The sequence below is a fragment of the Mytilus edulis genome, chromosome 14, assembly GCF_963676685.1.
Source record: "Mytilus edulis chromosome 14, xbMytEdul2.2, whole genome shotgun sequence".
NCBI classification, from domain to species: domain Eukaryota; kingdom Metazoa; phylum Mollusca; class Bivalvia; order Mytilida; family Mytilidae; genus Mytilus; species Mytilus edulis.
Genome location: NC_092357.1, coordinates 11074485 through 11146573, shown reverse-complemented (window position 1 = coordinate 11146573; position 72089 = coordinate 11074485). Strand labels below are relative to the sequence as shown.

The 72089-nt window shown below is 32.6% G+C and overlaps 5 protein-coding genes across 7 annotated transcripts; 1 reads left to right on the top strand and 4 right to left on the bottom strand.

Annotated features, from left to right (window-relative positions):
* Positions 1-4862: 4862 nt before the first annotated feature.
* LOC139503977 (cell growth-regulating nucleolar protein-like) lies at positions 4863-6262 on the top strand. Its single transcript, XM_071294024.1, has 5 exons — positions 4863-4904; positions 5206-5247; positions 5445-5504; positions 5670-5726; positions 6158-6262. The coding sequence occupies exons 1-5, from the start codon at positions 4863-4865 to the stop codon at positions 6260-6262; spliced, it is 306 nt and encodes a 101-aa protein (XP_071150125.1).
* A 43-nt stretch (positions 6263-6305) lies between these two features.
* LOC139503917 (putative ankyrin repeat protein RF_0381) lies at positions 6306-20305 on the bottom strand. 2 transcript variants are annotated; one of them, XR_011659223.1, is made up of 5 exons: positions 19226-20305; positions 16230-16583; positions 7522-7590; positions 7301-7348; positions 6306-6780 (listed from the first exon to the last, which is right to left on the bottom strand). XR_011659223.1 is itself a non-coding variant. In XM_071293929.1 (4 exons), exons 1-3 carry the CDS (start codon positions 20229-20231, stop codon positions 7526-7528), a joined length of 1425 nt encoding a protein of 474 aa, XP_071150030.1. In that variant the 5' UTR covers positions 20232-20305; the 3' UTR covers positions 7242-7348; positions 7522-7525. The 2 variants fall into 2 exon arrangements, 1 of the variants encoding a protein (XP_071150030.1); XM_071293929.1 differs by lacking the exon at positions 6306-6780 and having other exon boundaries at positions 7242-7348.
* A 3121-nt stretch (positions 20306-23426) lies between these two features.
* Positions 23427-26260, bottom strand: LOC139503976 (zonadhesin-like). Its single transcript, XM_071294023.1, has 2 exons — positions 26250-26260; positions 23427-24567 (listed from the first exon to the last, which is right to left on the bottom strand). The coding sequence occupies exons 1-2, from the start codon at positions 26258-26260 to the stop codon at positions 23427-23429; spliced, it is 1152 nt and encodes a 383-aa protein (XP_071150124.1).
* A 7658-nt stretch (positions 26261-33918) lies between these two features.
* Positions 33919-61442, bottom strand: LOC139503915 (putative ankyrin repeat protein RF_0381). Of its 2 annotated transcripts, none has more exons than XM_071293927.1 (10): positions 61315-61442; positions 55051-55278; positions 54443-54775; positions 52040-52414; positions 43713-44057; positions 42564-42911; positions 41430-41666; positions 37717-38022; positions 35142-35433; positions 33919-34867 (listed from the first exon to the last, which is right to left on the bottom strand). In XM_071293927.1, exons 1-10 carry the CDS (start codon positions 61361-61363, stop codon positions 34450-34452), a joined length of 2931 nt encoding a protein of 976 aa, XP_071150028.1. In that variant the 5' UTR covers positions 61364-61442; the 3' UTR covers positions 33919-34449. The 2 variants fall into 2 exon arrangements, 1 of the variants encoding a protein (XP_071150028.1); XR_011659222.1 differs by having other exon boundaries at positions 34728-34867; positions 35142-35285.
* LOC139503916 (putative ankyrin repeat protein RF_0381) lies at positions 61415-68576 on the bottom strand. The gene is made up of 6 exons (XM_071293928.1): positions 67583-68576; positions 66444-66770; positions 65219-65524; positions 64320-64367; positions 63196-63492; positions 61415-61677 (listed from the first exon to the last, which is right to left on the bottom strand). Exons 1-6 carry the CDS (start codon positions 68574-68576, stop codon positions 61415-61417), a joined length of 2235 nt encoding a protein of 744 aa, XP_071150029.1.
* Between the last annotated feature and the right edge of the window lie 3513 nt (positions 68577-72089).

Sequence of the window (72089 nt, the reverse complement as noted above, 5' to 3'; positions counted from 1 at the left end):
CATTGTCCGAAAGCAATTACATCTCATTGCATATTACCCTTTCTAATAAGTGGATTTAATATCGCATCTATATATAGGTATGACTTTTCGAAACCTGAATGATCTTCAAGTGAAATTTTAAATGAAAAACAAGAGTCTTTATTAACCATGCAGTAGAAACACGGTGATGTAATGTACGTTTAGGACGCCAACGTCAGAGATACTTACGTCAGTACAGTCTCAGAGCAACAATCAAAAGTAAATAAAATGTTTATTTGATACATATAATTGTAAAGAAGAAAATAGCATGTATGTTCTTACTTCTAAAACTTGTATCTGCAATATGTTGGTGAAACAAAAGCACAATTTAACATCATTAATGCGGAATTCAAACTCTGACCCTATGTAATTTGTAGAGGATGCAAACATGATTAAAGGAGTACATTGGTTTGTTTCTGCAGACAATCCAAATAAATGTTTACATTCTAGACAAAATGAACCAGTAAGCATATTAATATATTCTTTGTTGCTCTAATTTTTACTCAGATACCGTATCATTGTTGTAAATCCTTTGTGATATCATTTAATGAAGGTATTCAAATGTTTTGAAATGCGTACAGTTCAGTGAGAGGTGAAATTAGAAATGAATTTATTCAAACACCTATCACACAAAAATAGCATAAACAAGAATGTGTCCAAAGTACACGAATGCCCCACTTGCATAATCATTTTCCATGTTCAATAGACCGTGAAATTGGGTAAAAAATCTTATTTGGCTCTAAAATTAGAAAGATCATATCATTATGCCCGCGTCACATTGTCCCGATTTTTACGCCGATGGCAACACGATTATGGAAATTTTCAAAATCGGGACTGATCGTATCCAGATCGGGCTATTCGTAGTGCCATCTTTAACCATCTTTAACCATCGGCCACTTTTTCTAGCCTTCGGGGACAACTTCGGGAAGGGTTCTAATTTTTTTAACATGTTAAAAAATCCCCGAAGGTGCGTCCGATATTGAGGGTTCGTATTGAGTTCGTATCACCATCCTCACCATCGTAATGTCACCGGGAATGCATCTTTGGACATCGTATTGCATTCGTGTTTCCATCGTGTTCATCGGGCAGTTTTGACATTACGATATCTACACGAATGAATCACGAAGCTTCCCGAAGGTCTTACGATGGCAACACGACTTCATGAAGACCTCGTAATCCCGTCGTCTTGCCATCGAATAAAAGTACGAAGGCGACAAGATGGAACTACGTCGGCAATAAATCCAGCTAAATGTAAGTTAATTTTCGCGCTAAAATACATTTAAAGTGCCATGCGCGATATGCACTGGTCAGTCTAATACGACAGTTAAGAATGACGTTCACAAATCATGGAGTTCATATCATATGATTCTATGAGAACAAGAAAGGCGACAGTGTTGTTTCTATTAATTCAAATGGAACAAGAAGAGCAGCTATTACAGGAGTAGTATAAATAGGCTAATACTGGGACACATTCCAAAGGGTAATAAAGAAATCGTAAAATCAATGCAAAGTGAACGGGACTACATCCCTAAGAGTAATTAAAACCCACGCATTATAGTCTATACCAAGCGATGGAAATACAGTGTTTTGAGGTGTTAGTTTTATGGGTGTAGGTACACGAAGTGCATGGATTTTATGTAGATTTTATTAAACAAATCTTTATAATTAATATGTCACAAATGAAGAGATATTTATGTTTATTATGTAATCATAACACTGATATAAAAGAAGTTTATGTCTTCTTTCACGCTTAATGTTACATTCGAATAAAAAAAAAAAACCAATTTTTTTATGGATGAAGTTGAAGTTGAATTGATAACTAGGAAATTAGACAATGTTTTAGAATTTATTCACGCTGACTACGTTGTAAAAAATGTGAAAAAAGATAAAACTTTTTATGATTTAATTCTAAATATTACATTAGAAGAGTTATATCATGATTTTTTGAAAGAAGTATGTATCCAGCAGAAACATTCCAGAACATTTATTCCTGCTATATTCTTTACGTCTTCGTACACCAGACTGGTATTCTATTAGTTGGAAGAGTGAAGAACGTATTTCGAAAATTAATCGTCTTGCAAAACAAATGTTCAAATATGACATCTGCAAAAGAGGACAAATTGATCGAAGACGTCTACTATAATTTACAGAATGGAGCAGCATATGCAGGTCCGCAAAAGATTCACGAGGTTTTGAAGAAAAAGAAAAAGAATCCTCCGGGACTTTATAAAATAAGAAAATGGTTACAAAGCAAGGATGACTATACGCTTCAAAAACCCATTCGAAGACGATTTAAGACTCCCAGAATAATTGTGACAGAGCCATTGGAAATGTTTGACGCCAACCTTGCAACTTTAAGTTCAATTTCTTCCTTAAACGACAATTTTCAACACTTGTTAATCGTTATTGATTGTTTTAGTCGATATCTATGGCTTGAAGCATTGAAAACTAAAACAGGGAATGAAGTGTTAAAAGCGTTTCAAAAGATATTTGAAGTTAAGGACAGATTCAGGCGGTGAATTTTCCTTTACAGGTCGAAAGTGGTTGTTGAAGAGCAAGAATGTCTACCACCATTTTGCTTTAAACACTACAATTAAGGCCAGTCTCGCTGAACGTGTGATTTTGACGCTGAAACGAAATATTTTTCGATTTCTAACGAAAGAAAGAACTAATCGTTATATAGACAAATTACAGAATTTTGTTGACAGTTATAATAACACTCCTCATTCTTCCCTGGGAAATATTGCTCCCTCAAATATAGATGATGAAAAAGATCAAAGCGATTTGTGGGCTTACATGTACTTAAAGAAGAACAAGAAATCCACTAATTCACACGAAGGAAAGACGGAAAAGCCAAACTCTGTCGTTATTTCATCCAGTTCTTCCATTTTAATAAATTGATTTTGAAGACCTTGCTTTACTTCTTATATCAATAGAATGATAAATGTGTGTAATCCTTTTTTTTTTCTTAGTTCATGTTTAACGTGATCAATAATCTATTGTTATGACAATTTTTTTTATTACCTACATGTATAATTGTTTCTTTACCTTTGATTAATGATAACATGCATTTTATTATATATCGGAGATAGTCTGTTGTGTTTCAATACAAAATATGATTGATTTAAAGGACAATAATGTATTGTTTACATATCAAGATGCATGATCTTAGTGCAAATACTGTTTGTCTTATAGTGGTTTTTTTCCCTCGGGTTGATGGACTTTGAAGGGTTTATTGTAAAAACAAATACACATAAAATAGTTAATATCAAAAAGGAAACTTGGGAAATAAGAAAGTTACCGTGTACGCAATTAATATCTTTTTGAATAATATTAGTATGTTTTGAATTTAAATATAAAAAGAAACACTCAAAGATTTTTCATTATATCGTTAAGTCAAGGTAGCTTATATACGGGTAAAGTTTTCTGTGATGATTTTTTTTTCTTCTGTTAAATATTCATTTTTGATGCAAAACAAAACCATGATCTCATTGACAAGTAATCCGAATGTTTTTTTTTTCTTCAAATATTCAAGAAGGTGCTTTATGTATATATTTATATATGTTTTTATAGAAATGTTTATATTGAAATACATTAACAAGAAATCCAAATGTGACTTTTTTTTTTACATTCCAAGTATTCAAGAAGGTGCTTTATGATGTATATACGTTTTATATATATATATACGGTTTGTATATACAAAAAAATGGTTCATATTAGAAAAGAAATTTGGAGAATTTGAAGCTTACATATTTTTTTTTTTATATTGTTACGAATATGTTTTGGATTTTAAGTATAAAAGCAATAAAAAAAAAATTCAAATTTTACAGTTAAAGTTTTCTGTGATGATTTTTTTTTCTCTGTTAAATATATTCATTTTCGTTCAACAAAGTCAGATCTCATTTACTAGAAATCCAAATGTTTTACATTTTACATTGTAAGTATTTAAGAAGGTGCTTTAATTCATGATGCATGTATATATATATATATATATATATTTATAAATGTTTATGTTAGAATAAAAATTTATGGTAAAAACAATTGCAAACAAAATATTTCATAAGTTAACAGAAAAGAAATTTTGGAAATTTGAAGCTTTCTAGTAAGTGGTTAATATATTTTGTTTTCAATAATGTTTTACTTTAAGTATGAAAAAAAAGATTATAGCATTAAATGGAGTTAACTTATTTATGGTAAAAGTTTTTTTTGTGATGAATTTTTATTAGATCTATTATATATTCATTTTCATGTAAGAATATTTGAGGCTTTTTTTTTCTTTCTTTCTTAACTTACTGATTTTAAGAAGATGTCTGATGATGTATATATTATATATTAAATTTCATAATTGTTTTTTTGTTGAAATAAAAAAAGAAATTAGATAGCAGTTCCTCGTTGTTTTTTTTTTCCTTCATGCATGTGAACAATGAGCGAAGTCCATATACTCGTGGGAAGCCAGTCCGTTGGAAAACATCATATCCAGCGAAGGAGTTATACGATAAAATAATTATACTGCGTGTACTAGAGAATGTTGAATACTTTACAGACCTTTGTCTTTGACATTAATTGTGATAATTAGTAATTAAAGATAATAATTATTTTTACAACCGCCCGCACTTTCTTGTATATAAGCACTGGAATAAGTCTTGTATGTCATATCGACTTCAACAATGGTATACCTAAATAATAAGAAGGGCGACAACTACTTTTACCAGACCTTTGGACGGGGTAAGGTTGTTAAGGTTAAAAAACATGAGGATTTTTTTTATATTTATCTTGAAAAAAAAGACGAATTTGGTTCGGGGATATGCCTTGGAACTGATGAGTGGGGTAAACTTGCACTCATAATGAAAAGAATGGAGTCGATGAAGAAAGAGCTGGAGAAAAGGGTAAGTTCATTTTATGATAATAATCTGTAATATGAAGGAATATAAATACGAGGATGTGGCATGAGCGCCCATGAGACAACTCCCCATTTAAATCAAAAAGTAATTAAAGTAAGCAATTAAACCTATATGCAGTATATAACGGTTAAAGTATTTTATAGTCACAAATGATTTTAATTACACGAATTAGTTTGTCATCAGTTTTCTGTGCAGATTTTGAAATTTTAAGGTGAATTGATTAAAATGCATGATAGAATTCTTTTTACTTGAATGAAGACGTTAATACATTCTATTTTGTTTCCAGGACAAAGCAAGCGGTAATAAAAACCAAGAGAAAGCAGCAAAAGTGAGTGTTTGTGTGTGTGTGTGTGTGTGTTTTATTTCCACAAATCTATATATTTTCTGTTAAATAGTTAAAAATATATAAGTATTTTAGAAATTAAAGTTTCCAAACTGTTTTTCTAAAGCAAATAAACATTCTATCATCATTTAACATCGAATGTTATTGTTTTCTATATAAATATATCTGTCTATACATTTCAGAAAAAAGGTGATAAACGCAAGGTTGAAGAAGGAGATGAGGAAGAAGTCCAGACAAATAAGGTAGGAAAAAAAATAAAAGATTTAACGAAAATAATTCTTATCTTTCAACGATCATTTTTTTTTTTGTAATGGAATATAAAACAAAACGAAAACTAAATCATATTATTTTCTTTTATCATATGAAACGTAAACGATACATAGTAAAGTAACTTGTTTCTTTTACAGAAATCAAAGAAACAGAAGCCGAATCCCTTTATCTCAGACCAAGCAGGAGAAGGCACAGTAAGTATTCATTTAGTCATACGTTTTAATCTCAACAAACGGTCTATGAATGGCACAGTCCTCTTTAAATATTTCCATTGACGTCGTGAAAGTTGAATGGTATGATCAATCAATTCTGCATACAGATTTACTTCCATATTATCGTCACATACACCAATGTAAACTTTATCCGTTAAAGGAAATCTGTGTTGTATAGCACATGCACTATTATTTTTTGCACTTTCATGTTGTTTAACATATGTAATGCATGGTATTGTTGACATGTGTATAATTCCCACGAGACATATAACTGTAGTGTATGTAAGCATTAATATGCATTTACGCTTAATAAGTTTCATATGTGAATTGAGGAAAACAAAATTGTTACTGTCATTTAATACGTCTGTCTTTAAATGAAAGTTGTGTCTTATTTGTATCTTATATTCTTTTAGAGTGGTGGTTGGAGACAAAAGAAGAAAATTCTCTTCTCGGAGAGCTCCGACGAAGGAGGAGAAGAAGAAGAAGAAGAAGAAGAAGAAGATAGTGATTCCATCTGAACATCACGTCGTGTCTATTTTTTGAAGAAAAAAAAATAGTATATTAATATGAAAACATTATAAATTATAACCATAGAAAGAATAGTAGACATATGTCTTAGTTTACATAGTGTTGACATTAGAGATGTTTTAGTTCAGCTGACAACACCAATACTAGAAAAAAATGTCATCTTATCTTTTGATTTTTCTTTACACGATATTTACCTTGTTAATGAAGAAATTTTAGAGCAAAGAAATTTATCAACTGATTTAAATGGTTATTTAGATATCATAAAAAATGCCGGACGAGACGTGACGTGACGTGACATCTCTAATGTCAACACTATGTACATGATGTAAACTACGGCATATGACAACTATTTTTTCTATCGTTATAAGTTCTAAAGTATTTATTGACATCATTTATTTTAATTTTTTTTATTATTTTTTCAAAAGTCACTGTCTTCTTCTTCTTCTTCTGATTCATCTGATTCTTCTTCTTCGGAGCTCTCTGTCTTTTTTGTTCTCCAACCACCCCTCTAAAAGAATATAAGATACAAATAAGACATAACTTTCATTTAAAGACAAACGTATTATGATATTTTCTTTCATTTATTCAACATATTTCAACATGGAAAGAAGTGAAGAAAATAATCACATGGATATTTCAGTAACGACAGAAAATGACAGTAACAATGATTTTGTTTTCCTCAATTCACATATGAAACTTATTAAGCGTATAGGCATATTAATGCTTGCATACACTACAGTTATATGTCTCGTGGGAATTATACACATGTCAACAATACCATGCATTACATATGTTAAACAACATGAAAGTGCAAAAAATGATAGTGCATGTGCTATACAACACAGATTTACTTTAACGGATAAAGTTTACATTGGTGTATGTGACGATAATATGGAAGTAAATCTGTATGCAGAATTGATTGATCATACCATTCAACTTTCACGACGTCAATGGAAATATTTAAAGAGGACTGTACCATTCATAGACCGTTTGTTGAGATTAAAACGTATGACTAAATGAATACTTACTGTGCCTTCTCCTGCTTCGTCGGAAATGAAGGGGTTCTTCTTTGTTTTCTGTAAAAGAAACAACTATGTATCATTAACGTTTCATATGATAAAAAAATATATGTAATATTTAGTTTTCGTTTTGTTTTATTTTCCATTACAAAAAAAAATATGATCGGTTAAATGAAAAGATGTAGATGTGGTTAATTATTTTCGTTAAATCTTTTATTTTTTTCCCCTACCTTTTTAGTCTGTACTTCTTCTTCTCCTTCTCCTGCTTCGTCGGAAATAAATCGGTTCTTCTTTGTTTTCTGTAAAAAAAAAACTATTCGTCTGAATCTTTGCTCGGTGTGTATTAATTTGAATATCATATTTTTCCTTACATTCTCAATGAATTTTCCATAGCAACTATTATTCATCAGCTTAAAAAAGTTACGTAAAAACTCGGATGTGCACTCTTTACGCTTCTGTGTATTAAAGTCGATGTACGGTTGTAACCATGCTTTTTGATGAAAGGATAGAATTTTGTGAATTTTTGTCAGTTTGAGACCGAGTCGCATGTAAAGTTTAAGGGCTCGATAGTCCAATATGTATCTGCTTTTGTTTTCCTTGTATGTCATACCGAAATCATGGTGTACTTCAGAAATAAGAAGGGGGCCAACTACTTCTACCAGACCTTTGGACGGGGTAAGGTAGTTAAAGTTAAGAAGTTTGAGGATTTTTTTTATATATGTCTGGAAAAGAAAGGAGAGTTTGGCAGAGGGATTTGTCTGGGAGTGGATGAATTTAGCAAACTTTCACTCATAGTGAAAAAATGGACACAATAAAGAAAGGGCGTTAAACAATATCTGCTTCACCAAGGTTGTTTTACCCGAAGAAGTGGGGCCGCAGATCATCCATGTTGCAGGACATTTAAACTTTACTAACGCATCATCAACGTTGCTCATGGTTGTGATGGTAAAGGAGTTATGAAGGAAATGTTATGTTCGAGCCTGCTATCTTCTGCCACCAGAATATGTGATGTTGGTGATCTGAAATAGGGTGTTGCCTCTTCGTTTTTGCGATTAACCCTTTGTCGTATCATTTGTACATGAACAATCATATAAAACTTAAGCTGTCCCGATTTTCGACATTTTTTTCTTAAGTACTCTATCACCTCATCCTTGATATTTGCAAAAAAAGAAATCATATCATATCGTTCATATTTTCGTGGAATCATAAAATGTTTACATGCGTTTTTATTGAGAGCGCTTTCATTCCACCTTTGTTTTTGCTTACTTCCAACGTGTTGAAACACATTTCTTTTGGTTCTGTGTTTACGCTTTCTACCACCACCTGTCTGATTCAGAGGATGTTCATGATCAATGTGTTGAAACAAATCGTCATAGGTATTGTATGTTTTTGAACAATGGATACAAGGGAAAACGGTGTTCCTAGTTTTGCAATGTAACGAAGTGTGTGTTCGGAAATAAGTCTTTGCTATCATCTTACCACACGAGCGACATTGTAATTTTGTCTTTTTGAATGCTGTTGCAACACAATCATCCTCCTCATCATCATCACAGTCAATAGTTCGTTTTAATGTTTTCACACATTGCTTTAACTGCGGATCGTCTGTCTTATATTTTACACACAAAGATGTAACAAGTTGATCTAAATCCGTCATTTTTTATTCACAAAAGCAAACATTACATATAATAAATCATAAGCGAAATGTTAACCACGTTCTCCTCCTTTTATTTATCCTTTTGGTGGTTGTTAGTTTTAAAAAATCGTTCGGAGTCATGCGAATGCTTGGTGCAACGCTTCGTGATATGGCATTTGTGTTATCCACTACCTTTTCATCACTGAATGACTCTGTTTGTGTATTAGAATGTTCTGATTCGTTGTGGTTTGAGTCTTGATTAACATCATCCATCATTTTAGCCCCGCCAGAAGGTTGTTCCTCTACCTTTTCGTCGTGCGATGAAGTTCCACCCCCTGTCTGAATGGCAACGTCAGTCATTTTACCAGAATTTGTCATTTCTCCAGCGTTGTTCTGTTCCTGAATTAACCGATCATACTTCTCTTTAGTCAACAAGATCATTTCCCGACTCATACTTGATGAAAGCTGTCATAAGCAAAGGAATTATAGATACAATTTTCTGTAAACGATTTCTTCTCTGTCTCTCTGTAAGTTGTCCAACTACTAGCCTTCTAATGTCTTTCTGGTGACGTGATAATTTTTTTCTTGTTACGTTTGTTAATGAAATCATTCCCTTCAAAATGTTATATACAATCTCGATAAGACTTTTCTGTTGTTGCAATGTCAACGTTAATAAAATGGATGTTATCTGTTGTGAACGAGCAGTTGAAAAGAAAGTGATTAAATGTCGATCTGCATTCGATAATTTCATTTTGTTGATACATAAATTATGACATCCTCACCAGGCAAGACATTGGATCGCAACTGATATTTCTTATTGGAACCCGGTGTTACATCGACCACGAGATAACCATGAGGTCTACTTACAGCCTGTCGATAAGCACCCATGAAAAAGGCAGTGTTTTGCGGAAACATTTGTCTTGCAATTGTACTTATTTGTAATTCATCTCTAGAATTCTTAAAAAACACAAACACTAAGGAATTCAAACTTATCGTTCGCATGACTTTACCCCTGTAATAAATATTTTGAACAACTACCATCGTCGTCCAATTCAAGTGGTGACTTTTTATGCAGAATAGATCCTCAACCATCTTACTTTCAGAAGCATGGGACATGTTATCATCTATTACACAAATGGAGTGTAACCCATTGTTCGCCTTGAAGTCCTCCTCACACGGTAGACCCTGTATGAAAGTTATATTCCTGATACGATCCTGTAATTCCTGATATAAGGGTTGCCAGATTGAATATGAATATATAATTTGATGTGGTGGAACCTCAAAAAGACCTGCGGCGTTTAACAATATCTGCTTCACCAAGGTTGTTTTACCCGAAGAAGTGGGGCCGCAGATCATCCATGTTGCAGGACATTTAAACTTTACTAACGCATCATCAACGTTGCTCATGGTTGTGATGGTAAAGGAGTTATGACGGAAAGCAGGTTATGGTTAAACTTTTATTTGTTGAAAGTATGTAATGGTTAAAAAGACATTTAGGTCACCTCATCGTTGTTTTGAATGCAGTGATCGAAAGCATGAACAACAAATTCAAATACAAATTCATCATTACATAAATTATCATTACAATGGAACAATTGATTCACATCGTTAAATTTAATATTTCTACATAAGTGAGAGAGTATGAAAATACAGTAAAAACCACAAACGTTAGAATTAAAACTTTGCAACTGTTTATCATTAAACTGCACGACTAAATTATTGCGTTCGAAAAAGTTCACAAAATGTTGGTTGTAGAATGCAGGTCTGTATCCAAAACTGTCAAAAAAATAACCAGTATTACTTGCATCGACATAGATTGCTATCCAATGTTCTCCCTTTTCGTCCTTGCTTTGCGTATTATCAATAAAACCACCAAAAATGACAGGAAGTTTAAGCGGTAGTTCATCTTTAGCAAAAACACCGCAGATGAAAGGTCTCATGTTCCGATCACATTTGATGATACACTCTAGTTCTAGTGTATTCATTGTAAAACAACATCTCTGCTTTGTGTTAGTTCAAAATAACCAGAGTTCTCGCTGTATACTACACACAGGCAGGGTTCAGGTAGTGGTGAGTTGAAATGGGCTTCGATTCTAACGTTTCCCTGTTTTAAAAGGGTGAGGTAGTCTAAGCCATCGAATTCCGGTTCGATTTGAAATCCATATAATGCACATCCACCTGTAAAATCATCCCTGTCAATGGCGTACCCGCTGTCTTGCAAGCTTTTTCCACTCACTTCGAACAAACTGTTATATCCTGATAGGTATGTAGAACCATTGGATCCGTTGAAACTAAGCTTCATTGGGTTCCCATCAACTGGTAAACCATCTATCAGTAAGGCAATTTGACTTAGGTTATAATTTTTATATCTAAAAGGGTTTGATTTGTAATCTCCAGATGCAGCTTTGCTGGACACAAAACCAATAATCACTTTGTTTGGTCTCAGTGAATTAAACAATTGATCGAAACTGAAGCTTGAATTCCCAGCTGGAATGCTGAGAAGCTTCACATCTGTATTGACAAATGGATACTTTGCATTCGTTGTCTTCAATATTTCGTTATGACCGTAAATGACGCCTGGATTGACTGAAACACGACAAAGGTTCAGATGCATTGAGACAATCTCGATTCGATAATCTGCCATCTCATCGGATGACATCAAATAAAATTCTGGTTTCGATTTGAAGAATTTTATAGTCATCCCGGTTGAGTTCAGAATATATCGATCTAGTGCTAACAAAGGGTGATATATGTTTCCTTGCAAATCGACCAGTTTGCTATCCTTAAAAAACTGCGACCTCGTGTACAATCCAATGTTTTGTCCATCCGGGTCTGAGTCGACAAAATAGTTTGGTGTATCTGCGTAATACAGCTGAGAGGTGAGTTGAGAGTCCTTGGCTTCATGTCAGCATATTTTAATAAAGTCTGAATCATGGCTTTGTATGGATAGTTGGTAGTTGATGATGTAATGCTCTTATTTTGTACGTTGACCTCCACCTGTGAAAACAGTGAGTGTAGAAGGAGGTTTACTGGTCTCACTTTATCAGTCGATGTTATTTTACTTCCATCACTTTTTACCAATCTTACTTTCAAATTCATTGTGCTCTTTCGGAGATCTATGTAATCCATACTGTTCTGACCAGAAATATTAAATTCAATAGGTGACTCATTGTCTAGTTGAGAGACAGGACGAATTTGTTGAAATGATAGATTAACAACTCCCGTCTGTGTCCCGGGTAAATCAAAAATTGATAATTCACTCGGCTGAACTTCATGAAACGCTGATGAATTAACGGTCGACATAGCACACTAGCGACTGAAAATATCCTTTTCCTTCGATTTAGATTTAGTTGATAACTTCTTGACTGTGTGTCCCTTTCGATGCTTATAAGAGCGATTGTGGTCACCTATACTGTTTTTTCTTTTATATCTTTTTTTATCACGTCGTATATTACTTTCTGCTTGATCAACTACCTGTTGAACTGGAGAAACAATTTCAATAGGTTCGGATGATTTAGGTCTCAAAGACTGAAGGCCGATTGAATCCATAAATCCGACAGTTTTGCGAGCAATTGAACCACCTCTTTGAAATGTTGTTCTGTTTTTATTATTGATGTAAGCATTATGGTGACCTTTTTCAACTTGTTCGTAGTATTTCATCCATTTCTGAGGATCGGGAATATACATTTTTGAAACATTCATGGTGTAGTCTCTTCGGGTAACCAACTTTAATGAGAAAAGTGAAACACGAGATTGACTTTATATACCAATCAATAAAAAAATGGATATGACTTGAAATGAACCGTTAGACTTATATGTTCGGATGATAAGGTAACTGTGTTTCCATGTTTGTCTGTTAAAAAGAATTCTATGTCATAGACTTCACTTTTTATAACAGATAAATATAATAAGTTTTCAAATGAACAATAATCCATCTCTGTATCCATTAAGCATATGCGTCTCAACACCGAGCGATATATTCCATCAACCAATGTTCCTGTGCAAATGTTGCAACACAAATAGATATCCGTTTCTTTAGCAGAGTCATGTCCACCAACGCAACTTTCCAATTTTCGCGTAAATTAAGCGGTGTTTGTAAATGTGTAACAAAACGATGAGGTTTGTTGTTTGGAAAATAGTCAAGACAACCATCGCTGTTAACAATCATATGAAAACTCATTGTTCTACGTCACTTTTAGGTATCCAGCTGTTATATGAATCATCCCAGTCTTGCCATTTCACAAAATATTCAATACGACCATGACGTTTTCTTTTGCGTATTATCTTTTCAATATACCATAAACTATCAGCATTTTTCACAACCTTTTGAAGTTCTGGAGCTTGGAACCAACCTTTGATTAATCGATTTTTAAAATCGATTATTTTAAACATGGGAAAACCTTGAAAAAGAAAACGCTCAGCGATTTTGAAAATTTCAGATATCCACTGTTGGTCATATGATTTCTGAAATGATCTTTTTAAATGACTGATGCGAACCATGTCTCCAGTACGAAAAACATAGTGATGTTTTGGCTTTTCCGTCTTTCCTTCATGTGAATTAATTGATTTCGTGTTCTTCTTTAAGAATATGTAAGCCCACAAATCGCTTTGATCTTTTCCATCATCAATATTTGAGGGAGCAATATTTCCCAGGGAAGAATGAGGAGTGTTATTATAGCTGGCAACAAAATCCTGTAATTTGTCTATATAACGATTAGTTCTTTCTTTCGTTAGAAATCGAAAAATATTTCGTTTCAGCGTCAATATCACACGTTCAGCGAGACTGGCCTTAATTGAAGAGTTTAAAGCAAAATGAGGGTAGACATTCTTGCTCTTCAAAAACCGCTTTAGACCTGTAAAGGAAAATTCACCGCCCGAATCTGTCCTTAACTTCTTCGGGAAGTTGCTTCGTTCAAATATTTTTTGAAACGCTTTTAACACTTCATTCCCTGTTTTAGTTTGCAATGCTTCCACCCATAGATAACGACTAAAACAATCAATAACGATTAACAAGTGTTGAAAGTTGTCATTAAAGGAAGAAATTGAACTTAAAGTTGCAAGGTCGGCGTCAAACATTTCCAATGGTTCTGTCACAACTATTCTGGGAGTCTTAAATCGTCTTCGAATGGGTTTTTGAAGCGTATAGTCATCTTTGCTTTGTAACCATTTTCTTATTTTATAAAGTCCAGGTGGATTCTTTTTCTTTTTCTTCAAAACCTCGTAAATCTTCTGCGGATTTGCATATGCTGCTCCATTCTGTAAATTATAGTAGACGTCTTCAATCAATTTGTCCTCTTCTGTAGAAGTCATATTTGAACATTTGGTTTGCAAGACGATTAATCTTCGAAATACGTTCTTCACTCTTCCAACTAATAGAATATCAGTCTGGTGTGCGAAGACGTAAAGAATATAACAGGAATAAATGTTCTGGAATGTTTCTGCTGGATACTTCTTTCAAAAAATCATGATATAACTCTTCTAATGTAATGTTAAGAATCAAATCATAAAAAGTGTTATCTTTTTCACATTTTTTAAAACGTAGTCAGCGTGAATAATCTTTTTTCACATTTTTTAAAACGTAGTCAGCGTGAATAAATTCTAAAACATTGTCTAATTTCCTAGTCATAAATTCAACTTCAACTTCATCCATCAAAAAGTTTTTGTTTTTTTTTCGGTTTTTTTTTGGTGATTTGGATATAACATTCAGCGTGAAAGAAGACATAAACTTCTTTTATAAAAGTGTTATGATTGCATAATAAACATAAATATCTCTTCAAAATCCATGTCATTCGTGTACCTATAACCATAAAACTAACACCTCAAAACACTGTATGTCCATCGCTTGGGTTAGGCTATAATGCGTGGGTTTTAATTGCTCTTAGAAATTTGGCCAAAACACTGTATTTTGGGTATGAAATTTGTTTAATAAAATCTACATAGCATCCCTGTACTTCGTGAACCTACAACCATAAAACTAACACCTCAAAACACTGCATTTCCATCGCTTGGTATGGACTATAATGCGTGGGTTTTAATTACTCTTAGGAATGTAGTCCCGTTCACTTTGCATTGATCTTTATTACCCTTTGGAATGTGTCCCAATATTAGCTTAATTTATACTACTTACAGGCTCAGGATTTACTTTTACAAGTAAAATAAAAAAAATTGTCAATTTTTCATATCAAGTAACATAATGAAAATCATAAACGCGCCTCGTACACCAACACTGCAGGTACACGTATATAGGGAAACCAACTTTTTCTTCATTATTCTAATTTTTTATGTATCGTCTCAGTTGTTGTCACACGAATGTTTACTCCATAACCCTTTTGTTTTCTATATGTCATATTTTGCCGCATTTGTTGCTTTCCCCACATCCTTCCTTTTGTCTATATTATTATGATATTCTCCTGGAAAGAGCCCTTTTGAATAAAAGGGATCAACGAACCCATTACCTTACCTTTAAGATAGATCAGTAAACATGGGCATAATTATGGGTGATTATTCAGACTAGTGCACACATTTTACAGTTCAAACAAGGCAATGCCGAGCGTGGCATCCCCTCGTATGTAACATATTGGGGACAAATATGGACACTATATTTGTATATGACACATGCAGAAAATGGTAAATTGAATATGCATATTTGATACATTAACTATTTTTTTAGAAATCAACCAAAACATTCAGTAACTGGAAATGCATGAGCCTAACAATAATTGCATCAGGGCGTTTTGTACCGTCAACTGGGGCTTTTGCAGGAATCCTATGTGCATTCGCAATAGGGAAATTGTCGGCTTTAAATTTAAATGTATTTGTTTCTTATGTGGTATATAACCCCAAATTTCAGATCCATACAACAAGATTGGTCGGATTGTATGGTTATAGATGTGTAATAAAGTACTAGGTTTTGGGCTTTCTACTGAAAAGGTCTTCCTTAATTTGAAATAGGCTCATGCACTATGACGACAAGCAATTTATTATAGCCCAGGCTTACAAAGTTGCAAAAAAAAATGTATTTGTTTTAAAATACTCTAAAGTTTTAGAAAATAATAAGCAGTGAAAAAAAAAATGCATCGATGGGAAAGGGTGCATGTTTTCGTTTAATCAATTGCATGGTGAATTACAGACTATGATAATAAATACACCTAGATAATAGTTTTGTTATCTTAACACTTTCAATTTTAAGATGCCAAACTTGAACCGTGTTATCTTTAAAAGGAGTCATGAACTGGTATCTTATAGCAGCAGAAACTCGTTATATACTTTTTTTAATGGCAAGTATAATTATCACGATTTAATTACCAATGCAGCACACATGGACAGCTGAATTGCCATCTTTTCCAAGTTGATGTATGTTGGCACCTGCAGCTATTAATATTTCGAAGACACCTTGTAGACGATTTTTGACGGCTGTAATTAACGGTAAATCATATTCCTCTGTTGACATATCTGGATTGGCACCGTTTAAAACTAAATCCGCTACCTCATTTTTAATCAATTCTAATTCCCCATTCTCGATTTCCAGATCCGATCGTCTAACAGTACATATATTATAACTTAACCAAGTACTCAAAGACAATCCTAATGTAGGTACTTTGTAAGTGGACTCCATCTCGTGCACAGATATTCCAGCATTACGAAATGACTTCAGCTGGACTAAAACAAATAAAGGTATGTCATATTAATAAAAAGTTTAAATTGTTAAATTGCTTTTATTTTGATACATATAATGAATTAGTTTCGCATTTTGAATATATCCAAGCATCATCATACTTAAATCCCTTTTCGTCTATCCCATTGTAAAATTCCCCAAATCATTCTCAAATTTCTAGATGTGTAAGTTTGTTAATTTATTTGCCGATTTGTTGATAATGACTGCGATTTATTCTTTAAAACGAGTATGTCAAGTTGTTTCAATATTCAACATTCAAAATTTTTTTCTTGCATCTGACGAAAAACAAAATTCTGAATGTTAAATGTTGAATATTGAACCAACTCGATACCGTATGCATTGTTATACTTATGAAGTCAATCGAAGTTTTTGTAGTAATATCCTTATTTGTAAACAAATCAAGCAACATATATAAGTTGTTTTATGGCTGTTCTGGTTCAACTCAAACCCAAAGCACAGAATCGGGACCCACCAACAAGCGTCTGGACAAAATTACCAACAAAAAATATTATTTCTTTACCCGTCTTTTTTTTTCGCAAAAAATATGTAGTTATTCTTAATACATGTAGTATGGTTCTTATAAAGATATATTTGCATCCCATTTATCTATCGCCCCTCTGTTATGAACATCGCTGGTCTTGAAACTGATTTTTTTTACGAATAACACCTTTTAATATATATACTGAACACGAAGTCATACATAATTAGGTCTTTCCACTTTTCTGTGGAAAGACCTATTGTTTTTCTTCTGATTATTTTTTTTTTCCTTCCGCCTAATTTTGTTCTTGCGATAAACATTTGTTTTGCAATATGTCGCTTAGATATTTTGTATATGATATCGAACAGTTTATGCGCTTTTGAAATTTACCCTGCGTAAGCGAATACTTTTCTTTGTAGGAGTTATCTCCCCAAACACTGTTTTCCTTGTGAGCGCAACTTCTTCGCAACCGTAAAAGATTATGACAAATTTATTTTAAAAAATTGCTCGTTATATCCTTCGCATGATTTGTCCTATTTTGACCGAAGCGATATGACCGCTCCATATGAGAGTTATTTCCCCTTTTGCATCTGATTTAAGTGATATGAATTTCTATCTTATAAACCATAAGTGATAGAGACCTATGATCTTTTGATTTGAGGTCCTTGGTCCCAAAAAATGAGAATTAGGTCAAGGTCAAAGGTCAAGGTCATATTCTAATATTTGATTTGGCTTATTTTCACTTATATCCAAAGACTGTATAAGATATCAACAAATTATTTTTACTAAATTGTTAGTTGCGACATGTCGTAAGATGTAAATTTTGATTGCAAGCGTACGTTGAATGTAAAAGGCAGTTTTCTCCCCTCTTGTATTTGAAAATACGCGTTTGGTGATATAACTCATTAACTAAATATAATTAAGACCTATGGTCTTTTGATTTGAGGTCCTTGATTTATGACCTTGAAATTGATCTCAAGGTCATAGGTTAATTTGACGTCCTTGATTTTGACCTTTGCTTTTATTCTATATGTATACATGATAAAGCTATAAAACTTTTAGAAAAAGGTATCAACCATTTAACCTTGAAAAAAACAACCGGAAGTGACCTTTTGTAAACCCGAAGTAGCTATTTTTTGTACTTTATTAATATAAAAGTATATGGAACCAGATAGTTTTGGAATCAGTGTCAAGTAAATATTCAAATATAATAGTAAGTAAAATTTTTGAAACCGGAAGTAACAAATTATCTCCCTTATTTAAAAAAAATGTATGGAAACAATATATTTTTGGAATCAGCTTACTAGGAGATATCATTTGACGATGAAATGACATTTTAAACTTAGTTTCACAACTTTTCCTATCAAAATACATTGTTTTGATGGAAAGACCTTCAATTGTTCTCTGAACAATTGGTTTTTAATTATATTATATCTTTGTTTTTAGACAAGTTATGATAAGGATTTATTATTTTTGAATGAAAAGAATCTGCATGCCTTTATATTTTTCAATGACACAGTCTTTTCATACCGAATATTTCGCACCATATTTTGTTAGTCATGTGACGTAAACATGTAGTACCAATTACCTTTGTATTGCAGACGAAAAAGTAACCAAGTATACATTTTGTGGCTGCATTATAAAATTGAGAAAGGAAATGGGGAATGTGTCAAAGAGAAAACAACCCGACCATAGAAAAATACAACATCAGAAGGTCGGTCACCAACAGGTCTTCAATGTAGCGAGAAATCATGTCAGATAAAAAAAAAATTTGATTCGACTTTTCTTATCTAACATTATGCCGCCACGAAATGTATGCTTGGTGACGTTTTGGTCTGCAATACAAATATCTGCAATCTCCATATCTATGTCTTGTGTTTTATTGTCGAAATGCACATCTGGTGCAGAAACATTGGTACCGTTAATGTTATTACATGTTTAATGCTCGAATAAGAACTATAAAACATGACGTACTAATATACATACAAAGAACTAGCACATGTTAACCTCATAACAGCGAATAATCAGGACATTTTTTTCAAAACATGTCACGACTTTTGCCATCAACAAATCTGAAAGTTTACCTTGCAAAATCAATGTTAAAAAGACTTTTATGTCGTCACCGCGATTATCAGTAAAATAACATACCATAATGTTTGCAGCACTGTATCACATTTTTGCCATTTCTTCCAAACTTTAAATTTGCACCAGCTTTAACTAAAGCCTCAATAGCTACACTTCCTGCGTTACTGTCTAAAGCAATCATCAGAACTGACTTTTTGTTGTGCCTCTCGTACAGGTTTGCACCACGTTTGATAAAGTCTGGAACAAGAGCCGGACATTGCTTTATCGCTAAGCAAAAACACCCAATTGTGTCTTCCGGAGTTTCCGAAGTTTCTCCCTTAAAATATATATCAGCGCCATGCTCAAATAGCACTCTAGCATTTCTTTCATTACCCGCTTTTAAAGCCATAAACAGAGGTTGCTGGTTGAGGTTATTTCTAATAAGCGGTTCATTTACATTCGCACCATACTTTAAAAGTATCTGGATCATTTCTGCACAATCCCTGAAACCTCTTGCAGCTATATGGATAGCTTTAAATCCAGATCGATAGATCGTTCCAACATTCACATCAGCTCCACATTGACATAAAATGTCAACGCCCTTTGGGTCATTATTTTTCACGAGCATCAATAATGCAGTACGTCCATCTGAAAAAACTTGATTAATATCTAATTGGCTATTTTTCTGTAAATCTTTTATTGTTTCAATGTTACCAGATTTTGCAGCAAAATAAAACAGTTGAAAACCGCCGTTGTATTCAATTTGTGACGCCTCATCCTTTAAGCCTTCGTCAGTTCGTAAAAAAAAGTTCACGACATCTGTGTTACCATGGGAACAGGCAGTTTGTAACCAGGTTTCGAATTCATTGCAAACGTCCTCATTTTCATCAGCACCCATGTTCATCAATGTTCGCATAAGGTCAACGGTACCAGAACCAGAAACCCGATGCAATAAACAATGTCCAGCATCGTCTTCAAAATCCAAAATCTCCTTCCTTTTTGAACTATCACAACATAAACGGAGAAGTTCCTCAGCATCGTCCGTATTAAGTGCTCTTTTTAGCTTTTCACCAAATGTCAGATCATCCATGGGTCTTTAAAAAAATAAGGAGATGTAGTATATATTAAACCGGTCCTTATAAATGGCGTTCTAATATGGCCGAATATTGTATTGATAACAAATCGAAAGTAAAATTAGATTGATTTTTCGGAATTGTATTTGGTTATTTTTATCTTATGTTTACTAACCGCGAAGTTTAAATAATGAATATTTGATAAGATTAGAAATCACACCGTACAACGGCCTTGATAATTTAGTTGTACATGTAAGAATGTGACTGTGCACTCAACATATTGTAATCTAACAACGCAAGGGAACTGGCGGTAGATTTAAATAATACGCATTTAAACATTAATGTACATGCAATTTTCTATTGGTGAATAAACACTATAAGATCAATAGAATTACATAAATGGAAGTACATACAACTATACGAACGGTACAGTCCGCTGAAAAGTCCTCCAATGTAGCAATACAAGGTCAGTATTCAAACGTTTGGAAATCCTCACTGCCTACATTTTCTAATGGTCCTTTTTATAACAAATGGTGAATTATTCTTTTAAAAAATACTTATTATGGGGACAAAGTCCCCAATAACAGGTAGAAAAATCAATTAAAGAAAAAAATCAAAATTGTCGGGAAAACTAAAAATTGTTAACTTTTTTTCAGATCTTCCGTTTCCCGTCTTTTTCCGTTTCCAGTCTGGTTTGCATGAGACTTTGAATAAAATGTATATTTATCAACATATTAACAAATATAAGAAGGAATTCGACACCAAATCGTTTTTAATAATTGTTTGATATGAAAAAAACGTAACCTGGATAACAGCGTTTTTTTGTTAACATTGAATATGACGGCATAACTTAAATAACGTCACAACTAAATCCCTAACAACAGAACCAATATCGGAAACGTTACGGTTTTTTCGTTTCTTTTATCAACATGTTTGAATTAAAAAAACTTCGTTCCCATTCACAGGTTATGCTTGCCTCATATTATTAATATAATTTCAACAATTGATCTTCAGTCTTAATTTGGACTGTTCACTAGTACAAATACTATTCGTCATATCAAAATGACATTGTTCGGAAGCATATTAGCGCCACCATTTTTTTTTATATTGTTGTTTTATCTTTTCGTTATAACGCAAACCTTTGCGTTATAAGATTCAATACCACCAAATCATGGTTCGTCACATCCGGTTGTATAATAAATAAATAGGTAGAAAAATATTCCCGTGAATTATACAGTTGTATGTAATTAATCCTACATTTTATTGCAGTAAAACATTTCTGTGTCATAAACATTTGTCTTGGGTAATTCTAATGTATGATATGAACATTGTGGTACGATATCAGAGCATTTGAAATTCTAATACACAACTTATTGTCCTGAAACTAGATAAATGCTTGTTTTTTGTGCCCCTAATTTCTAAACCGTTCGGACCATCACCCCAAAAATCAATACCAACCTTCCTTTAGTAGTTACAAACGTTGCGTTAAAATTTGATTGATTTCTTGTTACTTTACTTAAGTTATCCGGAAACCAGCTCTCTTCTGATGACGCTGCCGACGACGAAGTGATATCAATATAGTGTAAAACCATTTAAGGTGGTATGGGAGTCCCAAATAGAAATGATAGAATTTGTTCATACTTTGCCAAAATGTAGTTGATATATGTTGAAAAATATAATAAAAATGATAGGTCACCGCGCATTTTTTCAAGCTACAGGACGTGACAAAATGACACATTTTGTATGGATTATACCGGGAAAACACCATTTTGTTATTAGAAACTAAACAAAATGATGGAATTGTTAAATACTTAAGGAAAGATAGCTTTCAGACAATGCTTTGAGAATATCAAAAGAAAAGAAAGGGTCTCCGTACGTTTTTTCCGGCTAAAATACAAAATAGGAAAATTCCATGTAGAATCCTTCAGAAAATGCACTGTTTAAGAGTTACTTCCCCTTTAAATGCAAATTTTAAAAACAATTAAAGCAACCAAAAATCATCAACACTTGCAGAGATATTTAATAATTATAAGTTATATTCTTATAAATTGGTTCTTTTAAATGAACAATCAATTTTAAAACTTCATTCCTGCATCAAATTTTGCTAACTTGATAGAAAATCTGGACCTTTGGTTCTATGTTTTTTTACAATCCAAGATTGAGGAAGATTCCCATACCACCTTAAACTGGGAAAACCAACGGTCTAACTAATAGAGAAACACAAACAGATGACAACCACTGAACATCAGATTCTATCTGACCTAAAACAGGTGCAAACAATTGCAGCGGGATTAAAGGTGTTAATGGTTCTCACAGACAAACAATCCATAATTAAAAAAAATATGTTCTGAGTTCCTTTATCAGTAAAATACAAAATACAGCTGTTAAAATAAAACAAAAATATTAAATTTTTGCTGTGGTTAGTATCTTATAATAATAAAAATTCTTTGTCTGAGCTTCACAAATTTCAATGAATATTTGAAAACAATATTGATGTCTTGCAAACTGAAACCAACGATTTCCTTTAAATAAACTGTAGGAACATCCAGTGACAAAAAGTAGCAGGCTTAAAACAATTATGTTGACGGGATCTCACCATTTACTGTCATAAGAAGCTTGACATCAAGAATGCAGCTGCAAAATTCTGCCAATTATCTATTACATATGTATCAGAAATGACAATAATTCAAAATGACCTCTACAAGAAGGAACAACAAGCTGCTTGCATTGTCTTGTAGTATAAAAACAAATAAAAAATATCAAATATTTCTGTTTTTTGTTTGACTGCTATCTTATCAATATTTAACATGCTGTATTTCTCATTAACACCAAATGAACTCAGCATCTTAAATAAACTCATCATAGATACCAGGACTAAATTCAGTATATACGCCAGACGCGCGTTTAGTCTACAAAAGACTCATCAGTGACGCTCGAATCAAAAAGAGCTAAGGCCAAACAAAGTACGAAGCCTAAGGGCATTTTAGGCACCAATAACAGAAGGGGATAATGGTCTTTTTTCTAATGCAACTATAAACTCAACAAACTAGCAAATCATTTCATTAGAAATCCACAAGAATCAACATTTTGTTTTTGTTTAAACATAAAACATTTTATAAAGATCACATATGAATGATCACACAGCCTTTATGACTCGATCATGGTTCACACGCTGTCGATAATGGTTCAGACTAGGTCGAGTATGGTTCAGACTATATAGCTAGGTTGAGAAGGTTCAGACTAGGTCGAGTATGGTTCAGACTAGGCTGAGTATGGTTCAGACTAGGCTGAGTATGGTTCAGACTAGGTCGAGCATGGTTCAGACTAGGCTGAGTATGGATCAGACGAGGCAGAGTATGGTTCAGACTAGGCAGAGTATGGTTCAGACTAGGCAGAGTATGGTTCAGACTAGGCAGAGTATGGTTCAGACTAGGCAGAGTATGGTTCAGACTAGGCAGAGTATGGTTCAGACGAGGCAGAGTATGGTTCAGACTAGGCAGAGTATGGTTCAGACGAGGCAGAGTATGGTTCAGACGAGACAGAGTATGGTTCAGAGTAGGCAGAGTATGGTTCAGACTAGGTCGGGCATGGTTCAGACGAGGCAGAGTATGGTTCAGACGAGGCAGAGTATGGTTCAGACGAGACAGAGTATGGTTCAGACTAGGCTGAGTATGGTTCAGACTAGGTCGAGCATGGTTCAGACGAGGCAGAGTATGGTTCAGACTAGGCTGGGTATGGTTCAGACGAGGCAGAGTATGGTTCAGACTAGGTCGAGCATGGTTCAGACTAGGCTGAGTATGGATCAGACGAGGCAGAGTATGGTTCAGACGAGACAGAGTATGGTTCAGACTAGGCAGAGTATGGTTCAGACTAGGTCGAGCATGGTTCAGACTAGGCTGAGTATGGATCAGACGAGGCAGAGTATGGTTCAGACTAGGCAGAGTATGGTTCAGACTAGGCAGAGTATGGTTCAGACTAGGCAGTGTATGGTTCAGACTAGGCTGGGTATGGTTCAGACTAGGTCGAGCATGGTTCAGACTAGGCAGAGTATGGTTCAGACTAGGCTGGGTATGGTTCAGACGAGGCAGAGTATGGTTCAGACTAGGTCGAGCATGGTTCAGACTAGGCTGAGTATGGATCAGACGAGGCAGAGTATGGTTCAGACGAGGCAGAGTATGGTTCAGACCAGGCAGAGTATGGTTCAGACTAGGCAGAGTATGGTTCAGACTAGATCGAGTATGGTTCAGACTAGGTCGAGCATGGTTCAGACTAGGCTGAGTATGGATCAGACTAGGCTGAGTATGGATCAGACGAGGCAGAGTATGGTTCAGACTAGGCAGAGTATGGTTCAGACTAGGAAGAGTATGGTTCAGACTAGATCGAGTATGGATCAGACTAGGCCGAGCGTGTTTCAGACGCGTATAAAATGGCTATTTACTGTTCAAGTAAAGGTCCAGTACAAGTTCAGACTGATAAGTATGGTTCAGACTACAGTCGAGTATTATCAACTGAATTTTAACCAATTCAGGCTAATCGAGTGAAAATCAGTACAGTCAAGGTCAGATAGACATTTCATACTTAAACTGGCTTTTAGTGTCCCTCATATCAATATGACGTTGGCTCTATTACTTATATTTTACGAAATGAACTGAAAGCGGATTACGACATATTGATTTGAGAAAGATTGTATCATCATGAAATGAAGTCATAGAAAGTAACACCACGACATAATGCTGTTGTCACAGATCATCACAAGGGTAGAATAAATTGTATGAATGAAATGTTAATTAGTTTAGTTTAAACAATATTGTTGAGCTAACTCAACAAAGTTAATGTTATATTTCAAGAAAGAAAATCGAATATTTGTTGATTACTTTTAGAATTTTGTATTGATAGCAGAGTTTTGATAGTCTTCGCGAAAACTATTCCCAACTCATCTTGAGTTAAATATAGAGCTTTCACTAAATAATGTAAGACATTAAATTAGGAGATTTGTAAAGTTGAAATGCACACTTAGTTTCTTATACGCTTTTGAAAAATAAAGCTTTACAGCAATGGTAGAAGTCTGGTTATGAACATATGGTAAAAGTAGGTTTAACGGTGTAGAGATGTTCTTTCCGTATGCGAAGTTTATCAAAAAAAAACTATCAAAAAAAAAAGTTACACGAAAATATTATTTTCAACATAAGGAAGTTTTCATGAAGATACATATGAAAGTTAATTATTATGAACATGGTTATTGTTAATTCAAGATTTCCGAGAAAGGATTTTTATATTATTTTCAATTATGACATTTGCTAGCTGCTCGAAGAAATTTACCGTCCGGAAAAACCAGAATAATAATGTAGAGTGTGGTTTAGTAGAGCACTTGGTAGACCCTGCAATATACCGTTGTATGTTTAGGTATCCAATACAGTGATGGAAGATCCAGTTCTTCATCTTTATTTGAGAATCCAAAGGAATGTAGAACAGAACTATGATTATCCAGGATTTTCTCTCGGTAAGTGTCGCGAGGGTATATTTTGAGATTCCAAGTGAATTGTCAATACCTTATTCATTTATCAAGCAGTTTATGTAATGATATTTACACACTTAAACGATGTTGTTTGGGGCTTTATCTGCGGGGACAACATCATATTTATAAGGGAGGCAGGGAAAGTATTTTGCAACATTTTGGTTTAAAAAAAAAAAACGTTGCTCAAAATATTCGTTAGAAACAATAAAATAAAATGGAGCTTTGAAACATCCAAGGTATGTTTTTACTGAAATACTGCAATGCAATTTACATCCTACAACTGTCAAAATTCAAGGGAATATCCATTTTCAAACCTTTTTTTATGCAAAATGACATTCACAAAAATACTGAACTCAGAGGAAAATCTAATCGGAAAGTCCATAATCACATAGCAAAATCAAAGGACAAAACGCTTCAAAAACGAATGGACAAGAACTGTCATATTCCTGACTTGGTTCAGGCATTTTCCAATCTAGAAAACAGTGGATTAAACCTAGTTTTATCGCGCCAAACCTCTCACTCTGATGACATTTTGATCAAATTGCGTTATATCCACAACGATGCATGAAACAAACAGACAGGAGAAATAAAATAGTCAAAATATGGGTACAGCAGTCATCATCGTATAACTTGGTGTGATTATACTTCATTTCAAAGATCTAACAAATCAATTGCATAATACTGTGCAATTGAAGATTTCTTTTAGTTCGAAATTTTGAAAATAAAAAATCCTTTAAAAAAATGGTAATTGTAAAATTCCCCCTCCCCTCTTTTTGAAACCCCCTTGAAACAATAACCCTTAAACTCAATCCCATCCTTTCCTTTGTAGTATTGAATCTTGTAGTACAATTTTAGAGAGATCCATTCACTTAAACACAACTTATTGTTTGGAAACTAGAAACATGCTTCTTTTTGGCCCTCTTTTGGCCCCTTATTCCTACATGTTTGGGGCAATCCGAAACTTAATACCAGCCTCCATTTTGTTATATGGTACATTGTGGTATAATTGCAGAGATATGCATACAATTACACACAAGTTATTGTCTAGAAACTAGAAAAATGCTTATTTTTGCCCCTTTTTGGCCCTTATTTCCTAAACTTTGGTCCCATAACCCCTAAAATGAATCCAAACCTTTTACGTGTTGTTTTAAATATTGCGGTATAATTTCAGAGCAATTGGAATACTTGTGCACAAGTTATAATCCTGAAACTAAAAAAAATGCTTGTGTTCTGCCCCTTTTTAGCCCATAATTCCTTAACGGTTGGGACCATCATCTCCAAAATCGACCCAACCTTCGTTTTGTGGTATTGAACCTTCTGAAAAAAATTCAGAGAGATCTTAACACTTGGATAAAAGTTATCCGGAAACCAATATGTCTTTGGTCGCCGACGACGACATCATACCATTATACGATCCCAAAAAAAGTTGGGGTCGTATAAAACATTTGAAATCAGTTTTATCTCCGCATGTACATGTAGTATTAAAGTGTTCTACTACTAATCTATCATTGCTTCTAACTACATCCCTTACTACTTTCAAAGAATCTTTTTTAACTTTCGTAATTAACAGATTAAGCTTATGAAAATAATGGTATGAATTATTTCGGAGTGTTGAAAATCTTTAGATATTAAAGATAAAATACATGCTTTTGTTGGTCCTTTTAATTCTGTTGACAGTTATGATTTTCTGTTCTCTACACAACATATCCCCACAATTTTATCAAGAAAAAGATTTCATAATTGCTGAAATGCTCTTTTGAAAAAATCTCATTGCAAATTTACTTGCTGTAACTCGCTAAAAGCATTTTTGTAACGAAAAAGGAACGTATGCTAGAGACACTTACTGGAAATTCGAATATATATGATTGAACCTTGAAACGTGTCGGGAATAAAGTGTATCCATAGGTACATGGTATTCCCATGGGTACTAACTGTGTTCCATTGAAAGCAGATTTATTCCTGTATTGCTATGAATCTCAGTTTATGACTAAAATCAGTAAAGACACGTCATTGTTATATTTTGTTGATAGAATCAACAATACCTACCGTTGTTATCTACATGATATGTTTTTGTTAAATAATCTGAAGTTCTCTAAATATACAACCGAAACTTACTGAAACGAACTTACTTTATCTAAACCTACATAATTAATAAATACAAGCAGCTTTACCAGTTAACATGCCTTTATCATTGTGTATCGTGTGATCGTTGATATTCCTATGAGTACTAACTGTGTCCCATTGAAAGCAGATTTATTCCTGTATTGCTATGAATCTCAGTTTATGATTAAAATCAGTAAAGACACGTCATTGTTATATTTAGTTGATAGAATCAACAATACCTACCGTTGTTATCTAGATGATATGTTTTCGTTAAATAATCCGAAGTTCTCTAAATATACTACCGAAACTTACCCAAACGAACTTACTTTAACTAAACATACATAATGAATAAATACAAGCAGCTTTACCAGTTAACTTGCCTTTATCATTTTGTATCGTGTGATCGTTGATCAAGAGGTCATACCCAGGTCAACGAGAATATACAGAGTCAAAGCGGTTCACGAATGTAATTTTTTCTGACAATTTATTTCTGTAGTAATCTGTTGTATAGTATTGATTAATAGAATGTCAATCTAACCATTTATTATCATTAATTTACTGAAGAATCTCCCTGTTTGTTTAGTTCTGTTCCCGGTCAAATGATTTAAACATGATATTCATTATAACAGCAATAGTTCAATAAATCATAGTTTGGATAAAAAAAAAAAACCACTACCTCTAAGTTTAACAGCAGCAGTTGTCCTTTTCTTGTAAAACTCCATACTAAAACTTACGACAAAAGAGATTATTTTTCATTCCCTATTGTTAATTTTCCTGTTTTAGACAGCGCTATCTATCAATAAGGTGTTTTTATATCATAATTCGTTCGGTATGCCCGTATGTGTATAGATTTTAACGAACGTAATCAATGCATCACTGGTAAATTTTCGTTACTATAAATTACTTAAAACGTTTACTAAATTCCTCCAAAGATACAAAGATTTGATTAGTAAAATTTGGCTGTACCATTAAAAAACTTATTAAAAATTACATTTCACATTTGTGATCCGTGAAAACTCATCGAACCTTTAAACAAAGCTATTAGTAAGGGTTATTTTACAAATCTTCGAATACAGTTTTCATTGGTTTACATTGGTACAAATATCGATTTCGTCATCAGCAAATTAAAGCATAACTGGATTTGTATTCTTTTCAAACGGGATTTATAGAGACACACACACGTTCATTTTATCTATAAAGAAGTAAACTCTACAACTATCCTTTTCGCTGTCGATACATTTATTTTTGGCATTGCACAAGTCATGTCTCCTTTGACTGTCCATTACGTCAAAATTAATTTTTAGTTACTGAGTGTTTTGGCTTTTAACTCGCTGTCAGTAACTGCGAATACTCTCAAATCGTACTTTCTTGTTAATTTGACCTGTTGACTTCTATTTGTAATGCTTTTATAATGTATCTGGTCTTTATACCAGCTTTGATTGTTTTGAGTTGTTTAGTGAAAGAACGTTATCTATATAGCGGAAATTTGTCACTCTTCGTACTATGAACATTAATATGATACTAAACCCCTAACGGGAAGGATTGTGCCTGAAGTTCATATGATGAAATCATAATCTTTCAGTCAGTTTAATTGAAGTCTGGAGCTGGCATGTCAGTTAACTGCTAGTAGTCTGTTGTTATTTATGTATTATTGTCATTTTGTTTATTTTCTTTGGTTACATCTTCTGACATCAGACTCGGACTTCTCTTGAACTGAATTTCAATGTGCGCATTGTTATGCGTTTATTTTTCTACATTGGTTAGAGGTATAGGGGGAGGGTTGAGATCTCACAAACATGTTTAACCCCGCCGCATTTTTGCGCCTGTCCCAAGCCAGGAGCCTCTGGCCTTTGTTAGTCTTGTATTATTTTTATATTAGTTTCTTGTGTACAATATGGAAATTAGTATGGCGTTCATTATCACTGGACTAGTATATATTTGTTGAGGGGCCAGCTGAAGGACGCCTCCGGGTGCGGGAATTTCTCGCTACATTGAAGACCTGTTGGTGACCTTCTGCTGTTGTTTTTTATTTTGGTCGGGTTGTTGTCTCTTTGACACATTCCCCATTTCCATTCTCAATTTTACATTAGTTATTTCCTTTTTCCTTAAATACTGTTCCGGCACATGTACATGAAGAACACGAAGTGTTATCGAGCACCAAACGTATTGTTTTATTGATGATATTCACCCCACATTTACCAAGTTTTAGATTTTTTTAATTTTCATACAAGAAATATTTCGGTATTCTAAATGGATGATTATAAGAACACTTAACAACAAAATGTTTTGCATTTACCCGTGTACACTATGACGGTTTTTCTTTTTTTATTAAAGTTGATGCTTTTCTTAAAAAGTTTAACATTTCACAGCGGTTTTATACTTGTATTTTCATTGTCCATCCCTTATTTTTATAAACTATGTGTTAACATATAGTATCACATATCAAATGAACTGTCTGTGTCATTTTTGTCTTTTCTGGATAGTTGTCTAATTGGCAATCATACCACATGATTTTTATAATATCGTTCATGGTGTGTTAATTTGTGTTACTCCGTTTCTTAATTGAGTTTTGTCATTTCAATTGATATTTTATAGTTCGGTTCGTCTTTCTATGTTGTGATGTTATACTATAGTTACTGATATCATTAAAGGTTTAATCCCACTGCAATTTTTTTTAACCTGTCCTAGGTCAGACATCTTATATTCAGTGGTTGTCGTGTGTTTATGTGGTTTATGTTATGTTCGACTTATCTCATATATATGTCATGATAATTTCCGTAATTTGACTTGATGATAACTATTGTGCTTTTGATGTGTATTGTAGTGTTCTCGTTTGAAATACTGTTTTCTCTTTTAATTTATACTTTGCGCAACTGGAGTTACACGTGTATAGATTCCCTTCGCAAACCTTTTCATGTCCTGCCTCCAGTACGAGGATTGTATGTGTTCCTGTCTCACGTGTCCTGTCTGTTTCTTTCTCATGTACGATTTAGTTTGACCTATATATCTCCGTTTTACTAGAGATGGTGAGCTATTGAAATTTTGTATTTGTTCTACTTTACCGTCAGTATTACTATCTTTAATATGTTTAGATGTTAAGTTTTTATAATAGTCATAGAAAGGTTCAATGAATTACAATTAATGATGTTAGAACAGCGGTATACTACTGTTGCATTTATCTACAACAAACAACCTAAGAAAAAAAAATGATGGAAAGGGCGCAACTGCTTATATCAATACATAGAAGTATACGCAGACCGGACGTATAAGCGTACTAATGCATTCACGCAACAAAATTAAGACTCGAAGTACAGATATGCAGTTACTGGAAGTTAATGACAACTAATTCAAAGCCAAAAATAGCATATAAAAAAATATGCATCTAAGACTTACGTACACATTCAATATACAATGCATTTAATATAAGGAGTCAATGGAAAACATAATATTTGTACTGCCAAAATACAGGTGTCGACAGATTGTAGAGCCATGGATGCCATATGCCTTAAACACATATATAAATGAATGAATTGTAATTTACTATTAACAAAGTCGATATTATAAAAACGAAGTCTAAAGAATTAATAACAGTGTTGTAGAAAAAAATAAGGAATAAGTGTATTTAAAGAATCAATATGCGGATCGTATCTAAACTTGCCGTCTCAGTTAAACTTATCTCCGTAAAAATAAGATGTGATATACTGTTTAAAATACATTTTCTATTTATGTCATCCGATCGACAATGTCGGGTGACATATTGCTTTTCCTCTGTTTCTTTTTCTGTATTATTATTATTATTATTATTATTATTATTATTATTATTATTATTACTATTATTATTATTATTATTATTATTATTATTATTATTATTATTATTATTATTATTATTATTATTATTATTATTATTATTATTATTATTATGGCACCCTCAACGGAGTTGGGGTGTCGTATTGTTATTCTACGTTTCTTTTTTTTCTTCTTCTTATTTTACTTGCTACACATTTTGTCCAGGCGATTTCTCGAAATCCAATGGATCAATGTTGATGGAATTCTACTATAGTGAGGACCCCCATGTCAAGTTGAGCACGAAGAATGGAAATGAAAAAAAAATCCCACCTGCGCTTTCTCAAAGAAACTGTTACAGTGTGTTGTACGACTTTTGGGACAAATTATATCAAAATTATAGAAAACTTCATCGTCCCTAACTCAAAATATCGGGAATTTTATGTTTAGGGCGTTTTGAAATCTTTTGACAGCTTCCGAAGTGCTAGTTTTAAACCTTTTTAAGCTGGACCAAATCATTACTTTCCTTTTAAATTCTGGACTCAAATTTTTTAAGTGTCATTCCCCCCCCCCCCCCCCCCCCCCTTACTTGCAATTTAAGGCATTAAACATGGAGAAATAAGTTTGAAAGGAGTATAAAAACTAATGGCAAGTAACCCACTGTCAACACTAGGGACTATATTTTTTGAAACACGAAAATTAAGGGACGACAATGGTGGTCTCGGACCTAATGGTTTACTCTTATATATTGTTTCTTGGATGGAGAGTTTTCTCATTGGCACTCGTATCACATCTTCCTATATCTATATTATAGGAAAGGATTCATAATAAAATTATTCCTTGGATAGAGAGTTTTCTCATTGGAACTCGTATCACATCTTCCTATATCTATTAAACATAGGAAAGGATTCATAAAAATTATTCAATTACAATGTAAAATGTTATAAAAACTAAACATCTAAACATCTAAACATAGTAAAGATAGTACTACTGACGGTAAAGTAGAACAAATACAAAAACTCAATAGCTCACCATCTCTGGTAAAACGGAGAAATATAGGTTAAACTAAATCGTACTAGAGAAAGAAAAATGGACGTACAGACAGAAACACATAAAATCCTCGTACTGGAGGCAGGACATGAAAAGGTTTGCGAATGGAATCTATACACGTGTAACTCCAGTTGCGCAAAGTATAACTTAAAAGAAGAAACAGTATTTAAAACGAGAACAGTACAATACACATCAAAAGCACAATATTTATCATCAAGTCGTATTACTGAATTTAGAATGACATATATATGAGATACTTTGAACAAAATTCCATGGTAATTGAATTCATCATAGATACCTTAGGTACTAGTAAACAATAATTGTATCAAAAATTTAAAAAAATCGGAATGGGCATTTAACTAATTCGTGACAAAAATACTTATCTTAAAACAAATGCATGAAATAAATCGTCATAAAACTGTTTTTTTAGTTAAAAAAAAACGGTCTAGAGTTTTTAATTTCATCTACAACGGAATCATAACGACGTCTGATCCCTGTTTTGTGGCAAATGCAAATTTAATTAATGTTATTCTAAAGTATCATGATTAAGAAAGCAGACGGTTTAACTGATCAAAGCAATCGAAGGGTCATTCCTGTCAAAAACAACCATCCAATATTTGCATTTCATAGGCAGAAATCTAGTGCGCAATTTTTTATGAAAACTATACGTTTCGGAAAGTGACCTTACAATAATATCAGATTATTACATGGCATTTTTCATTTCAGATGAATTATCAGCCAATATTTACCATATTGACCCTTTTAAGTAGTCAAGTAGAAGTTAACAAGAATGTGTCCCCAGTACACGAATGCTGCCCTACCCGTACTATCATTTACTATGTTCAGTGGACTGTGACATTGGGTAATAACTCCAATTTGGCATGAAAATTCGAAAGATCATATCATAGGGAACATGTGTACTAAGTTTGAAGACGATTGGACTTCAACTTCATCAAAAACTACCTTGACCACAAACTTTATCATGAAACGGGACAGACGGACGGACAAACGGACGCAAAGACTAGAAAAACAAAACATAATGCCCCTCTACTATCGTAGGTGGGGCATAAAAAAAGTGAAAAGTTTACGGACCTTGGACATCCGATATAAAATATTTATAGCATATGCATGCACAGAGGAGACACACAACAGAATAATATATTTTCATATTGACGATAGCAAAAATTTTCAAAATATAATGAACATTGATTGAAAAAGTCAACACTTGTAAAGTTCCTTTCTTAATAATGATGGAAACGATGAAAACCCCATTATTGTATAATTTATTTTTACATTAAATATTATATATTTTCCTTTTTCCTTAAAATTGTTTTGTACTCCACTTTGTAATGTTTTTAACTAAAATATGTCGTTGATGCGTTTTTTTACAGTATTTGCAGAGTACCGCCAGAATGCCATGCGATAATGTTCAGGAAAGGCATGTGATAATTGCATGTGCAATAATGACCCAATCATGCCGCTAAACACCATTTCGTAAAATATGATTTAATACTATTTTCATGCGGTAAAATTAAAAGTAAAATACGTCTTGATTATACGAAAACTCTTAAATGAAAGTGCGAAAAAAAACCAACTAATATTAAAGACATGATTGAACAATGTATGCACAAGTAGTTCTGTTTCTAAAGTTTTGTACTTAGGGAAACATAATTGTGTAATGAAGAAATTGTTTGTTTCTGAAAGATTCGCCACATCGGCGACTAAATGTTTCCCGATTATTTAGAGAACCATTTTTCTAGATAGATGAAAAACAATCATATCTTTTATTCAAACTGAATAATTTCGTTTTCCAGAATACATTCTTTCAACGACAAGAAACGTTTTATTTTCTCTGGAAGTGGAAGTGTTGAAATCTTTGTTTCAATCTCAGAACCATTTGATACCAGTAGGAGTTGCTGTCGAATTAGTTTTCTACATATTGTTGTTAAAAGTTTAGGACCCTTGTCAACAGTCTGCAAAAATGATTTGAATTCTGCCTTTTTTGCCTTAACATCATGCCGTTTATAGATGCTGTAATTCATTGTGTTATTTTCAATTAAATCAAGCTTTGAGACATCAAAGGCATCAAACCATTCTTCCTTCTCCACATCCCATCCACTACGTAGCAAATATTCCGCAGTTTGGAAAAGTCCGTTACTAATTAACAAATACAAGGCAGATTTATTCCTGTTTCGATAGTTCCTGAAAGGCGTTAAAGAACAGTGAATATTACAAGGTTAACAGTAAGATATCGAAATAGTTAATCTCATCAAAATTCATGCATATATAATTTATATTATCCTGCTGGATGAAATTTAAACCTACTACACAGTGTTTCATTTTCCTTTCAAATTCAATTCCATATCCAATTTATTTATTTTCCAAAAAGTGTTTTAAATACCAATCCTGGGGACGCTAACCTGGAGCGACTTTTATATTAATTGAAGAACCTATAATAAGTAAGTTGTATACTTACAATGGTGTTGCATGTACTGTAAATGATGAACTTTCATAGAATTGTTCAATTGTGTCAGTTATTACAGGACATAAATCTGCACCTCCACAAACGAGTACATTCAATAAGGACAAATCTACCGTGTAAGTGCCACAATTGTTTGCCCTTGAAAAAAAAGCAGCATTTGTCATTTCTTTGATCATATTTTCCACGACAATATCCAGAGGTCTTTCGCCTAAGATGGATGCTACATTTAAATTTGATCCATGTTTCACGAGAAGAGTTGTTATTGCATATCTATCTTTCGAATGACCTATGAAAATACAATAGTGATTTAAAATAAATATAAACACGAATATTTATAAATAAGAAATGAGTAACATTCATAGTTAAAATAAATTAAAACTAAGTACAAGAGTTAAGTTTTTTTAATCAAAGGCTTTCAAGTTAAGAGGGTATAATCGAGTGTATTTTTTTTTTTTTTTTTAAGTAATCATACTTTATTGATATTTTTACATTTGTTAGTGGATACATCAAATACCGGTACCTTATCCCGGCCTCGTTAACCGTTAGTAGCATATAATTAATTTGATTAGTATTTGTTAGTTTCTTTAACTGTGACATATACATTCATAAATCATTGTAAATTATAATATATCCAAAGAATAAATAAATAAAAAACAGTGTATTTTTGGTACGAGGTCTGCGAAGTTGATCAGCTTTTCAACATCAAAATTAAACAATGCAGCGGTTTTGTTATACATTATATACATTTGGTGTGTACTGATTATTTGTAATTGGCTTTACGATATGTGTAAGTACTCTTGTATAGATGAATTATATTTGTTGTATTCTATTGATTTTTTATGGAACTTTAAATCGAGGAATAATAACCATTAACATTAATTTTTAACCCAACTACCTTATGCGGGGTTCTCACATTGCCGATTACTGCTCCCGTTTGAGATCAGACAGCGATACGAAACGAAAAGTTAAAAAGTCGGATTACTATCCTCAATTATCTGGAATGTCCTATCATTGTCTGATCGCAGTCGTTTTAGTTCGTAACAGATTCCTACGGGTCGGGAAGAGTCCGAATAGTTCGGCGAAGCACCCCGACAGTTAGGTGCGTCCCGTAACATTCGGGGAAACTCAGCCGATTTAGTATAGTCGGATCACAATCGTGCCTATGTCGTGACAGATTCTGCTATATCGGATCACAATCCTTACAATGTTCTGTGTATTCTGGACGGTGTCCTGTGGAACGGGAATGATCTGGAGAAATTTTTCATTGCTGTTTTTCTGCCGTTTGAGTCCAGATTGCATCGAGATCTTGTCGATTGCGAACCGTTTTTGCCGAAACCTTTCCGGAACAGTCCCGTTATTAATACGAAATTCGTCAATAATACCCACGTCAGAGTCTCGACAATTCGACTGAGACCAGACAAAGCCGTTTGCAATGCAATAGAGCGGACCGTAATATATAGGATTACGTTCCGACAGTACCTGCTGATCCCGATTATGCCGACAGTTTTCGAACGGATAACTACCATCAGCTTCGGTTCACTGTCTAGTCACTGTCTGATCTCTGTCGGGTTACATTCGGTCGAATCGGGACGCAGTCGTAACAGACTCGGTCGAAATTTACCTAGTGAAAGATACAAATTGGATTAGAAGCGGATTGAGAACGGGATGACCGGGATAACTTCGCTTGGAAACGGTTGAATATCGACGCTTCCTGAACAATATCTGCTTGTTGTCGTGATTAAATTATTTGTTTAACAAATTTTAATTGGAGTTTGAATTTCCATCCACGATTCACAGGATCTTGATCAGACTTTTGACAAATTTTAATCGGGAATGGTCCTGTCAAGGACGGCAGTAAAAATCGTGAATGTGTGACCCCAGCTTAACATACGGCTAAATCATTTGCAAACTCGCCATGCATATATTTGTACGGTGCAATTTCTGTCAAATCGAAGTAATGGTCAAAGACGGACAATTTGTTGTTTCACAAGACGTACGCATTTGTTGCATATTCTGTCTTTTGAATAATTAAAGTCTATTTGGAAATATGAAAATATAAAAAAAAAACTTTGAACAGTGACTATTAATAAATTGCCAAACGCACTTTAAATCGAAAATAAACTGACAACACCATGGCTTAAAATGAAAAAAAGACAAACAGACAAACAATATTACACATAACACAACATATAAATAAAATTATTAATGACTAATATTTCTGTAACATCTACATGTTCTAGTGTTGATAAAACGCATTTTAAATACTAGTATATGATAAAGGCGACTTTCTGTTGTTACATGGCTATAGTATAAGTCAAATCGAATAAGATTAAAAAAACTAATTTCTCAATTATGAAATGTTTATGAAAACACAGTGACTAAGTCAGCATCCTTTCTGTACGTAAGTGTCCATAACAAAACATTTTCTTTATCAACAAAATATACATTATGTAGCTCGAGTTAAGTAATATTACTCTTATAACCAATTCCAGTGCAACGGACCGCTCCTATGATAACTCCGCCATTTTAACACCTTAACCTTTTTCACAAATAAGTTAACTTCACTTACCGATGTTACAGGCATAATGAAGAGCTGTTTTCTTAAAATTGTCACACCCATTTACGTCGGCTCCATACTTGATGAACTCTTCAACAAGAAGGATGTTTCCGTTTTTAACACAGTCAATTATATTAGATCCCTCTATTCTACGTCTATTTGGATCCGCCCCTTTTTGGAGCAGTGAAGATATAAGCGAAAGAAAACAACTTTTATTTCCGTATATCTGCAAACTCTCCAATAAATTTTGAAGGCAGCATCCTTTCTTTGGACTTGCTCCGCTCTTCAAAAGAATGTATCCTATTTCAACATTTCTTCCTGTGTACAAAAAACAATACTATTACGGAATGACTGTAAAAAAAAATCTGTCTATGAAGAAATAACATAATTTTTTTTTAGTGTACACTGAATTACTCGCGTAGCGGGTTATTTAACAGTAAGCACCACATTTTCTATGTTATTTCGAATAGACAAAACAATTATTACAGTCGTTTCTTATAATTTAATTCTAAATTCCATTTTAAACCGTAGAAAACCATGAATAAACGTTCATGATGTCACGGTCACATGACTTAAGTATGTCTATGAGCTGATAACAAAATAACGTCAGCCAATTAGAAGACGCGTTACATACAAAACTAAATTATTACAATATAATAATGGCAAATTGTTTTAATCATGACATTAAGTGTTGGTGCAGACTAACACAAGAGGATAGCAGAATAGCGCAGTGAAACAGGGTTGAATATGGCAACATTCCTATCAAAGTATAAAAATAATCACAAGGCAACTTATGGATCGTCAACACAAAAAGGAAATTCCGCACCAGGAGATGGGCTTCAGTTGACCAAAATAGGGGCCGGTAACAAGAAATTTTATTAAGAGAGATCGTAAGTATTGAATTAAGGGGAAGAAGAGATAATTCTAAGATCACTCAAAGAGTGTAAATCAAAGCTCCCTCATGTTGTTCGTAGATCGCTCTTATTTCTCTCTTGAGTTGCATCGTAATAGTTTTCAAGTTATGAGTTCTTAATAATTTTCTGGTGTCTCCGTTTTTGGTTCCTCGCAAAGAAATTAGAATCACCTTAAATGAATTATAGAAACGTTTTAATGAACGATTAAATGCGCATAACAGTCAACTAACCATTTAACCTAAGGAAAACAATTGGCCGCAGACCACCATTATTCTTCCGGCCCTTTTTTGATAAAAGTAAAATTGAATCCAAAAATGTGCACTGCTTCAAGCATGAAATTATTTTAACTGCTTATAGAACATTATTATTTTAATAAACATATGCTTGTCTCAGTACAATCCTTTGAGGTACCTATTATTCACCAGGCCAATGGTAGGATTTGAATCGAATATAAATGACGAGCCTCAAATGACGTAGGATTATTTTTCTATCCTACCGTTCATTTCGGTCAAATCACTACTAGAACAGTTTACTTTTATAATTTGTAATTTCGATGGAGAGTTGTCGCATTGGCACTCATACCACGTCTTCTTATATATTTTTCACTTTAAACAATATTTTTTTTTTCACATTTTAAAAGCCTTCTTACAAAAAATAAAATCACAAAAATACCGAGGAATATTCAAACCCGAAATTAAGTCCTTAACCAAATGGCAAAATCAAATGATTAAACACATTAAACGAATGGACGACACTTGTCATATTCATATGATGGAATGAACCTGGTTTAAAGTGCTGAACCTCTCACTTGTATGACATAAAATTGAGAAAGGAAATGGTGAAGGTGTCAAAGCGACAAAAATCTTGTCAAATTCCATGATATTGATAACGATTCGTGAACAAAAAAGACACAATAGGCAAAAATGTAAAAAAAAACAACCGGTATACAACAACAACACCCAACCCACTTAAAACTGAAGATGATTTTAGATGATTCGGAAGGGTAAGCAAATTCTGCTCCACGTGCGGCGCCCATCGTGTTGCTAATTGTATTACAAAGCCAGTAAATAATTGGGCAACCAACTCATGATGGCTTCCGTAAAATTTAAGAAGTGATGATGTATACTTCACCATTTGGAACTCTTAATTTAAAATTGAAAAAGGTCACACATTTCTCCTTGCTTTATATTTAACACTTCCGTCAACAAGCCAAAATTATGATGATTTACAAAAAAGAGAAACTACCATCCTCCACATACATGGCCAAGAAAACACTGATATATAACTTCCTATTCAGATGAATTAATAATTATAATAAAAAAAGTTCTAAGGTTGATGTATTAACTTTTTTAAGCAACTTGTCCTAATATTAACAAATGAACGTACAGCTAAGAGCAGTCGGGACCACTCTTACAAAAAATGTCAAGTAAAGATATTGCGAATTGTTCTTGGTGCACCCCTAAGTTGCTAAGTTTGTTTTAAGAACACTTAATAACTGACCAAAATTTAAGAATGATTTTGTGTTACCGGAATTAGTAAGAATGCTTTAATGTAGACGTAAGAATCGTTCTTAAGTCATGCACTTTTGCAAAACATTAAGGGGTGTCAATCATTCTAAGATAGGTCTGAGGTAGGGTCTTGTTACATTCATAAATATTAAGAACCCCGTTAGACGTTCTTAAGACATACGAGTGCTTCTTGTTACCGGCCCCAGAATAGTAAACAGGTATACTAATTTATCGAAACGGACAGTTCACTTAACTCCAAAAATGTCTATGTACTGAAATAAAAAAAATAAAAACTAATGATTGCAAGAGGTCACATCTCAATTAAAGACTAAATTTAAGATAGCTTTTATACAATTGCCCAGAAGATGTATATCGTTTTCCGTATGGTTAGCATTGCGATGTGGTAAAAAGGCTAAAAATACTTTGGTAAAATATAATAAAACATGTTTTTTAACAGATGGGAAAGCTGACTTTCTTCATTTTTTGTTTTAAGGTTTTGAGACTTTTTTTTTTTTTTTTTTTAGTATGATAACTTTAAAATTTAAAGACTTTTAAGAGATTTAGGACTTTTCCAGTCAGATTGAAGTCACATTTTCAAGTGGAGCGCAACGAATCGAGTTTTGAGGATCAAAGAAGGTCGGGAGATACTAAAGGGACATTCAAACATTGTAAAATGAAAACTGACAATGCCATAGGTCAAAAAGTAAAAAGACCGATTCGCCGAACAAGTACGTATTTTCGCTTATAGAACGTGTTTTTTCTCGTTGTGTTAAAGTCCAGCTAGTGGCTTTGGACTGGGCGTAAGTTTTACTGATGTAATATCCGTTTCACTAAGATAATGGTTATTCACATAATCTTGTTATTACAATCGGTTCCTTTATTCCGAATGTGACCTATCGAATTAGATTTATAACCGGGTTTGTAAGAATATAAGCAACACGACAGTTGCCACATGTGGAGTATGATTTGCTTCCTTCGGGAGCACCAGCGATTACCCCCGGTTTAAGCTGAATTCGTGTTACTCAGTCTTTAGTTTTCTAGGTTGTGTTTTGTATAATATTGTTTGTCTATTGGTTGTTTTCATTTTTAACCATGGCATTGTATGCTTATATTGGACATGAGCGTGAATGTCCCTCTTTTCTTGTCTCATTGACACATTCTCCGTTTGCATCGGAATTTTATTACAATACAAAAGAATGTTTTATATCGTTTAATAACTTATTCTTGATTTAGATAAAGCTGTGCATAAAAGAAATGTTAAGTAAGTTGAAAAAAAGTAACACACATAGATGATTCAACTGACCAGAAGAACAGATATAGCTCAATACTGTCTCGTCTAACTTATCAGAAAGATTGAGATCCGCTCCATACTTCAGGAGAACATTGAAAATTTCCTCAAATGAGTTGACATCTGAATCGGTAAAATAATGTCCGGTGTACCTATTAACTAAAGAGAACAATGCACATTTTCCTGATTCATCCACCAAGTTAACATTTAGACCGTTTTCAAGCAGCAATTGTGTCAGGGAAAGTTTACTATCTGAAAAAAAGAAGAAATTTTGACTTTTTTTTAAAATTGTACTTCTTAATAGATATTCTATAAAACGTCTGATAAATATCAACTATAATTTTTCGTCCTACCAAACAAAACATTTATTTCACTGGATCACTAAAGATTACAGGTAGGTCTTTTCAATTCTGAGCACCTTAAATATATGGCAGCACTCCTTTTGTGCCAATTACTGTTTTTCAGGGGTATCATTTGCGCCAAATCTTTTTTTTCAAATGTATCAATTGCGCCAGTTTTCGGAACTCATTTGCGCCAATTTACCTGAACACATATTGATCGTACATTTTAAGAGTAATATATATTTAGTATCATTTTTGTCTGAGTGGAAATCTTGCACATACACATGAGACAGACCCACAAAAGCTAGAGCGTCAAATACTATGAACAGCATGCAAAAGAAAAGCTACAAAAAATATATCCGAAAAACCAGCTAAGATCATGTGTACGGAGCTTTTTCATCATGAAGAGGAACATCTACAGACAAATGACTCGACGTGCATAAGACAGTCTATGTACAGAGAGAGAAGATAACTGTACCCTGCCCAACCAAAAGTTCAGTAGAATTTCAAGAAATTTAAAGTGAAGAAGTAGTGATCACAAATATAGAAGAAGAGTTTGTTTTAGAAAATGATATTGAAAGTGCAAATTTAGTGGATGTAAGAATCTAGATGTGTTTTTTTAATTCAGTAGTTTCTGTGATTGGTTTGTTGTGTCTTTGACACATTCCCTCTTGCTGTTCTCAATTTTATAGATACGTATGTCAATAACATCCCTATATATATATAATTAGAAACAACATTTAAACAAGATAGTGATACATTATTACAAAATTGATTACCTATGTTCATGTATATTAATTGTCTTTACCTGTTGCCCATGTATTTTCATATATAATGTGAAGGCTACACTTTCCTCTTCTATTTGTTGCATTTATGTTTGCTGAAGCATTTAAGAGAAGTTTTGAAGTCATAACATCTCCTGTCTCCAACGCAACAAATAAAGGTATATGATCCCTGGAATGTTCATTGGGATCAGCTTCGTTTCGAAGTAATGTTTTTACCAGTTGATACGTTACTGATTCAACGTTGTTAGTTCGTATTCTTTGCCCAGCAACCATAGCAAGGTAGAGTACAGACTCATTGCGTAAGTTCAAACCCAGTTTTGCACTGTTATTTTCTAACAATATTTTAATAACATCGCATATATTCTCCTTTGCTAAAAGATAAAAAAAAAGTTGAATATTTCTATCAATATAAAAAGAATTAAAGACATTTTTTTTACAGAAATTTGTCTTGGTAGTTAAGACTTCGATATCCCAATTTGAGTTTACGGCCAATGCATATGCTTTCACGATGTTTCATATAAAAGAGACAAAAGTGTCGTTATTGGATGGTCGTTATCCGTTATAACGGATGCAGATGAGGATAAGATCGTTATGCTAAGCAGTTTCATTTTAACATGTATACCTTTATTCTTAACACAACAAAAAATCAATGTCAACACACATGCATATATTTGATTTTCAAAGATTAAAATCATGCAAGATACGTCGCCCCTTAATGTCGTCTTTATGGTTTAAAAGAATTTATATAATCAACAAGACATAATTATAGCACTGCTCAAATAGACCCCCTAAAAAAGACATCCACACACAGCGGTGCAAACCATAAAAGATTATTAAAGACTAAGCACTGTTAAGTTTACTTCAATTTCGATTACACAAAGATCATCATGCATCTATAAAGGCATATGCATGTGTGTGAAAATGAACATTTTCAACGGGTTTTTTTTCATCAAGATAAAGTTCCATAACTCTGTATTACTAACAACTGATACAATTAACAATACAAAAAGTTATATCGTGGCAAAAAAGGTTTTTTTTAAATCGATATAACTTATTTTTTAGTTACAGAGTGTTAAAGAGAGAGAGAGAGTTATAGATAGATGTTCAGTTAATCAAAAAAGAAGTATATGATAATTTTATTGTTCTATCTAGCCACAACATTATCCAATTACGATGTTTTAAACAGATATGAACCGCTGTATCACCTTTTTCGTTCTGATCATATAGTGAGACACTGTCCAATTTTAACAGCACACCAATAGTTGACAGGTGTCCATTCTTAGCAGCTAAATGTAAGGGCCCATTTCCTTCTTTATCTTTCACACAGCATGCTCCATTTTGTATAAGGAAAGATGATATTTCTGATATGTCTTTATCGTTTGTTACAGAGCCATATTCACGTATCCCTCCAAATGTCAATAATGACGATAATATGGAATTGTCTACCGAATCAATTCTTTTCAAAGAATGTTCAGATTCAATAAAGAACCTTAAAAAGTCTAATCCACCATGTAAAGCTAAAGGGTTTAAAGGGAAGACTTATTGAAAATTTCAAAATACGATAATATATGTATCATGTTTAAAATGTAGCTCAGCAATGCAAAATAAAAACATATACATTAACTAGAATATGTGTAACACTATGCAGTGATCGAAAGTATTGAAATTATTAAATATAATTTCTAAAGTTTATAAATGTATGTATTATTGTTAAACTACAAACGTGACTTTCTATTTGTAAATGTTTTAGTCTAAGGGATATTCAAGTTTTTGACAATTGCTTTTTCATTCAGCAACGTGTGGTCATCGTATTTAATTAGACTTTAATAGTTTGGCTTTAATTAACCTAACGTTAAGTATATGAGGCCAAAAGTAATGGTCACTGTTTAGAAACATTTTATTTGTGGCTTTGGGCTTTTTAAAAGTAAGTACCTGTCAAAGGTAGAAACAAACAACATTCTTTTTTAATTCAAGTCACGTGTGTAGATGTATAAAAGAACTGTCCCTAACGAGACAGTTCAGATTGTAACTAGGCACTGAATAAAAATAAGTTCCTCTTTAGCCATTGGTTTTATAGTGCCACATATAGGGTTGTTTTGGTGCCGTGACCAGGATCTTTACTCTTGTCAGAAAAGGTAAGACAGATGTTTGCATTTTTAAAACCGTTATTTTCTCACCATGGTTGAACAAGAGGGACAACAATTTGGGGTAGCATTTCAAAATTTTTCACATCAATTACAAGGCTTATCAATAAAGTTAGGGGCTCAAGGAGTAAATCAGATTATTCCAACATTTTCGGGCGATCAAACTGAATTCAAAATTGGATGAAAGCAATCGAAAAATATGCTATGTTAACAAACTTGGAACAAAACGATACTAAATTAGAAGCTTATCAGTCAAGCACAAGCTCGGTAAGCGATTTCATACATAGATCTAAGGATTGTAGAACAAGAAAACAAGTAAATGCTTTTAAACAAATTTCAAAGTTAAACAAAGTAATAGAATGCTGGAAATGTAGAAGAAGAAAATAGATATCAGGGAAATTAGGACGCTCTTTTTGTTTCCGAGCCGACAAAGAGAGAATTAACAAATCAGTAACGACAAAAACTTATACAATAAATTTATCAGGAAATCCTAATAGTTGCATCATAAATATTAATAGACAAAAAGTTTAGATCATTAGTTGATTCTGGCGCGGAAGCGTCTTTGATGCATTTAAATGTTTATAAATCTTTAGCTAAATTGCCAAAATTAAATAAAAAGACAGTTCAACTGAAATCAGTAAATGGAAATTCTCTTAACGTTTTAGGGTGTATAGAAATAGACCTTTATATAAGAAGTACAAAAATATCACGATTATTTTAATATGTGGTTTCCGACATGAACAGAAATTTAATACTAGGTCGTGACTGGCTTGTTAAAAAATGGAGTAAGGCTTTAGTTTGATTGAGGAATGTTGAGAGTAGGAAATGATTATGCTAATTTAGAGTAAGATACTCATATATCAAGTATTTCAAGACTTTCAAGACTTTCTAAAGTACATGCACATCTTAACTGCACTCATTAAAACGTGGGATAATCCAAAATCAAATGAAATTAAAAAGTTAAGAAAAAAGCAGATTCGATGCTCCACCGGAATCGAGCGTAAGTGAAACAGAGGTCGACAATGAAGCAAATGAGACAGCCGAAAATAGGATCTCATTTCAAAATCGGTTATACAGAAAAAATAATCATATGAGTGAGACACATCTTCGGATGGAGATGAGATTCCTTTAATGGATTTAAAGGAGCGAACAAATACATGTATTCGTAATAAAAGCTTAAATAGTAAAGACGTTTTAAGTAGTGAGACTGATGAGGATTATAGAATTCCTTTATTGGAACGGATATTAAATTCTGATGCGCGCGACGAGTTGGATGTTACCGACATTTTTTCATATGGAGAAAGTATATCAGTTTATTTTGTAAAAGTAAAATCTGTATGTAAACAGAGTATAAATAACGATATTTTGTGGTTGCACCATGAGAGTAAGTGTGCTCAGCACAAGACGCAACTATTTAAAATCATTTTAAGGTTTTATAACCAGAGAAATGAAAATTAGGTATTTTGTTTAATTGTAGGAAATGGGACGGACGGCTGGACATATAATTCTAACACTTCTTTTTGGTTTTGGCGAGCTGGCTTTCATATCTGACAATATTGTATTTGACAAAGTAAATACTGTTACCACCACAAGGTCGAAATGGTTGGTAACCTTCATAATTGATTTAAAACCTTTTGAAGGATTTTTGAACAGAATTTCCCATGACATGGTAAAATCCTCCGCATTAGCACAAACTGTTTTGAGACGTTATGAACAACCTGGAAAAGAACACTTTTATAATACTTTTTCAAATTTGGAACAAGAATTTAATCTGTTAATGGACATGCATCGTTCGATAACTGATACATTCGACGATTTCAAAACTTTACATCGACACAAACGTTCTGTTTTGCCGTTTATAGGTAGTGCAATGAGTTTTTTGTTTGGTACATTGACAGAAGACGATATTAATTTAATTAAGGGCAACGTTCGTACATTGGCACAAAATCAAAAGCAAATTTCACACATTTTGACTGAGAATTTATCAATTTTAAACGTAACTAGGCTAGAGGTATCTCAAAATAGAGACGCCATTAATAAATTATCAAGGGGGTTGCAAGATTTAGACATCCGAGTGGTTAATATAACTGAGGCTATTGAAAAGCAAATAATAGATTTGGAAAACTTTGTGCAAATATATATTCAATTATATTTAATAACTGGGGATTTAAAACAATTAATCCAAAGAGGACTTTTCTATTTAGAGCATATAAAAAAGATGAGTTAAGCATGCTTTCATTGGGCCATCTTTCACCAAGTACAATAACACCAAATAATTTACAAGGTCTTCTTATCGAGATAAAAGATAAACTTCCAAAATATTTAGAATTGAGTAACGATCCAAAAGAAAACCTGTGGTTCTTTTATAGGTTCTTAAAATGTTCCACTACCCTGTATGACTGTAGAATATTAGTTTTCATTTCAATACCTCTTCTCGATTCAAATAATAAATTTGAAATTTATCAGGCATTTAATTTACCAATGCCCATGCAAAAGAATCATACAAGTATAGGTATGGTTGCAAAATACGATTTGGATGTAGAATACTTTGCAGTTGATGCAGAAAGGTCAAAATATGTATTGCTTAAACAGCAAGAAATTCAAACATGCACAAACACCTTTACGAAATTTTGTAAAATTATAAGTCCTGTGTATCCTATTAATTTAAGTTAAAATTGCATAACTTCTTTGTTCCTAAAGAAACGAATTGATATTGAAAAATATTGTCGTGTCGTAGTTGAACCAAATTCAGTTCTTCCAATGGCAAGTTATATATCGTCTGGTTCGTGGTTAGTTACCACTAACACACCCTTACGCTTTGCCATTGTTTGTGAAAAAAATAAGCAAAAGACAACGTTTACTAAAATAATTAACCCTCCTTTGAATATTTTAGCGTTAAATGAGACATGTACCGCGACTAATGACTATCTTACGCTTTTGCCGTTTTATAGTAGACAATCTTCATATACTCTTGAGGATGATCCATTTACGAAAGTTATTCAAAATAATGCGAAAACTTTGGAAGCCATTTCATGACTCCTTACCAAAGTTTAACTTGACTGAGCTACCAAAAGAGTTGAAAAATATTAAAGAAATCCCTATGGATAATCTGATTTACCAATTGAAAGATTTACAAACCATACAAGAAGATTCAAGTTTTCCAAATTGGGTGTATAACGTAATTTATCTAGTAATTTCTCTTTTGTTAGGTATTATCATTTTCATATTATGTAAATATAGAAATAAATTACCTTGTTCAGTCAAACGAGGAAGTGGTTGCAAGATGCAGAATGTCGCCCCTAAGTATGACAGAGTGAGTAAACTGGTGTCGGCTAAGACCGAGGGTGATGTTAACACCTCCAGAGATGTTCCCTCTGCACCAATGTTAGACAACTCAAAGGAAGAAGTGGCTAATAATTTATATCCACTGCTAAAATTAGCAGAACACACAGTGCGAATATAAATTGAAGTAATAGCATAACACACAACGTGTAAATACTGAAGTACTATTCGATTATAACAAACAATGTTTTAAAACACTATACGATCACATATATTGACTTTATATTTATTCATATATATACAAACATGACAATTAACTGTTCTTTATACATTGTATATACAAATGGCGGAGTTATGGATGATGGAGTAATGATGTCGGAGTATGGATATCGGAGTTATGGATATCGGAGTAAGAATGTCGGAGTATGGATATCGGAGTAAGGATGTCGGAGTATGGATATCGGAATAAGGATGTAGGAGTATGGATATCGGAGTTATGGATGTCTGAGTAAGGATGTAGGAGTATGGATATCGGAGTAAGGATGTCGGAGTAACGGATGTCGGAGTAAGGATATCGGAGTAATGGATGTCGGAGGTATGGTGGACGGACATTGGGGGATATGTTACACTATGCAGTGATCGAAAGTATTGAAATTATTAAATATAATTTCTAAAGTTTATAAATGTATGTATTATTGTTAAACTACAAACGTGACTTTCTATTTGTAAATGTTTTAGCTTAAGGGATATTCAAGTTTATGACAATTGCTTTTTCATTCAGTAACGTGTGGTCATCGTATTTAATTACACTTTAATAGTTTGGCTTTAACTAACCTAACGTTAAGTACATGAGGCCAAAAGTAATGGTCACTTTTTAGAAACATTTTATTTGTGGCTTTGGGCTTTTTAAAAGTAAGTACCTGTCAAAGGTAGAAACAAACAACATTCTTTCTTAATTCAAGTCACGTTTGTAGATGTATAAAAGAACTGTCCCTAACGAGACAGTTCAGATTGTAACTAGGCACTGAATAAAAATAAGTTCCTCTTTCGCCATTGGTTTTATAGTGCCACATATGTCCAAAGTACACGCATGCTCCACTCGCACTATCATTTTCTATGTTCAATGGACCATGAAATTGGGTAAAAAATCTAATTTGGTATTAAATTTAAAAAAGATGATACCATATGGAACATGTGTAAAAAGGTTTAAGTTAATTGGACTTCAACTTCATCAAAAAACTATCTTGACCAAAAACTTTAACCTGATGTGGGACAGACAGGAGAACGGACGATTCGAAGGACGGATGAACAGACGGATGGACGCTCAGACCATAAACAATTTGCATAAAAAATGTATATTTTAAGGTCGTGTGCTGTAGTTTAGCCAACGAAACAAAAATAGTCCAGAATTATAAACAAGAGGCTCTTAAGAGCCGGAATCGCTCACCTCTTTTTTGTTTGCTTAAATCTTTCATCAATGATTATTTTTGCTTTTCAATATATATTAATGTATGGCTTAAAGATGCCAATTTTTTTACAGCAACCAAACAATGGTTTGTTTAGTTTGTTGATAATTACTGGAATGATAGATCTTGACCTTTTGAACATTTATAACCCATGACAGATTTGTTATACATGCTTAAGTTTCAGAGATATAAGCAAAAAACTACATTTTACCTCTATGTTCTATTTTAAGACATGGCGGCCATGTTTGTCGATCGATGAAAACTTTGGATACAATTTATAAACTACATTCCAAAGGAACATTCTTCAAAAGTAAAGAAGTATTAGGCACAATAGTTTCAGAGGAGAAGACTTCAAATTTCAGAAAACTTGATGTACAAATTGTGTAAAAATGGTCTTTAAAGGTCAATAACTTCTAAGAGGTTAATTGACAATTTTGGTCATATTAACTTTTTTGTAGATCTTACCTTGCTGAACATAATTGCTTTTTTTCAGTTTATATATATCTATAATAATATTCAAGATAATAACAAAAAACTGCAAAATTACCTTAAAACCACCAACTTAGTTGCAGCAACCCATCAATGGGTTGCTCGATTCGTGTAAACACTTCAGGGCTGATAGATCTCAACCAGTTGAACAATTTGTTTTACATATCAGATTTGCTCTAAAAGCTTTTGTTTTTGAGATATGAGCCAAAAACTGCATTTGACCCCTATGTTCTATTTTTTAGCCAGGGTTTGTCGATGGATCAAAACTTCGGATATAATTTATTAACCAGATACACCATAAGGAACATTTATTAAAATGCTAAAGGTGTTTGGCCCAGTAGTTTGAGAGGAGAAGATTTTTAAAATAGTTTACGCAAAATTTCCTTACAACTACCAACTAAGTTGCAGCAACCCAACAATGGAGTTGTTCGATTCTTCTAAAAAATTTAGGGCTTATAGATCTTGACCAATTGAACAACTTGGCCCTATGTCAGATTTGCTATAAAAGCTTTAGTTTTTTTATATATAAGCCAAAAACTGCATTTGACGGTTTTTGACCTCTATGTTCTATTTTAAGCCATGGTGGCCATGTTTGTCAATGGATCAAAACTTCGGATACAATTTATAAACTAGATATCCTAAGGAACATTTAGTTAAAGTTTGAAGGTATTTGGCTCAGCAGTTGCAGAGGAGAAGATGTTTAAAATAGTTTACGACGACGGCAGATGATGTCAGACGACGGACGAATGAGGACGCCAAGTGATGGCATAAGCTCACATGGGGCCTTTCGGTCCCAGGTAATTATATAAGCTAACGATGGAGATTTTATATACAAGTGTACATGTAAGGTACAGTCATTGTTAAAGCGAACATCTGATGTACAGTAGTTGTCGTTTGTTTATGTAATATATACGTGTTTCTCGTTTCTCGTTTTGTTTATATAGATTAGACCGTTGGTTTTCCCGTTTGAATGGTTTTACACTAGTAATTTTGGGGCCCTTTATAGCTTGTTGTTCGGTGTGAGCTAAGGCTCCGTGTTGAAGGCCGTACTTTAACCTATAATGGTTTACTTTTTAAATTGTTATTTGTATGGAGAGTTGTCTCATTGGCACTCACACCACATCTTCCTATATCTATTGGTAAGTGGAATGGCCGTACTCATGCTAGCATTTATGTCTAATTTTGTTCAAAACTTAATGATATACTGTTTTGAGACAACATATAGCATAAAATGCAACCATATATATAACACAAAGTGTTTAAACTGATAAATTCCCTTTTAATAACCATTGCTGTTTTTTAAACTGATTTGCTTAGTATCTTGTATAAAGAAAGAAAAAAGAACTCTGCATGTTGATAAACATAGCCATTTAAAGGTTTATCCTAAAGTAATTTCTATCTTCTACAAATGAATAAAATTAAATATAGAATTTATGTAAATTGAAAACTAGAAATGTAATACATTTTGAAATTCAAAATTAATGAAGTGGCAAGATTGGAAAAGTTTCGTGTCTGGAAAACAGTGTCATTCCTTTTCGATAGATAAAATGGTCAGCAACAACTTGCAAATCTGAAGCAAATGTTAAAGTTTTATTTTACCAATCTCTTGAACGTTAACTTTGATCTATTGAGTAGCTGCGAAAGTTTAATCACCAACTTGTTTCATTTGCACACATTGATTGAACATTCTAACAGTGTCTTTACCTTAAAATAAATAAATTTGGTGTATTTACTGTCTTCTGATTGGTAAAAGTATTACTTTTATTTTCAATGTTGTCAATTTTTATGGCGACACGCCCACTCTAGCGTTGTGTATTTATACGCCAACATGTGTGTACGGTGTTATTGTTAATATAAATAATATTAAAGGTTATTTGAGCCTTAGTTTTGATAGAAATTTATATTTAATGAATGGCAATTATTTATTTTCAATTTATTGAACCATAAATTAATTGTTTTGACTCTTCACATTTTACATCATCCGCTTCACGAATTATTTAATGTGAAGATTACAAAAATAGTTTTATGGTTCAATAAATTCAAACATAAATGATAGCCATTCATTGAATATTATCAACCTCATTGATTATATGTCTAAAAAAAATGGTATATACTTACAGGCTAACCAACATAGATGAAAGATAGAGTTTCCGATTATATCTTTTCTATAAAAGTCCGCTCCATGGCGTATCAGGCTTTTCATTCCCTTGAAATCACTTTTCTCAGCACACATCAACAATGCATCATTTAGGTCCTTTGAATCCAGAGTCACACCTGATTCTAACAATTTTTGAAAACATAAACTAATATTTTTAAATCTACGTTCATTCATAGGGGAATAATATTGATAACCCATACTCGATGATGCACTACGCTTTCCGCACAATATATCAATGGCTTTCTCTGCAACTGTCTTGCCCATGTTGTCAGAAATGTTCATCTTTGGTTGTTCTTTAAGCAAACAGTCGAATAACAACACAGCATTATCATCATCTACAGAAAATAATAAAATCAGAAAGATAACCCGATTTTGTTTTTTGTCCATGAATTTATGAGTTTTGAACAGCGGTATACTGCCTCTTGTTATAATTGTACATCCATCGTTTTAAATTTTCTTTTACATCTATTCAAAAAATCAAATCTTAGCAATTCACTGCCAATTGGCAAAATAAGTAAAATAAGTAAAAACAAAACAAACAAAATAAAATGCAATATAATGCATTTAAGAGTGTCATAAAATTCAATTTTTTCTTCATTTGGGTCTATAAAAAAATGTATCGAGACATAATCACGAGTTGTTTGGCATTATAGACTATATTTTTCATAGTTGACGACGCATTTGTTCCTTATTGTAGTAACTACAATCACAACCTCTTTTCCTCGAAATGTGACATCATCGATGTTGTACCTACACGAGCAAAAAATATCTGATTTTCCTTCAAGGGGCACATGATACCATCCCTTGCCTTTGAGGGGGTCAGTGTTGATCAGTCTTAAGTTGAATATCTTGTATTTTGTATAACGTTGTTCGTTATTTACATTTGTGTGCGCCAATGCTCCGTTTTGAAGACCGTACATCAACCTATAATGGTTTCTTTTAATAAATTGTGACTTAGATGGAGAGTTGTCTAATTGACTTCATACCAAATTTTCTTATCGTTTTTGCAAAGGCATTGTCAGTTAATTATGTAATGTTGGATTATACATTTGGTATCTTTTGCCTCTCAAAAAAATAATAGTGATTTTTTTTAGTAAATCTTGGTACATTTATGCATTCTACAGTTGAATCACTTTTAAAAATGAGCAACTAAATACATGGAAAACTTCTTTTTTGTGGAATTAGAGTAAAAGTTCAATAGCTGCCATATCTATTCTAAGTAAGATATTTACATAAAGTGGCATTTGTATTTGGTAAAATTAAAAAAAACAAGACCTGCTGCTTTCCATATCAGATGTGGTAAAGAATCTGCGTACCCTTAAAAAAAATGAAATTTCATGATTTTTTTGGTTTGTTTTGTATCGCTCCTTTATGAGATATCTATGTTGTGATTTATATAATGTTGTTTGTTTTAGATCGATTTTGTATGTTGATATACTTACATTAAATGTAGATATAATACGTTATTCTGATTGGCTACACTGCATTCTCGCGTTATTTCTTAATCAACTGCATTACACATTAATTTTTATCATTCATGATCACACGAGGTGTCATATAAAAATACACACTCATATGAATTAAATAAATTTAAGAAAACTCATGTGTTGATGATCATATTAAAAAAATGCAATTTAATACTTTTGAATGCTTCTTTTTGTAACTTTATAGAGTCATAAAAGCGTTGACCGTTCGCAAATTTTACGAATGAAGCGAGGAAAATGTACTTCGGTGTAAGCTTTTACGCCCCAATGAAGTTACAAAAAGAAGCATTCAATTCTTAAATGATATTCTCAGTTTTGTTTTCGACTATGAGTTTGAATATCACTTTAGGTTTTTTACGCCTCTCTTTAATCAGCTGATGTATAAGCTAAAAACTAATAAGCTTTCATTTAAAATCCTAATCTTATGAGATCTTAATTTGTTGTTGATTCACATAAATCATATATTTAGTAATCTTATATTTCAAAACATTGCTTTCATTATTGGTAAAGGTAATGACATTTTCCTTTAATTTCTATGTATATTTTGATTTAGTTTTCAAGATGTTTTAAATATATGTACATTTATGAGTTTTACATACATGTACTGCTATAGAACAGTCTCTTACATCTGCTTTATCTAAATACCAAAATAAAGTGTAATATCAGCTGCAAAAAAATATCAATATTGTTTAATAACTTTCTTTGTGATAAATTGGACACATTCATCCCTTTTTCACTAGCAAAACCACCATAGATATTGAAGACAATTTTTATCAAAATTACTACAATCTCATGTTGCATTTCTATACCAAAGCTACGTTTTCATTTCGCATATCAGTATTGCATACACAGAAAAAAATATATTAGATGTACTCTCACCTGTCATATCTAACAATTCGTGGAGAATAGTTCCCCTCATTCCAACATAGTTAACATCTGCTTTATGAGACAATAACATCTTCACAGCTTGAAAGCATCCAAAATGACAGAAGTACATAAGTGGTGAGTATTCTGAATCGCTTGCTAAATTAACTTGTACCTCTTCTTCAGTAGACAAAATCTTATACGTTACGCTGTCAAGAACTTCCCTGTTCCTTGAACAATCATGTGTATTTATGTATTTCCAAAACTTACAGAAGAAGACATCAACAGTATTGGCCAAGTTTAGATGATCAGAAAGAACATCAAGAATTTGCAAGCACACTTGTGGCTCTGTAAAAATATAAATACAGTTATGTAAATAAAAAGAAGAACATGTATATACTATTGATTGAAATTGCTTGCAACTAAATCTCAAGTGCGGTCCTGTTCTTAAAAATTAAATACTATATGATTGCCATGTTAAAGCTTCACCATCCAAGATGATGCAATTTAATTCTTGTAATTACTATGATTACATTTATCATTTATAAAAAGATACTTTTGCAGATTATTATTCATTGATTTTATTGTTAGTCATTCTATTATTCGTTTTCACAACTACAAACCGATCGTCAAACACATTTCAAATGCTTCTAATTTATCACTGTCTTCAAACGGCATGATTGGATTGGAAAATAGAAGTTTTTCCACTGCTTCAGTCTTCTGATTGCGAATTGCCAGTTGTAAGGGAGAAATTTCATCATTATCTTTAAGATTGACATTTGGTTTCTTCGCTAATAGTGCATCAAGTATTTCTAAAAGGTATAAGTCGCCATAACAGGAATAACTTCTCTCTAAAACGAAATGAATAAATGAAAAGAAAAACAACTTCGGTTCTATAAATTGTTGAAGCTTCTAGTGCATGAATGACTAATTTGACCTCTGATGATTCTTGTGTGGATGAAATGCGCATCTGGCATATGAAATTATCCGCCTTTGTACCTTTGAAATGTATTATTGTATAGGTTATTTGTGTATTTCTCCGTCATGAACGTTCTTGCATTTATTTATACGCAGTATGTAGTTCTGTCATGTAATGTTGTCCTTTTAGTGTACTAGTATGTTATATTTAATATTGCCAATAAAATGCGAGGTTTGGCTAGCCACAATACAAGGTTCAAACCACCATTTTTTTAATGTCCTGTACCAAACAGGAAAATGGCAGTTGTTATCTTATAGTTTATTTCTATGTGTGTTTCAATGTCATTTGGTCTAGCACTTAAGTGTTTCTGTTGTTTCTATGCTTTTTCTCTTATAGTTGCAATTGATGTGTTTCCCTCGGTTTCGATTTGTAACCCGGATTAGTTTTCTGTCTTTCAATTTATGACTTTCGAATAGCGGTACATAAATAATAATAATAATAGTAAAAATTTCTATAGCGCCCTATGTAACAATAAAATCACTCTAAGGCGCTTTACATATATATATACATGATACAAATATAATAAGTTAACCACAAAACAAAATGAAATAAAAAATGTTATGTTTAAAAGAACTATAAACGTATATATGAAAGATATATGAACATAAACAATTATATTGATAGAAAAATAATAGAATTAAAATCAATGATCAGTACAAAAAAAAAAAAAAATTAAAACATAGAAATCGAAAATATATTAAAAATTTAGCAGAAAGATTATAATAAATAATTGAAATGGTCATGAAAACTTTTGCTAGAATAAAAATTGTACGAAGAAAACAAAAAACAAAAATCACAGCACATTTTCAAATAAAAGGAATAAGAATTAAGATAACAGCTTATTAAACGCAAGTCTGTAAAATATGTCTTCAATTGTTTTTTAAAACACTGAACAGATTTTGAGTGACGAATTTGTACAGGTAGATTGTTCCATAGGGTAGCGGCAACACGATTAAATTGTCTTTCACCGTACGTTTTTGTTCGGACATGTGGCAGTTCGAGTCTATGGCTGCCCTATGATCGTAGTGCCCTAGTTGTTGTTTGGAGATGTAATAGTTCCTGTATATAGTCCGGGGCAGTTCCTTGCAGTGCCGTGTAGGTATAGACAAGGATTTTGAACTTTGGCCGGAATTCAACAGGGAGCCAGTGCAGTCCAGCGAGAATAGGTGTAATGTGTTCTCTTTTCCTAGTTTTCGTAACAAGACGGGCTTCAGTTTTCTGAACTCTCTGTAACCTTTCGATTTGACACTTGTTAACGCCGAAGAGTAGACTATTTGCGTAGTCAAATCTGGAAGTTACAAGGGAATTAACCAGAGTTTTACAAGCATCCGTAGAGATGAAATGTCGGATTCGTCCAATGTTGCACAGATGGTAATTACACGATTTTACGATAGACGCAACTTGTTTTTCCATGGTAAGACGGCTGTCAAAATAAACGCCAAGATTACGTACCGATGTGACACTATTGATGACATTTTCACCTACTTTAAGTTGGAAAACAGGCATGAAAAAAGAGTAACTTATCCATTTATTATGTGTTTATACATATAGTTATATAACTTTCAGAATGCTGTGTTAACAATTAACCAATACAAAAACAATATATCGAATTAATATTTCGAAAAAAATATACGTAGATAGATTGACTTATTGAAATTTGAATGAATAAAATGGCGAAAAAAGAAGACATCACTGACCTTAAACAGATAATGATGAGTATAGACAGTAAGGTCACAAACTTTTCATCTAGGCTCGACTCCGTTGAGAAAAACTTGACTGAACTTATTAGTGATGTGAAATCTGAAGTAGGTCAAGTAAAATCTGACCTTAGTATCACAAACACTGAGGTAACACAACTGAGGCAAGACCACAATGAGCTTGAGAGATGTGTGGGACATTTGGAATCTCAGTTCAATTGTTTAGAAACTGAGAAATTAGAAAAACTCAAATTAGACATAGACAAAAAACTTGCTTCACTCAAAGAATGTCAAGTACTACTTGAGAAACATGATAGGAAATAAAAAATGAGATAATTTGGGAAGTGCTTGAAAACTTATTTGTTAAAGATCTTGGTATTGAAAAATTTAAAGCCGACAATTTCCCTATTGCGAATGCACATAGGATTCCTGCAAAAGCCCCAGTTGACGGTACAAAACGCCCTGATGCAATTATTGTTAGGCTCATGCACTATGACGACAAGCAATTTATTATGGCCCAGGCTTATAAAGTTGCAAAAAAAAGGATAAGAATTGTTGATGATCTCCCCATTGTTATGAAAGAGGCACGTAACGATCTTGCGAAAATAGCATATAACATCAGGACTAAAGAAAAACTACAAACAAGGATAAGAGTAAGAGGGGTACACTTGGTTTTAGAAACCCGTCTTAATGCACGAGATGTCTGGAACGTCCGTAAAGACATCAGTTGTGTCTGATCAACATTTATACATGTAGAACAAACATAACACAAATTATATATATGTATCTCCGTTTTTTTTGGGTTTTTTTTGGTACATTTTACTTGTTCGGTAGAAATATGTGTATGCATAAACAAATTTGAATGCAAAAATGTATACTTAATACTTTAATATCTTTTAGGGTGTGACATAGCAGTAAGTATAGATGTGTTAATGTTCTGTTTTTGTTTTACTTTTTATGATGTGTGTATGTTGGTGTATTTTTTTTTGCGTTATTTGTTTGCTTAACTATACAGCTTTATATTTTTTATTTTAGTGCTTTTCAGCATGTAAAGTCGATAAAACAGGAATGTTTTCCTACCCCACTAAAATAGCCAAAATAGGATACTAGGTTAAACTAAGTATGTCTTATATACATATTATATTTATAGACTCCAAATTATGAAGCTTAAAAACTTTTTTTTTCTCACGCTTAAATGACTGGTCGTAAGGTCAGTACTCACCCAATAATAGAAACTGTAAAACAGTTAGATTTACACAAAATCCATCATTAGAAGCCTTGTTCTAATGAAATCTTGTGCAACAAATTTTTTTTATACTGTTATCTTGTATCAAATAATACCAGGATAGAAGGTGAGATTATTACAAATGAATGAATAAGTGAAGCTGGCTTAACAAAGAGTACCATTAATTTAAAATTTATTGAGAAATTTCAAAATTTCATTTCTTTCAAAAGAGAATCAATCGCTTATCCTTATCAAACGTGCTTTATGTTTTCCACTAGTGCTTACTGCTTACTGCTTAGCTTATATTAATATGATTTTTATTTGTGTTGATTTGCCTGACGCTTAATTAAAATGTGCATGACTGAAGCTTAATTTGTACATGTTAAGAGCGTTTAAAGTAGCTGCTATTAATTCTCAGTTACATATACATGTTATCCTGTGCTCATGGTGTAAATATCATGAAGTGTATTAAATAAACACTTGCAAAATCCTGAAAATGTTAACACTACATGAACAATATCTACTGATTTTATTGAAAACCATACATTTGTTTGTCTGTTTGTACAAATCTAAATATACATATATTTATTGTCTTCATTAACCCTTTATTTCTTTCGGTCTGAGTCATTTGAATTGAAATGAAATATAAACCTACTTTCATCAACCAAAACAGTGTATATTTAATGCTTTTAGATTTTGATATGAAAACACATTATATGATGGAGATAATTTTTATCATAATTTAAATTAGATAGATTTATTTCCCTTTGTACACAGTATTTCTGTATTAAAAAATATTTGAACACAAGTGGATAGGTTGCTCTTCACTACAATAGTAATTTGTTTTTAATTTTTATTAGATCTTTGATATTTACACTATGATCTCAAATTTTCTTTCTTTTTGTTTCTTTTATTTTTTATGCTTGTTTTTCATTTTGACACAGTATTACTTATTGTATGGAAACTATGATGTATTTAGGATACAGCAGGAAATTAATGCAGACAACGTAGAGGAGGCCAGACATTTCAGAGTTACACTATCACTTATTTATATAAAATACTATGGGAGAATACAATCGCATTACACTTATCAAATCTCAAGTATTTATTATTCAGCTATAAAAATAAATGAATAAATGAGTGATAATGGTATAAAAATTGTTTTATACAACTGTCAAGGTTTAAATTCAAAGGAGAAGAGGAGAGATGTTTTGGATTATCTTAAAGCAAAACATTGCCACATATATTGTTTACAAGATACACATTTTTCAGAAAAAGAAGAAATATCAATAAAAACTCTATGGGGAGGAGACTGTATTTTCAATTCTTTTGCAACAAACAAAAGAGGGGTAGCAATATTTTTTACCAAAAACTTTGAATACAAGATACATAGGATAAAAAAAAGATGATCAAGGAAATCTGTTAGGAATTGATATTGAAATTGAAGGAAAAAGAATAACTTTGATAAGCTTATATGGTCCAAATAAAGATTCACCTGAATTTTATTCTAGAGTAAGTGATACAATAGAAGACTTGAACAACCAATCAGTTATAACAACTGGAGATTATAATTTAGTCCAAAACCAAAATCTTGATACTTAAAATTACCAAAAATGTAAATAACCCGAAAGCCAAGGAGGAAGTTTTAAATATAATAGAAAATTATGATTTAACAGATCCCTATAGGGAATTGTACCCTGAACAAAATAAATTTACATGGAGAAAAAATAATCCCATTAAACAAGCAAGTTTGGATTTCTTTTTATTATCGCAAAGCCTTAATCAACATGTACATGATATACACATTCTTAACAGTTATAGATCTGATCACTCCCCAACAATACTACATTTAAAGATGAATAACTTTATAATTGGTAAAGGTCTATGGAAATTTAACAATTCACTTTTACATGACATTGAATATTCAGCTGCTGTTAAAGAGACTATAAATAAAGTAAGAGAACAATATGCATCACTAGTATACAACAGAGAAACATTAGAAAAGATAAATGACTTAGAAATTCAATTTACTATAACCGATCAACTCTTTTTAGAAACTTTATTAACAGAAATTAGAGGAAAATCAATTGCATATGCTTCTTTTAGGAAGAAACAAAAAGATAAAAAAGAAAGAAAACTTTTAGAAGATATTAAAAAACTAGAAGAACAAATAGTGTCAGAGGAAATATTTTTTGAAACTGAAAAAAAGAAAACTGAGCTTAAAGTATTAAGACAAGAAAAGATGAGGGGTTCTTACATCAGATCCAAAATGCAATGGATAGAAGAAGGAGAAAAACCTTCAAACTTTTTTCTAAGGTGTTAAAGCTAAACAGGGTTGCAAAATACGTGAAAGTTCTTAAGAAGTACGTAGTCTTCACAATTAAAATAATTATGGAAAAAGTATGTTTTCAAGATCACATACTAAAACATGATTGATGCTTTAGGGGACAAAGTTCGCATGTACCACTCATATTTTATTATTTCAAAAGCTCCTGAAGCCACTGTAAGGTGTTTTGCGTACATTTATTGTCTTGTATTTGAAAGGGTCAAATGCATGCCTACTTTTACTATTATACACTTGTATGTGTTTTACTTAAAGAATTTTATAAGCCTGAGTTTACAATATTACAAAATTAGTGTTGCATTTTCATCTTGTATAAATGTATCCGAATAAATAATGAGAGACTCGAGATATCATACAAAAACATGAGTAATCAAACACTAAAGAAGTGAAACACTATAAATAGTCAGGTATCTGAAACCACAACTCTTACCAAAACTATCTCAAGGGCTCCAATATAAAAAAAACACTCTTCGGGGGCACAAATAATGAGAAGAAGTTTCTGTGTTACCGATATATATTTGTTCAAACTTTGCTTATCTTCATGTTCAAATTTAACCAATAAATAAAAATATGTAGGCGTCTTCCACCTTTACGTTTCTGCCTTCAGAAATGATATGTATATGAATTTCTAAATTATCAAACCTTTTATGTGATACGATTTGAAATAAACATGCAATGCCGTCAAGCCCATCTGACCAGTATGATTGACGTCAGCACCTGCTTCAACAAGAGTTCTAACTAATCATGGTGATTCTAGTCTGACGGCATGCATCAATGTAGAATCGCTTCCTGATTCTTCCATATTAGGATCAGCTCCAAAATCTAGTAATAAGCTCACATAATATTCCCGTCTGTCCATGGACAATCCAGGCATGTCAGTTATAATTCTTGTTAATGTGGTTTTTCTGCATTTGAATCCTGAACTACTTTGAAGAACATACCTTGGTTGTAAAAAACAACTTTCGGAACAGTCTGAAAGCCTCATGTGTTTAGCACTTGATGGTTCTGATAAAAACAAATCGGATAAAAGATATAAAACTCTGTCAATTTATACTTTTTAGTTTGATTATTAAAATCTGAATATATTGAAAAATGTAAAATTCATTTCAAGATGGAAATGTACATGTTAAAAAATGAAACATGTTACATTTAAATGTATATATATAATGTCTAAAAATAGCAACAATCAACATTCAATCTATTTAAGCGTAGATGAGGTTGTGAAAATAAATTGATACAGTTGCTGAATTAAAGTTATATAAATGTCTAAGAATATAACTTAAACACGCTAATTTTCTAATAGATTTAAATAGAAATACGCAATATTTCGCTAAACAAATAAGCTATATCAGGCGTGTGCATCTCTCAATGTGAAATTGGATGCATGACAAAACAAAATTATTTTTGTAGCTTCATCTCTACAAGAGTTGAGGAAAAGTGCAACATATTGATTGATGTTGCATAAAATATGTTTGTAGCTACAACTACATGAAGTTGGAATAAAAGTTGAACACATAAATAGGTGTTCGATTAATTGTATGAATTTCTATAAATTAATTTGTGTGATTTCAAGATAATTATGGTTTTGATTTGCTTTTAAATCTTTCTCATTGAGTCCATCAAGTTTAAGAGTTCGTAACTGGTGCATCCAAAATCTCTCTCTTTTTTGTCTTCCTTGTGTATCCCAATTTTGATTTTTCTCAATGATTTGAAATGTGACGTTTTCAAAATCATGTTCTGCTCTTAAAAAGTGTCTTGTAATTGGGCAGTTCCTTTCTTTTGTATATAATGACCGATGGTTATTTAGTCGGATGTTAAATGGTGTTTTTGTTTCACCAACATATTGAATTTGCAATTAGCTAGTTTGTTTAGCAAAACATTGCGTATTTCTATTTAAAATCTACAATATAAAACTAGCGTGTTTAAGTTATATCCTTAGACATTTATATATATATTATAACAAATGGTTTTTATATTGCCTTGTGCCACAAAAGTTATAGGATGAACACGTTACATATTGTTTTTCAATTGTCCCGGCTATATTGCTAGTTTTGTTCAGCTTATACAAGTTTGGGTCAAAATCTTTTTGTTTTGTGTTTGAAAATTGTTCCAATATTGTAATTCATAAAGCATATCGCATGTATATACGAATTCAAGTAGGAAAGGCCAACTAATAACCTAAATGGCCATCTCATCTACGTCGCTTTTAGAAAATTGTTGAAACAAAACTGCAAATCTGCAAAGTAAATCTTAGTATAATGCCTGTACCATGTCAGGACTATGACAGCTGTTATCCATTCGTTTGATCTGTTTTAGCTTTTTACTTTGCCATTTGATTAGGGACTTTCCGTTTTGAATTTTCTTCGGAGTTCAATATTTTTGATTTTTTTTTTGGTGATTTTACTTTTTAGATATAATAATAAGCATTGCTTCCAATTTTAGTTTTCGTTTCTATTCAATCTTTTGCATTAAGTCGTAATTTTCAGAGCTGAACCTATTCTCAAATAAAATGTTAGTGTCTACCTTCGTTCAGCACAAGGCTTGATAGACTCGTTTCTCCACCTTTATGGTTGACATTTGCCTTTGCGTTCAATAAAGTATTCACTATTTCTTCGAGGTCAAATTCCAGCGCAGTAGTCAATGGTGTGTCGTAAAAGTTATCCATTATATTTACATGTCCTCCATTTTTCAATATCAATCTAACTGTATCTGCACATCGAAGCCATATCGCTATCATCAATGGGCAAATTCCTGACAAACTTAACTTATTGGTCTCGATTCCAGTCGCTAGGAAAGCGTTTAATAAGTTCAGCTTACTCACTACAAAAAGCATTACAGTCTACTTTTTTGTTGTGATGTTATTCCGACGTATTACTTGAATTTTGATAAACCCTTATATTTGTAAAACATAGTTTAACCTTAACGTGAATCTCTGAAAGGCTATTGTTTTAAAAGTAATTATTTTTCAAGAATCCTATATAAACCTGAATTGTCTTATAGCTTACCTATAACATTTAACTAACATTTATTTTACATTTCAAAAACGTACAACACAGTCGATGATCAAACTTGAGATCGATCATTGCCTTTAATAATCAAAATATTATAGTCTTTGTACTGTGAACTCCATTACGATAGTAGATATACCAGTGCTATCAACTCTCTTTGTATTTGATTATACACAATACAAACACATTCTGTATCTGACTCATTTATAATCAACTTCACTTCACCCTTGTTTTTTTTTATTTAATATTTTTATTTTTTGAATATAACGTTCAGCATTTGACACTTCGTCATCGACACAATTCAACTTTAACCTTTCAAATAATGTGGGTTTCTTCTAAAAAAAGACATAAAATGAGAACGACAAAACTGTAATAAGAATTTGATATTTGATATCGTTGTCAGCTTTTCAAAATGTATGAAGCGGAGAGTGTCGAACATAATATGTTATCAATTATTTGTTAACTCGAAGCGACGAAGCTTATAACGATATTTACTAAATGCCGTTCAATGTTCATGATTTAAAAATAGATCAATTTAAAATATTGTTAAATCTATGGAAAACAGATTGTCAATGAGCTTCACTGTATTTATTGCATTAAATCTAGTATAAACTGTACGTATATATCTACAATGTATACCTGATTCTCCGTGATTGAAGTGCACTGTATTCGTCTCCGGGAACATTTCTATAATTAAAATAAAGAACATGTTTTGTTTTAAGCTGTTGTGTGTATTATAAATTAATTTGAGTTATTTATTGTTATTCTGTGATTTACATGTCGAAACGTACGATTAATTTTTGTTGTTAATAGATATAGGAAGATGTGGTGTGAGTGCCAATGAGACAACTCTCCATCCAAATAACAATTTAAAAAGTAAACCATTATAGGTTAAAGTACGGCCTTCGACACGGAGCCTTGGCTCACACCGAACAACAAGCTATAAAGGGCCCCAAAATTATGCATTTTTCTGTCTTAAGTGTTCTTTTTATACTGTATTCCCGTTATGAAATGTTCGCGGTATATTTAATATTGCCATGAAGCGCGGATGTTTGACTAGATTTAAATCCAAGCAGAACCCATTATTTTTCTTAAAATGTCCTGTACTTAGTAAGAAATATGGCATTTGTTATCTACTGCTCGTTTCTTTATGTATGTTGCATTATCGGTAGGTTTTTGTTGCAGATAAGTGGTCTGTTGTTGTGCTGTTTTCCTCTTATAGATGCCTTTTTTTGCCTAAAATATCTATGAAATTAATTTTTTTTAATACATACAAATTGGATATGAAGGGAAATGAAATACAAATATACTGTACAAAAATAACAAGATGATCGCCGGTGCAACAACTTTACAGAGTAGACCAAATGACGTCAAAATAGCACCGGTCGGTCATCGTCCGGCCTCAAACAAAGATCGAAACACAAAACGGATAGCTAGCTTTAAAATACACAGTACCGATTATGTATCGTTATAAACTAGTTTAACGGTGAGTTCGTTTTACATTTATGCAGCTTTTAAAGGTTGGTTTTTAAATTTACCTGCATAAATGTCAAAAGCAGTCTCTCCGTTTTCATTCATGTATGAAACATCAGCCCCTCCTTCTATTAGAGCACAACAGACTTGGAACCTTTTTTGTTGGACGCATTTCATTAAAACCGAATTATTTCTATCTTTCACTAAATTTGGATCTGCGCCTTTTTCAATCATTGATATCAGCACCGAATCATCAAACCATGTTTCAACTATAAGATCGAAAAGATAGTTTCCACAAGGTTGTTGGTTATTCAGAAACAATCCTTTGTCAATCAGAGCTTTCATTGTAGTACTTTTTTTAGCCATCGGTCCTAGAAAATAAAAAATGTTCAGTTTTAAACATTTCTGCATATTCCAATACGCCCCTTTTCAACATTACGGTAGAGATAAAAAAAAAACGTTGCATCACATCTCATTTTTATTTGTAGGAAAAATAGTATATTGAATTATTTTTACATATGTCTCCAAACATGTTCCAATCATATGACAGTTGATGTCCATTCGTTTGATGTGTTTTTATCATTAGATTTTGTCATTTGATTAGGGATTTGCATTTTGAATTTTCCTCAGGGTTTCGTATTTTTGTGATTTTACTTTTATCGAACATTCAACATAGTCAGGTGAAATTACCAATACGTTGTCATTGTGTCGACGTCGAATCAACGCTTTTTTATTTCATAGTTTAATGTCATAACGATTTCCGAATAAATCTGTATCGCTCGTAATCTTTTTTGGATAAATGGGAAAATCAAATTTTGTCACCGACCCGGGGGTATCGTATATCACTGAAATTGGTACGATTTAATAACACGACATATACGTTCACTACTAATTTTAAAGTAAGAAAGTCGCTTGCACAAGTTAGAATGGACTGCCTTTGATAGATGTCGATGATTTAATCATACATTCGACACACTGGGATACCTCAACAAATATTTAGCTACTATAATAAGAAGCAAATGTTAAAACTGTTTTAGGTCACGGATTTATTAAAAACGTCTCAAGAACCAAGATTACTAATTTTATACACTTAAAACCTTAAATGCTTATGTAACGATACCACCAAATGTTATAAACCATGCGGAACAAGCATGGGCTTGTAGTTAAGTGTGAAATGATATGTTTTAAAAATTGGTTTGATTAGATACTTCTTTATCCCTTAGCATTTCATTTTGTATTAGCCTATCTACTAAAATGTATTTACCCACAAATAGTCAGACAAACACAAACCTGATTTGCAACAAGCATGCGCTGCATTGTTTCCGTCCACTCCAATATGGTTAACGTTTGCACCTGCTTGAATCAATTCGTCAGCAGCTTCAAACAACCCGTTCTTTATGGCTAAAATTAAAGCCGATTCTTCTCCCTCTCCAGCCAGGTTAGGGTTTGCTCCAACTAGAAGTAACTTTGAAATAGCTATCGAAATTGGTAGTTGCGGAAATTGATTTTGCATTCTTTTAACATCATTATTGAAGGTTGATAATAAAGTTGATACCCCATGCCTTGTCTCAATTTCTTCAACAGTAATACCAGCATCTATGAATAACTCCAGCTGACCTATAATAGTTTAAAAAAAATATAACCGTATATTCACTTTACTCCTTGGTCTATTCATTTATCCTGATACTCAGTTCATTCTTTTCATTTATTCATTCATATTTTTTTTCAGTATTTTAATACGCAATGATCATAGATCTCAACGAGATCGGAATATCTCGCTTGAGCCGGTACGGCGTAAGTGAGAAAAGAAATTGAGTTGAGATGACCAATGATAATCTGTTTATCGCTGATACATATGAAGACGTTGTCAATTTCCTTGATAACAGCACGTTTTCTCTTAGTTTCTAGCAATAATTTTCATATCACTCGACGCCTCTGGGAAAGGAAATTATCAGTCAGCAAGATGAAATAAAACATTCGTTAAATAGCGATAAACTAGAATGTGTCCACTGTTTGCTTAAGCTGTCGGTTTTATAGTGGATATCATATAGGGAGAAGTCATCAATCAAGTGTGCAAAATTCGATAATAGTACCTCAAATGTAATAATTATTTTGTCGAAAAAAACCCAGATCAAAAACAAACAAATAAAAAGTAAAATCACAAAAATACTGAACTCAGAGGAAAATCAATTCGGAAAGTCCATAATCACATGGCAAAATCAAATAACAAAACGCATAACTGTTGAAAAATAATATGATTTAGCCTTCTAGATCCGCGATTTTTAATGTTCAGAAATAAAAAATATAAAAGCAATAGCATTGTAAAAAACTTAAAATACAACCTTTCCAAGCTTTCCAGCTGAAATAATTTGAAAAAAACAATTATCGACTGTCAAAGTTATCACATAGAGTATTTTCATTGAACTTACTGAATGATTTGCAGCACTGTATTGCAGTCATACCGTCCCTTCCTTTACTGGCCCCAGCCTTTATCAAAGCAATAATGCCTTCTCGTGTAACATGTTCACTGAAAGCTATCATCAGAACAGATTTGCCACCGTACTCTTCATTTGGGTTGGCGCCATGTTTAAGAAAATCTTGTATTAATGACGGACAGTTCATAGCAGCCAAGCAAAAACAATTTATCCAACCAAGCTTTGTTACTCGCCCTTTAAATGATACATTAGCCCCCTTTTCTATTAATATTTTTGCGTTTTCACTACATTTATGTTTAAGAGCAATAAAAAGAGGCTGATGACCATACGGTGGGTTTCCCCAGTTTTCATTCACATTAGCTCCATATTTCAGCAACAGTTTTAACATATCTGCGCCATCTTCTCTCTGAGCTAAAAAATGAATGGGTCGGAAATTTTGTTCTTCAAATCCAATGTTTACGTCTGCTCCACATTGACACAATAGATTTGCTGCGTCATACTGATTTTCCTTCACAAGTGTATATAATGCTGTACTCTTATTAGGAAATACCTCGTCTATATTTAAATTCCGATCATTCTCCAAACATCGAACAATATTGATTTTTCCGGATAAAGCTGCATAGTAAAATACATCTTTCAAATTTGTTGTGTCCCAGCTTGTTGTGAGTGCTGTTTTGAATGAACTATCACTAACAGTTTTTAGTAAATAATCAACAATGTCTTCATTACCTTCTTCACATGCTATGTGTAGGGCGTTTTTGTCGTTACTTGTTGTATCCTGTACATAAGCACCTAAACCTACCAACACTTTAAAAAGATCAACAGATCCGAACTCTGCGGCATAATGAATTAATTTTTTACCATTTTCACAGAAATTCAAGATAGCAGTCTTGTGCGATGTCTTGTTACTCAAAGACAGAAGAGAGTCACTACATTTAGAATCAACTGCTTTGCGTAACTCTTTCTTGAACAAAATGTCGTCCTCCATTTTTATTTCATTTTAAACAAAACAACTGTTGATATCGATCGAAAGATAAAATTCTAAAATGCTTAACGATATAGTAGACAACAGAAGAATGCGTACACCTGTGTCTTGCATACACAAATGTAATCCTGGTATATTTAATGAGTTTGTATCGTACATGTATTGAATAAGATATATAATGCATTAACAATGATTGTATCATTATTTTTAAGGCAAACGATAAAATGACAGAAGAATTAACAACTTCATACTTTATTTGCGACGTCAAAATGTGAAACATTGGAATATATGTGTGTTTTTACAATTTTAAACATAAATTAATAACGAGAACATATAATATACCCCCTTTTCTAAAATGTCATTTTGGGTAAATTAAGAGTTAATCATGTGCGAAAATTGTCTGAATCAATATTTTATGTGAAAGATGACTTTTGAAACAGATAGATATGAAACAAAACATCCTTTTTTATTATGTAAATTTAGTTTATACCAATGGTTACTTTGATTTAGCGAATGAGACGTCAGATGCGCGATTCTACGTTAGAGCCAATGTTAATCTAACCATGTGTCTGTCAAAATAAAGATTCGATCCCAGTACTTCTGTTCTTTTATTCCTTTACGAGTGGATTTTAAATAAATAAAAAAAAATCGTCCAACACAGCAATGAACGAGGTTGTTAAATTTGATGTATGTCATATTCAGCTCACTTGAATCAAGAGGTCCAAGTGAGCATTTCTCATCATTTGGCATTTGACGTCCGTTAACTTTTAAAAAAAATCTTCTCCTCTGAAACTGCTGCGCCAAATTGAACCAAACTTGGCCTATATCATTCTGATGGTAGATAGTGTAAAACATGTCCGATAAATTGAATTAACATAAGCAGCAAAATTTTGAGGAAAAAAAAGAATTCCAAGAAAAAAGGCGGAAGGTCGATTCCTTCTGAAAAGGCAACATCAAAAGCTCAAACGCATCAAACGAAGGGAAACAACTATTGTATCATTACTTGATGCAGGTCTTTCATTATGACGAAAATATTTGATAAATAATATATTAGTTTTCAAGCAAGCGAAAAAGTAAAATAGCAAAAATACTAGTACTGAGCTCAAAGGAAATTAAAATCGGGTGGTCCCTTATAATATGCATCAGAAAAAGCTCAAGCGCATCAAAAGTATGTTTTCTATAAAGCTTGCTTCTTTTAGGTATTCACAGTTTGTCCATTACTTAATCGATTGGGTAACAATAATTTATATACGGCGGTTGGTCTTATACAAAGCGGAGGTAAGACATTTCTAACTCAGATACATGTAGATATTTGATTGTTTATTTTCGGTATTTCTTGACATTAATTTTTCTTCGATTTTACATTACTTTAATGTAATGGACACTGGTTTCACATTAATTTGTTCACATCTATACACCTTGTTTAATTACCTGTTTATAAGATTTGTTCACACTTGTAAACTATATGCCATTTAAGGGCATACGATACAGTTACAGGGGAGGTAATGATGTTGCTAACGTAAAATGTTATTTTCGCGACGTCTATGACGAGTTTATTACATCCATATACTTTGCTTTCAAATCGTTTAGTTTAGCATTCACGATGACGGTATTCACAAAAGAAAGTTTAATAACTTTCATTTGTCGTCAATGCTATCAGTTAGAGCCAAAGTTGGGTATATATGTACATTGTACGGACACCCTTATGACAAAATTTCTGTTCAAACATAAATGATCAAATACCTTCAACGAACATTAACTTCAACAAGTAACAATAAAATATCAGATTGTGAAGTAAACCAATGATATAGATAATATAAAGATATGAAAGTTTTTAATTGCTTTAGTTGACATCGTCAGAGCGGTTCGAAAAACACTTTGAGATGTAATATTAAAAACTATGTTCCTAACTTAATACTCGATAGCATTAACAGTTTTATGATAGACAAATTGTTTGTGTGTGTTACTCAAAATTGTACGATGAGATCTAAATTTGTATATATCTCAGCAAGCAAATATTGTTGGGTTGTGGTTGCACTTTAGGTTAACTTTATTTGTATCAGCTCTCTGACTTTTGCTTGAAGTATTGATTTTTAAATTTGTTTGTCATCGAGCATCACCAAAGTTTGTTGAATTTGTATTTATTGAAGTATGATAATAATTGTTTATGTTCAAATAGACAAATATGCTAATTTGACATACAAAAACAAACATTATAAGCATATACGTTTGTGTTTATAAATCACTTGACATACTCAGGAACCAGTATTTGACCACATGCGTAGAAACGTATGTAGAATAGGTAGCGATCCAATGGTATATGTATAAACGTTAGGTACAGACCAAAGAGCTATCTGTCTTGCCTTAAGGTGGGATTATTTTATGGTTATAAGGCAAGTGCTCTTAACATCGGTGTATATTTCTTATGAAATCTGGATGTCATTCTTATGAACATTTGACTCTGTGTAAGGACCTTAAATAGATTATATAATTTGTATGACTGCGGTCTTCTTCAAACTTATAAAATAACAATATGATGTTAATAATTCTGTTTTGTTTTGCAGGATCAGATGCAGATATAGAAGAAACTCTCATAAAAGCGAGTAATTTAAAGTTAAATACGGAGATATGCTATGTACAATTAGCCTTGTCAAACAAACTGTTGAAATACAGAAAACAAATTGGGTTAATTTTGTGAGTCCTAATAAGTTTAAAATAGATGTATTCAATTTAATTGATGTAACTGCTCAAGGAAATTATTGCCTTGTAGAAGAGATGTTGAAGAATGGAGTGGATATAAACTTTTCAGAACAATCAAAAAGAACTGCATTGCATTATGCTTGTATTTTAAGTAAGATATTGAAAATTTAGCAACGAACATTGTAAAGAAAGTTTTTATATATTTTCCCTTTTCTTGTGTTGTGCGTTTGTTACACGCAATATTTAGATAGGGACAACTTGATTAGAAGAACGGGTTTAATAATTGGTCTTTTTACTTTCAGATCACATTGAAATTTTAACGTCTATTTGTTTTGCTGTTTCAAATCTTTAGGCTATCGGTTTGTCGGAAGTTTTGTAATACTTGATTCATGTCCATAAAAAAATAATTTATCACGGTTCACAATTTGTGATAAGTATACTCTTAATGTTACCCTAGACGAATAATTTTTTTCTTTTTGTCATTTGCTTTAAATTCCCATTTTAACGAATTAATGATATAAATAAATATATTTTTAAGAAACGTTTGCCTTAAATATAAATAATCAATCAAAATCAAACAAAATAACAAAAAATGTACAGAAAATAATATGTGTCTTTTTTTACCTTCTTTAATTGCTGAGTGTTTGGTAAAATATTTCAGTCAAATACAGGTTTTGTACTGATATGTATTTGAAACAGTCATTTTGATTATTTCCAATTTGATTCTTATATTACACATTACTAACAAAAACATTAAGTTTATCATTTTTTTTCTGTATTTATAGAGAATCCACATGATCGTGATAGAATAATTCG

Coding starts and splice junctions, on each gene's coding strand:
- LOC139503977 (XM_071294024.1), top strand. CDS start 4,863: ATGAAAAGAATGGAGTCGATGAAGAAAGAGCTGGAGAAAAGG. Junction 4,905..5,205: donor AGAAAGAGCTGGAGAAAAGG/GTAAGTTCATTT, acceptor TTTTGTTTCCAG/GACAAAGCAAGCGGTAATAA. Junction 5,248..5,444: donor ACCAAGAGAAAGCAGCAAAA/GTGAGTGTTTGT, acceptor TATACATTTCAG/AAAAAAGGTGATAAACGCAA.
- LOC139503916 (XM_071293928.1), bottom strand. CDS start 68,576: ATGGAGGACGACATTTTGTTCAAGAAAGAGTTACGCAAAGCAGTTGAT. Junction 66,771..67,582: donor ACAGTGCTGCAAATCATTCA/GTAAGTTCAATG, acceptor AAACTATTATAG/GTCAGCTGGAGTTATTCATA. Junction 63,493..64,319: donor CTTCAATCACGGAGAATCAG/GTATACATTGTA, acceptor TGCTTTTTGTAG/TGAGTAAGCTGAACTTATTA.
- LOC139503915 (XM_071293927.1), bottom strand. CDS start 61,363: ATGGGCTTGACGGCATTGCATGTTTATTTCAAATCGTATCACATAAAA. Junction 55,279..61,314: donor CAAATCGTATCACATAAAAG/GTTTGATAATTT, acceptor ATTTCGTTTTAG/AGAGAAGTTATTCCTGTTAT. Junction 41,667..42,563: donor TGAAAATACATGGGCAACAG/GTAAAGACAATT, acceptor TCTTTTTTTCAG/ATAGTAAACTTTCCCTGACA.
- LOC139503917 (XM_071293929.1), bottom strand. CDS start 20,231: ATGGATGATCTGACATTTGGTGAAAAGCTAAAAAGAGCACTTAATACG. Junction 16,584..19,225: donor ACAGTGCTGCAAACATTATG/GTATGTTATTTT, acceptor TATTTGTTTTAG/TCCAGCTGAAGTCATTTCGT. Junction 7,591..16,229: donor TGTCCATGTGTGCTGCATTG/GTAATTAAATCG, acceptor TTTTTTTTACAG/AAAACAAAGAAGAACCGATT.